We start from the raw sequence: 72,089 nt of genomic DNA, 5'->3' as shown, positions 1-72,089 counted from the left end.
GCACCCCGTTCTGGATTCAAGTACAAGGTCTCCCGATGAAGTTTATGAACACAACAGTGGTAGAAAATCTGTGTGAACCTACTGGGCAAGTTTTGAGATTACCAAACGCAAAGACTGAAGAGTGTGGAGGATTTATGCGGGTCAGGGTTATGGTGGATGTCTCACAACCATTCTGCCAAGGGAGGGTGGTCACACTTAATGATAGTAGAGAATTTTGTGTCTCCTTCAAATATGAGAGGCTTCCCAATTTTTGCTATTGGTGTGGCCGCCTCACCCATAACGACCGGGGCTGTGATCGTTGGATTGAGAGTGAAGGGTCACTCATTGAAGCTAACAAGGAATACGAGGCATGGTTGAAAGCTTCACCACGGTTTAGAGCTCATAACTCTGTGGTAGAGGTGTCGGGATTTTACGCAAAGAAGAAGGAAGAACGCTTAGGTCAACGGTGGTCCGATGAGACGGAGAACTCTAACGCGGCTAGGGTAAAGCAAGCTACACCGGATGCCAACGTGGTACGAGATAAATATGGTAACTCTCCCTCTGATTCATTCAATTCTGATTCTTTCCAAAATAATACTCATTCGGCCTTTATGTCCACCGATCCTTTCCATATAGAAAATAACACAACTGACCCTACTCACCTACACACGAGCCCAGGACTTAATTACACCTTAACCACATCTTTTGACAAGCAATTAGAATCCATTGACCAAGACTTGAGAAAATTTGATACCCCCATGCACGACATTATCCCACGATCCAACCTAGCCATATGCCACCCTAGCCTATCTTTACTCACCCCCACTCCCAGGAAGTCAATGACACCCCAAACCCAACCGCACAAATATCTGACCTCACAATCACTAACTCCAACCATGCTACTATCTCAAATAATCCTACCAGGTCGATTTCTCCACCCCACTCGAACCACATCTCTTCTTAGAAAAGAATATTCTGAGCCATTATTGATCATACACAATTTGAGCACAATCAGTGGGAGCAAACGTGCTCTAAATGAGGTTCAGTCCGAGTTACCAAGTAAACGTTATGCGGTTTCACAGGTTGACGAGGACAATGAAGAGATATTGGCAGTGGCTGGTTTCCAGCCCTGCCAGAAGCAATGAGTCTTTTAGTATGGAACTGTTGCGAGCTTGGGAACTTGCGTACAAAAGATCAACTTGCAAATTTTGTGTGGGCAAAGATCCCTCTGTCATGTTTTTAGCCGAGACATGGACAGATAGAGCTAGGCTAGAATAGGTTCAAAGACGTATACAATTTAAAAGTATGTTTGTGGTTCCAAGATGTAATAAGGTGGGAAGGTTGGTGATTTTGTGGAAGGAAGGATTTCCCTTGGAGGTTGAAAAATATTCAAAGAATTATATTAATGCAGTCATCAACAAAGGTAAGGAGAATGCTTGGAGATTCACCGAGTTTTATGGAGAACCAGACACCACTAAGAGACATGAAGCATGGTCCAAGCTGCGAGCTCTAAAAAACCATGGGTCTATAGTTGTGTGTAAGGGACTTTAATGAGATCACACAATAGTTTGAGAAGCAAGGTGGGCGATCTCGGCCCCATCATCAAATGCGGGCCTTTCGGGATATACTTGATGAGTGTGGATTTATGGATCTTGATTTTGTTGGTTTCCCATTCACTTGGCATAAACACTATCCCAATGTTACTATATGGGAAAGACTAGACCGAGCAGTTGTTACTAATGAGTGGTTCTCAATGTTTGCAGGTACAAAGATGCACCATCTAGATGTCACATCTTCAGACCATAAAGCCTTATGGATTTCACCGGAACATATGAATTGCAGTTTTCAAAAACCCTTTCACTTTAAACAAATGTGGATGACTGAAAAGGGTTGTAGTGACACTATGGAAGCCGTATGGAGTATAAATTCCAATGAATCATTGGATATCCGTGTATTAAGGAAGATTGAGACATGTGGGGTGGCCTTGTCTAGGTGGAGTAAAAAGTCATTTGGTAGCGTCAAGAAACAATTGGAATCTACTCGAAAACGCCTAAAAGCAGCAGAACAACATGCTATCCGATCTGGTGACTTAAGCCGTATGAGGTGGTTAGAGGATGAGGTAAATCAACTCCTTGATAAGGAAGCAAAAATGTGGAGGCAGTGGTCCAAAGTTGCATGGCTCCGTGATGGTGATCGTAATACTCGGTTTTTCCATAGTAAGGCTTTTCAGCGCCATAGGCGAAACTATATTACCAAGTTGCATGATGCTAATGAAGGATGGTGCTCAAGCCAAGATCAAATTAATGCAACCATTGTAGACTTTTACCAAAATCTCTTCACCTCGGGCAGCCCTAGCAATTTTGAGGAGGTCATTGAGAATGTTCCACAAGTTGTAACCGAAGAGATGAATGGCATGCTTGTGGCCGAATTCACCATTAAGGAAGTGGAGATCGCTCTAAAGCAGATGGCACCCCTAAAAGCACCCAGTCCAGATGGTATGCTTCCTCTCTTTTACCAAAGTTATTGGTCCTTACTTGGGTCTGATGTGTCAACCACTATTTTACACTATCTCAATTCGGGCTCTCTCCTTCAAGCCCTTTGCAACTCTTTTATTACATTTATTCCTAAGGTAAAAGATCCAACATGTCTCTGAGTTTAGGCCTATTAGTTTGAGCAATGTTTTGTATCGCATTTTTTCTAAGGTTCTAACCAATCGTTTGCAAGCTATTATACCTAATCTTATTTCAGAACATTAAAGCGCATTTATGTTTGATAGATTGATCTCAGACAATATCTTGGTGGCATTTGAGACTTTACACTGCATGCGTAATCATAATAAGAGGAAAATTGGCTTTATGGCCTTGAAACTTGACATGAGTAAGGCGTACGATAGGGTAGAGTGAGAGTACATGGAGAAAGTGATGAATAAGATGGGGTTCCACCCTAGATAGATACAATTGATGATGATGTGTATAACTACAGCCTCATACTCGGTGTTAATTAATGGGGAGCCCCATGAGCATATCATTCCAACATATGGTTTGCATCAGGGAGATCCATTATCCCTTTACTTCTTCCTCATGTGTACAGAAGGTCTCTATGGTTTACTAAGTCGGGTTGCCCATAATGGTGATATTTGGGGTGTATCTCTTTGTCGAAATGGACCTAAAATCACTCATCTTTTTTTTGCCGATGATAGCCTAATTTTTTGCAAAGCTAAAGAAGAGGAATGTCAGAGCTTGCTTGAGGTATTGGCCAAATATGAGAGAGCTTCTGGGCAACAAATAAACCGTAATAAAACCATTATCTTCTTTAGTAAATCCACCATTGTAGACACTCAAACGGTGATTCAAAACATGTTGGGTTTTGATGTTGTTTGGCAATACGAGAAATATCTTGGACATCCCTCACTAGTTGGCAGAAATAAGAAGGAAAGTTTCACATACATCAAACAGCAAGTGTGGAAGAGGATTCAAGGGTGGGAGGGTAAATTACTTAGTCAAGCGGGCCGTGAGATACTAATTAAGGCAGTGGCACAATCTCTCCTAACTTATACCATGGCTTGCTTTAAACTCCCTGCTTCACTTTGTCACAAACTTGAGAGCATGATTTGTAGATTTTTTTGGGGGCAAAGGGGCGACAATAGGAAGATCCACTAGATGAAGTGGCCGGAACTTTGTAAACCCAAGACACAAGGTGGTCTAGGGTTTAAAGACTTGTCTCTATTCAATGATGCACTCCTGGTCAAACAATCTTGGTGCTTGCTCCATGACAAATCATCCTTGTTCTACCGTGTTTTCAAGGCAAAATTCTTCCCTAATACCTCGATTATGGAGGTGAAAATTCCAGCCAACTCTTCGTATGCTTGGAAGAGTATTATGAAGGTTCGGAATGTGATCAAACGAGGGGCGAAATAGAGGATAGGGACGGGCAAGTCTGTCAATATTTGGGGTGAAAATTGGTTGCCACTTCAAGTAATTCCAAGGTTTTGTCACCACGGATTGAAGGGAGGGGAGTGAGTATGGTTTGTGACTTGATTGATCAAGACCTTAAGGAGTGGAGAACTGAGGTTATTGATAGTTTGTTCTATGATTTTGAAGCGGCCCTTATAAAAAATATGCCTCTCTGTAGATCGATACAAGATGATGTCCTACTTTGGCCTTTTAACCCCGATGAAGTATATACAGTCAAGTCCGGGTATAGGTACTTACATGAATAGTAGACAAAAGGCCTGCCTGGGCCATCAGATGTTTCGGTGCTCAAGCCACTATGGAAGAAAATTTGGGGGCTTCAAGTCCTAAATAAAGTTAAGCACCTAGCCTGGAAAGCTTGTAAAGACTCATTGCCAACCAAGACAAACTTGGTCTGTAAAAGGGTCATTATCGAGGGCTGCTGTGATGATTGCAAAATGCATCAGGAAGATGTGGTCCATGCCTTATTCCTCTACCCAGCCTTGCAACCTGTTTGGAGATCTCGAGCGAACTGGATCCATAGCATGTTTCAGGCGTGCTCCTCTTTCACTGACATTTTTTACCTCATTTTTGCAAGTCACAGGGATCCTAACTTCTTTGCTGCTGTGCTATGGACACTATGGAATAGGAGGAATAACTTGCGCCTGGGCAAGCTTGCACTTCCACTCGGTCAAGTGGTTGCCTTTGCTCAAGACCGGATCTTGGAGACAAGCCCTTGCAGCGTTGGTGATCAGCAACTCTGACATCACCTAGCAACAGATTGGAAGGCACTGAATCAACATGCCTACAAGGTAAACTTCGACGGAGCTACTTTCGCAGAGGAAGGTCTTGCTGGTTTGGGAGTAGTGATCCGTAACAACCAAGGATTAATCATGGCTTCGCTCACTCAACAACTACCCTTACCTGTTTTAGTTATAGAAGTCGAAGTCTTGGCTGCACGGAGAGCATTGATGCTCACACTTGAGCTTGGCTTCGACAACTTCATTCTTGAAGGAGACTCTGGAATCCCATTTAAATCTTTAGAGACGAGTTGCAACTCTCTGGCCCACTATGAACACTTAACTGCAGATATTCAAATTTTGATGTCTTGTTTTTCATCACTTAGTTTATCTCATGTTAGGAGGCATTTTAATGGATTGGCACATGCTTTAGCTAGATGAGCATCATCTACCCTTGTTATGTTTATCTAGATGGAAGATATACCACCAGACCTTAAGTCTGTATAAATGGCTAATTAAATGGCCTAAGCTAATAATATATCATTGTCTTGATTCTCAAAAAAGAAAAAAAAGAAAAGAAAAGAAAAAAACACAAACACATATATAGAAACTGTAATATTTTAATACTAGAGTACATTATAATTTATAAATATATTGAACACAAAATTATTGTGGGGACTAAGAGGACCTAAGCAAGTATTTGGGCCTCGGGCTTAGTTGATGGGCTCTAGTTTGTTTTAGGCTAAAATCCTCTTAGAACTGTAGCTCGGCCCACGAGATAAGAGCCTGAGGATTCGTCCGAGGACAAATATCTCCTCGAACAGACCCGCGATGACCCTGGGATTCGCCAAAAAGATCAAGGCAGGGTTACGTAAACACCGTTGGTTAAAAGGGGAACTTAAGCGCCCTCCAGACGCAACGGTGTGAGGGAAATATCTTATGAAAAGGCTGCTACCTCCATATTAAAGACCCTACACCTACCTTCCTGGCCGCATTAATGGGGAAATGACCCCTGGACAGTAGAATAAAAAACTTTCTAGCTATTATATAAGGACTTAAAGAAGGTGGTAGAGGGGGGGAGTTAGCATAAAAAGAACGAAGAATTGTAATTCTGAGATAAAAGAGAAACAATACATAAATTGTCCTCGGCTTACGTCTGAGGAGGTTCCCTTGTCACATTTGTTTATTATTTGCAAAGATTGTGGTATTCTAGCCTGTTTGTCAAGTTTCCAACACTCCTAAACTAGATTTCAAATCCACACTCTACAAATCTTATTGTTTAAGGCTTATTGGGCCTGAGCCCACGTTTATCTTTGGGTCCAGGTGCAACTGTGCGCTTACAATTGGCACCGTCTGTGGGAATCTAGTGCTGAAAAGGAACTGGAACACTATGGCAAGCTTAGGCTCACACCATGCAGAATCTCAGGGATCACAACTAGAGGATCTGTTCGAACGCCTTGAACGCCAGGGGGATCGAGAGGGTAGCGTTCACACTGAGTATCCTAGGACGAGTCGTACTCACACTAGAGGCGCCAGTACCACCCATGAAGATGGTGCTAAAGCCATGCAGAAGGAGATTGATCACCTTAAGAAGAAGCTGCGCCGCGTCAGGCGTGGGCATGCTTCACCCTCATCCAGTATCTCTTCCGAGAGATCTCGGGGAAGTAGTTACAGCTCTAGGTCATGGTCACCCCCCAGCAGAGCGTCCTCTGGTGAAGAGGATGGCCTATCGAGTCGTAGGAGCAGGAAGCTCCCCTCCAGGGGCTTAGGGAACGATGCCATGAGTCGGGGGTTGCACCAGCTTTCCAAATCGCCATTCTCGCGCAGGATTGAGAATGGGAGGCTCCTTAGGAGGTTCACCCAGCCCACCTTCACCATTTATAATGACCGGACTGACCCGGTGGAACACGTGAGCCACTTCAACCAGAGAATGGCTGTGCATTCTCACAGTGAGACTTTGATGTGCAAAGTCTTCCCTTCTAGCCTGGGACCTGTTGCTATGAGGTGGTTCAACGGTCTTAAATCAGGGTCTATAAGTTTGTTCGGGGAGCTGACTAGAGCATTTGCGTCACGCTTTATTACATGCAGTAGAGTTCCTCGACCGTTGGACTCACTGTTGTCTATGGCTATGAAGGAGGGCGAGACGTTGAAAGCATACTCCGACAGGTATTGGGAGATGTTTAATGAGATAGATGGTGATTTTGATGAGGTGGCGATCAATACTTTCAAGGTGGGCCTTACAACTGATCATGACTTGAGAAAGTCCTTGACTAAAAAACCCGTACGGAGCGTACGTCGCCTTACGGACCTTATTGATGAATATAAAAGGGTTGAGGAAGACCAACAGCAGGGGAAGGGTAAGGCAAAGGTTATCCCGCAGGAGAGAAGGGATTTCAGGTCGGACAGGTATCACAACAGCAAGCCGAGAAGAAATTACTCCGGGCAGTCTGGCTCGGCGGCACCTCAGACAGTTAATACTATGTTTCGAGAGCCGGTACACCAGCTACTGGAGAAGGTCTGTAAGGAACCCTACTTCAGATGGGCCGGTAAGATGGCAGGAGATCCTGCCAAGAGGAATCAAAATCTCTTTTGTCAGTACCATCAAGATGTGGGTCATACTACCGAGAACTGCCGGACCCTCTAGAATCACTTGGAGCAACTTATTAGCGAAGGGAAGTTGAAGCAGCACCTGTACCAACCTAGTAGGCAGGGCAGTCAGTCCGCCTCGAATAATCAGAGGAATAACTCGTCTCAGCCTCCTTTGGGAACGATCAACGTCATCTTTGCGGCGCCGAGCAGGACTGGCTCATGTCCTACTAGGGTGCTGGCCATCTCGGACTTCCAAACCGAGGAGGGGGGCTCTAGGCCGAAGAGATTTAAGCTAAACGTGCCTGTCTTGGGATTTTCAGAGGAAGATAAGGTTGGGACGATCCAACCTCATGACGACGCCCTAGTAGTTACGCTGAGGATAGGGAATTACGATGTGAGAAGAGTAATGATTGATCAAGGCAGCGGCACGGATATCATGTATCCTGACTTATTTAAGGGGCTAAAGTTGAAATTAGAGGACCTCACCCCTTACGACTCGCCGTTGATAAGTTTTGAAGGGAAGGCCGTTATACCTAAGGGACAAATTCGCCTACCCGTGTGTTCTGGCTCCGAGATGGTCGAGGTGGATTTTATCGTGGTCGATGCATATTCCCCATACACAGCCATCCTTGCTCGGCCCTGGCTGCACGCCCTGGGAGCAGTTTCCTCCACCTTGCATGTTAAGGTGAAGTTCCACTCGGGAGAATGCATTGAAGAGATTCTCGGCAACCAATTGATGGCTAGGCAATGCATATCGGCCGCAATACTGCATCAGACCGAACCACAGTCCTCGACCTCGGCTGTGAAAGACTTGTAGCAATTAATGACGCTGGATGCGCCCGACGCGGTGACAGCAAAGGAGGCCATATGCAAAGACCTTGAGAAGTTCTTGATATCGGATGATCCCGAAATATTCTTCCAGGTTGGGATATGTTTACCTCACCGGGAGAAGATGGAATTAGTGGAGTTTCTAAAGAACAACATTGATGTTTTTGCCTGGGACCCCTATGAGGCCCCGGGTGTTGACCCAAGCTTCATTTGTCATCATTTGAACGTCGATCCTGCCACTCCTCCTAAAAGGCAGCCCCCTCGGCGTTCCTCGAAGGAGCATTCCGAAGCCGTTAGAGAGGAGGTGCTCAAGCTCAAGAAGGCTGGAGCTATCAAGAAGGTCTTTTATCCAGAGTGGTTGGCGCATACGGTCGTGGTTAAAAAGAAGAGTGGAAAATGGAGAGTGTGTGTAGACTTTACAGACTTAAATAAGGCCTGCCCAAAGGACTCTTTCGCGATGCCCCGCATCGACCAACTAGTGGACGCCACGATCGGCCATCCTTGGATGAGTTTTTTGGACGCCTTCCAGGGGTACCACCAAATTCCGCTAGCGGCAAAGGATCAGGAGAAAACTGCCTTTATTACTCCAACAGGCAATTATCATTATAAGGTGATGTCATTCGGGTTGAAGAACGCTGGGGCTACTTACCAAAGGATGATGACCAAGATGTTTGAATTCAAGCTTGGAAAGACCATTGAAATATATGTGGATGACATGGTAGTGAAGAGCAGGGTGATATCTGCGCACCTGAAAGATTTGGACGACACTTTCCAAGTACTTAAAAAGTACAGGTTGCGTCTTAATGCCTCAAAGTGTTCTTTTGGTGTGAGTTCTGAGAAGTTCTTAGGTTATATGGTCACTCATAGGGGAATAGAGGTGAACCCTGCACAGGTCAGAGCTATTCAAACCTTGCAGCCACCTCGGAATCCAAAGGAAGTTCAGAAGTTAACCGGAATGATTGCCGCTCTTAGCCGGTTCATCTCCCGGTCAGCTGATCGATGCAGGCCTTTCTTCCAACTGTTGAATAAGTGGAAGGGGTTCCAGTGGTCTGATGAGTGCATTGTAGCCTTCCAACAACTTAAGGAATATCTTTCTCGGCCACCCATTATGTCTCGGCCTAAGGTAGATGAGGTCCTATTTGCGTATCTGGCAGTGGCCGTCCATGCGGTCAGCTTGGTCCTCATAAGGAACGACGGTGGGGTGCAAAGGCCGGTCTATTACGTCAGCAAGATGCTGAATGATGCCGAGGTGCATTATCTGCTTTTAGAGAAAGCATTTCTAGCCGTAGTTCATGCCACGCGGAGGCTTCCTCATTATTTTTAGTCCCACACCGTTGTGGTTTTAACCCAACTGCCTCTCAAGTCAGTGTTGCGTAGTGCCGACCATTCTGGAAGGGTGGCTAAATGGAGAACTATTTTGGGAGCCTTTGACATCAAATACAGGCCACGTACCTCGGTGAAGGGCCAGGTTCTTGCAGATTTGGTGGCAGAGTTTGCTAAACCAATGTTGGAAGAAACTTTGAAGGAATCACACATGGATGAGAAATCAGTTGGCATGATTACAAACGAAAGACCTTTGACTTGGAACGTATCCGTTGATGGGGCGGCCAACCAGAGAGGGTCTGGCATTGGACTCGTCCTGGTATCCCCCGAAGGGATTATCTTCGAAAAATCCTTAAGGTTGGCGTTCTTGGCTACTAATAATGAGGCCGAATATGAAGCAGTCTTGGTTGGCATGAACATGGTACATAAGATGGGCGGAAAGGAAGTTCACATACTCTCGGATTCTCAATTAGTGGTCGGTCAGGTGACAGGGACCATGGAGGCTAGGGACCCCAAGATGAAAGAATACTTGACCGAGGTTAAACGTTTACAATCCAAATTTAATTCCTTTATTTTGTCTCACGTTTTCAGAAGTGGGAATACACATGCAGACTCTTTGGCTACCTTAGCGACGTCCTCGACTCAGGGTTTGCCTAGGATTATCCTTGTCGAAGATTTTCTAACGCCAGCTCTTACCCCCGTAGGGGCAGCCCGGATCCATTTGATAAGGTCTGGACTTAATTGGATCGATTCTATGATATCTTTTCTAAAAAACAACACTTTTCCCGATGATAAGTCTGAAGCAGACAAGATATGTCGAAAGGCATCGCGTTTTTTGTTGTCCGAGGATCAGAAATTGTATAAACAGTCCTTCTCCGGACCATATTTGTTATGTGTGCACCCCGAACCAACGGAGGCGCTTTTGGAAGAACTGCATGAGGGAATTTGTGGGAGCCATACTAGGGGAAGGTCCCTAGCTCATAGGGCACTGACACAAGGATGTTGGTGGCCCAATATGCAGAGGGAAGCTCAGGACTATGTGAGAAAGTGTGACCAATGCCAGAGATTCGCTCCTAACATCCATCAACCTGGAGGAGTCCTTAACCCTCTCTCCAGTCCTTGGCCTTTCGCTCAATGGGGATTAGACATAGTAGGACCATTCCCGAGGGCTGTGGGAAACAAAAGGTGGTTGCTTGTGGGGACTGACTACTACACCAAATGGGTAGAGGCTGAGCCCTTGGCAAATATTAGGGATGTCGATTCCAAGAAGTTCGTCTGAAAAAACATCATCACTAGATTTGGAGTACCACATACACTCATTTCAGACAATGGCGTTCAATTTGATAGTAGAGCTTTTAGGAAATACTGTGGTGACATGGGCATCATAAATAGATACTCCACTCCAGCTTATCCTCAGGGAAACGGGCAGGTCGAGGCAATTAACAAGGTGATAGTTAGTGGACTCAATAAAAGGCTGGATGATGCGAAGGGCAAATGGGTAGAAGAACTACCACACGTTCTGTGGACATATCGAACTACGCCGCGCAGATCCACAGGAGAAACGTCATTCTCTATGACCTATGGGGCCGAGGTAGTCGTACCCTTAGAATTTGGTTTTCCCACGTTGAAGACGAGTACTTTTAGCCCAGAAAATAACAACGGCCTCTTGGAAAAGAGCCTAGATTTAGTTGAGGAACGGTGAGGGACAACTATGGTCCAAATGGCTTATTATCAACAAAAGCTTAAACGAGGGTATGATGCCCATGCGAAGCTCAGACCACTCGCGCCGGGGGATCTGGTTCTAAGAAAGGTTGTGGGTACTGCTAGAAACCCAACCTGGGGTAAATTAGGGCCAAACGGGGAAGGACCATATCGGATTATATCTGTAGCAGGTATAGGTTCATATCGACTAGCTGATTTAGATGAAAGAGTTGTACAACGTCCGTGGAATGTAAACAACCTTCGAAGGTATTATTATAAATAAAGGGCGCTTTTGTCGTTTGTGATTTAAGTTATAAATGTATGTGGACCTATCAATTACAACTCTTGAAGTATCAAACAGAAACTTGGTTATGTATGGTCCTCGGACTACATACCCAGTGAAAATTGATATCTTATTATTTGTTAAACAGAACCTTAGTTATGCCGGGTCCTCGGGCCTTCTATTTTGGGGAAATTAACATCTTAAGTTACTTTTACTAAGTATCAAACAGAAACTTGGTTATGTACGGTCCTCGGACTACATACCCAATGGAAATTGATATCTTATTATTTGTTAAACAGAACCTTAGTTATGCCGGGTCCTCGGGCCTTCTACTTTGGGAAAATTAACATCTTAAGTTACTTTTACTAAGTATCAAACAGAAACTTGGTTATGTACGGTCCTCGGACTACATACCCAATGGAAATTGATATCTTATTATTTGTTAAACAGAACCTTAGTTATGCCGGGTCCTTGGGCCTTCTACTTTGGGGAAATTAACATCTTAAGTTACTTTTACTAAGTATCAAACAGAAACTTGGTTATGTACGGTCCTCGGACTACATACCCAGTGGAAATTGATATCTTATTATTTGTTAAACAGAACCTTAGTTATGCCGGGTTCTCGGGCCTTCTACTTTGGGGAAATTAACATCTTAAGTTACTTTTACTAAGTATCAAACAGAAACTTGGTTATGTACGGTCCTCGGACTACATACTCAGTGGAAATTGATATCTTATTATTTGTTAAACAGAACCTTAGTTATGCCGGGTCCTCGGGCCTTCTACTTTGGGGAAATTAACATCATAAGTTACTGTTATCAAATATCAAACAGAAACTTGCTCATGTATGGTCCTCGGACTACATACCTAATGGAAATTTATATCGGATTGTTTGTTGAATAAAATCGTGGTCAGAATTGGGTCTCATGTTATATATCTTTAAGTGTCAGGCAGAAATTTGGTAAGGAAGGATCCTCGGACCCCACACTTTACTAGACTTAACATTTCAGATTATAAGTCTTAAATATTACATGGGTTTGCAAAATAAGGTACTACTTGCCAGCCAAACCAGGTCAGTCTTTGTTAGGTTCTTTCACGCGTTACCTCATAAGGCAAAGATGTTTATTGCTGTTTAAAGTTTTAATTGGTCAACTGCTGAAAGTGGAGTTATTTATCTCATTCTTTCTTTTGCTGTGTGCTAATGAGAACTTTTGGGGTAAGCATAAAAAGCAAAGGATGAAATAAACACAATACAGATCAAAATCAAATACAACTGTCTTTTATTAATTGTGTTGATACATGTTTCACTACATGGAAAGTTCTAAGCAAAAAAAAAAATAGTAATAAACCTATGTATGACCCTAAGCTTTCGGAGGAGGGTTTTGCTGAGAAGTGCTGGTATTCTCAGTGTCTTTTAATTCCAGCTCAAAGGAAGACAGAACTTGCTTTCCTTTGTCTGTTGTAGTGGTTGGAGGGATCACAGGTTCTACACTCTGGCTCAAGCCCTTCTCTGCACCGCCACTCCCTTCCTTCTCTTTGTTGGAACCTGAAGGTTCTGTAGGATCCGGAATGAGCTCTGGAATCATAAGAGGAAGAGCAGGAGGAATTGTCTCAGGAGCAGGAGTCTCTTCTATCTCCTGTATGTTTAGGGGAAGCCAAATGTTCTCGGACTTCCTCAGCTCGGAGGCTGAAGGAACTCTTGCTACGTTTAAGGCTTCCCCCAGACTTGCTGACAGTATTCTCGGCACACGGCCGCAAAAGCCTCTGTCAGCTGTTCCTCCGTTGCAGCTACCCCTTCCTTGTAACTAGCCTGCTTTGCAGCCTCCACAGAATGCTTGAAGGTGCTAGCTTCCTCCTTTAATCGCGCAAGCTCCTTCTCCAAGTCCGAGCGCTCCTTCTGGGCTTGGGAGAGCTCATCATCCTTTTGATGAAGAAGCTTGCGCTGCCCTTCTACTTGAGTCCTCATCGTTCTCAGATTGGCCTCGGCGCCGTCTCTTTCTCTTTTTAAGTTGGCCAACTGAGAGGAGAGCCTCTCGTTTTCAGCTAGGGCCTGGCCTAAAGACTTCTCAATCTCCAGACAAATTTTCTGCTCTATTCTGGCCCTCTTCTGAGAATCCTCCATGAACTTCTCAGCAGCAAAGACCTCTTGAACGGCCTGTGACAAAGTATCAGAGGGTTAGGAGCAGTAAAATATTTACGAATAGCCAGATACTATAAAGAATAAAGTATGCACACGGAGAGAAACATACCTAGGCTAAGTCCCTTTTCAGAAAAAGGAACAGCTGGGGCTGGCTCATCTTCTCCAAGGCATCCATATCCTTGGGCAACAAAAGAGAACGCTCCAACGCCTCGGCCAGATGGTGGGTGTGGCCTTGCTGGAGTGCCCTGATGCTGGACTGGCAAGAGATTGGTGCTCCGTCCAATCTCAAGTCAGGAGACCAGGTAGCCGGTGCTTGGCGCACCTCGGCCATGTCCCTAATCTCCCCACTCTCAACTGAACGGGCACGTCCCTTGCCCTTGTCCAGTTTTTGCTGCGGGGCTTGTTGTGGTTGCTGCCTGGGCTTCTTTGGTTTTTCGCCACCGGCCTCCTCGGCCTCCCCCTTCCTTTTCTTCTTTGGCTCCTCAACTGGAGGTTTAGGATCGGTTGGAGGAGGGGGAGGTGGCAAAGCCGGGGGAACTTGGGACCTACCCGCTCTCTTTTGGGCAACTCTCTCGCCCCTTCTGGTTAGAAGGCCGCTGAGCACGTCCATCTCTTCCTCCTCTGAATCGTCTTCGGGATGGGCAACTATTAAGCCTGTAACTCCGGAGGCCTCGACAGGCTCTTCTTCCTCGTCAGATAGTACGACAAACTGGTTCCCTCGGGGTCTTTCAGCGTCCTTGAGTTGAAACCGGTCTATCTCATCGTCCAACATATGCGAAGAGGATACTTGCTCCTCCGGAACAGCAGTTGCTTGAGAGTGCGTCGAGAGAGGGATCGCTGCGACAAGTTGCGTGTAGAGGATGGTGTTGGGGTCGTCAGGAATGTCTTGGTCGACAAGAAAGCGCGGTCTTGCTACGTGAATCCTCTTACGCCTTCTATCCCTCGCAATAATGGCGTTCTCTATCTCCTGGAAGTCCGAGGATATTGGGTCGTAGCCTAGTATCATATGGGCCGCTCTAAGTTGCAAGTCTTCGCTCACAAATACTTCTGAGCGTAGGACGTGATTCAGATCAGCAACGTTGCAGTGGCTCAAACAAGGGCGCACGAGTTGTTTATCTGTAAGAAAGAATACCACCAAAGCCAAGCACAGTTAGATCTGCAATGCATATGAGAAATCGAACTGGATGAGGTGTAAAAGAAAATGAACAAATAGAAATTTTTGAGATTGAAGTACGGGGTAGAGAAATGAACTCCTAAAGAGTCACACCTAGGTCTCCCCATACGACCGGGCAGTGAGGGCCATCATACCAGTTGCCTGAGGCGATGAGGTAGTCGTCCTTCATGCCTTTATTGGACTTAGGCAGACAGGAAATCAGCCTAACTACACTGGACCGGGATTTGATGTAGTAACCTACTTTTGTAAGTTTATGGCACTCATACATGAACACGACGTCGTGCCAAGTAAGGTTTAAGCCCATCTGCTCATTTAGAGCGTCGACACTTCCTAAGACCCTAAATACATTGGGTGCGCACTGGTCTGGGCACAACCTGTGGTTGCGAAGATATTTCCTAGTTACGCTTCTCATAGGGAGGGTCATCCCACCTTCTATGAAGGCAATCATGGGAATAATGACCTCTCCCGTTTTCCTAGAATCACCTACAGCTTCTACCGGACAATATTTCAAACCTACGTCGCTGGGAATGTGGTATTTGGCCCTAAAGCCTTCCATCCCAGTGGCGGTATCAACTAAGCACTTAAATCTACCCATTTAAAAGAAAGTAAAACGCAGGCTTCGAGAAAGAATAGGGTTAAGAAGGAAGCCGAGGACAGAATCCGAGAAGAAAAAGGTAGAGGAAGCAAGGACTTACGAGTTTGCAGTTATGCGAGTTTCCACGGGTTTCTGAAGAGAAAAGATGATGATTGATGCTTTGATGTGATTGAATTCTGAAGAAATGAATGAGGGCGCGGATTTCCAAACGTCATGACGTGCGGGAGGCGGCCTCGAAGTTGGATTTTTCCAGCCCAAATTTTTAGGGGGTGATGAGGACCGTTGGATGTTCATCTCACCATTGAACGTGGGAAATAGGGTGTAACTTGCAGTCATAAATGTGCACGTTCTGGAAGTCGAAGTGCCAAACGACATTTTCTAGGAATGAAACGACCCCCACACGCGTGGTGATGTACGAAACGTGTGGAGGGAGCTCTGGTCGGATCAAAACCCTATTTTTTTCCTCGGATGAGGAAAAATAAATTTTTGAGGGGCTATTGTGGGGACTAAGAGGACCTAAGCAAGTATTTGGGCCTCGGGCTTAGTTGATGGGCTCTAGTTTGTTTTAAGCTAAAAGCCTCTTAGAACTGTAGCTCGGCCCACGAGATAAGAGCCTGAGGATTCGTCCGAAGACAAATATCTCCTCGGACAGACCCACGATGACCCTGGGATTCGCCAAAAAGATCAAGGCAGGGTTACGTAAAAACCGTTGGTTAAAAGGGGAACTTAAGCGCCCTCCAAACGCAACGGTGTGAGGGAAATATCTTATGAAAAGGCTGCTACCTCCACATTAAAGACCCTACACCTACCTTCTTGGCAACACTAATGGGGAAATGACCCCTGGACAGTAGAATAAAAAACTTTCTAGCTATTATATAAGGACATAAAGAAGGTGGTAGAGGGGGGGGGGGAGTTAGCAGAAAAAGAACGAAGAATTGTAATTCTGAGATAAAAGAGAAACAATACATAAATCGTCCTCGGCTTACATCCGAGGAGGTTCCCTTGTCACATTTGTTTATTATTTGCAAAGATTGTGGTATTCTAGCCTGTTTGTCAAGTTTCCAACACTCCTAAACTAGATTTCAAATCCACACTCTACAAATCTTATTGTTTAAGGCTCATTGGGCCTGAGCCCACATTTATCTTTGGGTCCAGGTGCAACTGTGCACTTACAATTATCATTATTGACAAATATATATTTACGAGATAATTTTTTAGGAGAACTTATTGACTTTAAAACTTCAATAAGTATACAAAAGCCATCTAATTTGATATTAGATATGTACAAAAATATTAACAAATTAAAAGAACATAGTACTCATATAATGATTATGCTGAATAATGATTTTTCAAAGAATTAAATTCATCTTTTAATATAAAATTAAGAAATTATCTACCAAAGTGAATGAAAAACATCTTAATGAAACCACCAAAATTTTCAAAGACATAAATTATCCAAAACTTTACTAGATATAAGAACACATTTTACAATAAATAAATAAAATCTAATTAAGAAAATAAAAATTACCTTATTTCAATAACTACTATACCAATTGGACAAAAAAAAAAGTTTAAGAGCTTCATTGGATTAATTCAAATATTATTGATAACTCGTTTTCATTAATTCGATGGCAATGTTATGAGAACACATGTATTCATTTTTTGAATCACTATCGTATATATGATGAGATGTTCACATCAAAATCCATAACATATTTTGGCAGTTGACATTATCGTTATTTTCTGTTTTTTATAAATCACCCTCACGTTGTATCTAATATTCTAATCTATGTAACTCCAAACAAACAAAAGTATAAGTCTCCAAAAAGAAAAGCAGACCAAGAATTCAACCCAACTGATTTGTGCTTTATTTATTTGACATTGTTTACATTAATTGAGCTGTATATAGGCTTAGGGCCTCCACACAAAATGAGGATGGGTCTATGGCCCAAACATAGAACAAGATGTCAAGATGGCCTAAGAGACCTAGAGAGACTAGGAATGGCAATGGGTTAGGTTTGGGGTGAGTTTCTTTAAACCTAAACCTGACCCGCCATCCACCTCGTGAAAACCGAACCTTCCCCGTTTACTAAACAGGTTTTTTAACCCAAACCTGCCCCGACCCCGACGGGTCCTCACAGATCCCGTCCCACCATGGCACTTCAAGGTCCAATCTAAAAAAAAATATTTGATCATGGACCCCAAAATATTCACAAATCTTCACCATCACCAATCAACAACAACCTACCAAATTTAAATCTCCAACCAACCAAACATAAAAGAAAAACAACCCAAATTAGATTTTTCTTTTTTCTTTTGAGAAAAACCCATATTAGATTTAGATTAGTGAATCAAGAAGAGGAAAAACAAACAAACAAAAAAAACAGAAATATTAAACAGTAACTTGTCTAGGAGGGGGAGGGTCCATTAAGTCTTGGTGAGAATTAATTGAAATTGATCATCCCATCCCTGTTTTTATCAACACTGCTAATCATCTTCTTGCACTCCATCAAGGAGCGAGACTGTGAGGCCGTAAGGTTGAGTGAGGCCATGAGAGGGTGGCTGAGCGAGGCCATAAGGGGGGCGACTAAGTGAGGCCGTGAGAGAGTGGCTGATTGGCAGGGTATCAATGCGAGATGGGTAAGGGATATGGCCAAATGGGTTGTACGAGATAGGTGAAGGAGATGAGAGGGTTGTGCGAGATGGGCAAGGGAGAACCAGAGATGAGAGAGTCAAAGAGTTGTGCTTGTGGCCTTGTGAGTGAGAGAGCTGATAGATAAAGAGGGAGAGGGCAGCTGAGTTAGGGTTAGGAAAAATGAAAATGGAGAGAAAGTTAAGATATTTATACTTAGGGAGTTAGGGTTTTTAAATTTTTTTAATATTATATATGTATACGAGTTGGGTTCGAGGTGGCTTTGCATAATACCCACACCCGACCTAAACCTACTATGAGTTGGGTTTTTAAAAAAAAACCTACCCCCATTTGCGTCATGGGTCAGGTAAAACTTGCCCCATTGGGGTCGGGTTGGGTCAAATACCCGCAGGCTGGGCAAATTTTGCCATTCTTAAAAGAGACAAAGACTGACCTAAGGATTAAAGACAAAACTAGATGTGCCTAAGCTACCTAAACAAGATAGGAATGGACCTAAGTCACAAACAAAGAACAAGGATAGGACCAATTCCCTTGAACAAAATAATGATGGGCTAATTGGCACCAAGACAAAACAGTGATGGACCTAAAACCCCTTGATCAAGGACAAAATGGACTTAATGCTCTAGACGACAAATATTGGCTAAGCCCAAATAAAAGTTGAATAAAAAAGATGGGCTTGAAGCCCCTAGACAAAATCACAAAATCAAAAAAGAAAGACTCAAATCATCAAACAAATTAGGACACAAGACTGAGTCAACCTCTAAAAATATTTTGGGAACATCTTTAAAGATTTATTTGTAGGGGATTTTTTTATTTGGAAACTCCATTTGAATTTGTGGGGAAAAAATTAGTTGATAAAAAAACGTTTTTTTTTTTCGGATTTTTCTTTTTTTGAAAACATTCAATTTTTTTTTTTACTTCTTTAAAAATCTAGAAAACTTCTTTGAGAATTTAAAAGATTTTGGAAACTTCTTTTGTCTTTTTTGAAAACTTATTTGAGAATTTATTTGAAAAGAAATTATGAAAAAAAAAATTGTTTAATATTTTTTAGTGGTTGACCTTTTTTGGTAGGCCTAATAAACGATACAAACACAATTGGGCTAATGCCACATGTCATCCCAACAAACAAAGCAAACACACATACAATTGGGTTAACCCTACAAGTTGGGTTCTAAGGTTTTCTATTTGTGGGTAAGGATAACAATATCTCATTCTCCTTCTCCTTCAAAGGGTCACCTATAACTAGAAAAACTCGTTCTCCAATCCGTGTAGAGTGAACCCGTAATGGGTTAGTGGACCAGCCTTTTAACATACTCATAATTCTTTATAGGTAATAGCATAGGTTTTGGGCTAATGTAATGAGGTTCAGAGAGCTTAAGCCTAAGTGAGAAATAACATTTTGTGTTTGGGAAAACTACACATAAAAAGAAATAAAGAATTGTAAATTTATAGTAAGAGGAGGGTAAAAAGAAAAGCCAAAAATAAAAGGAAAATAAAGGGAAAGAGGAAAAGTAATATTAAGATAGATAATAGTGGGGAGATGAAAATGTAAAACTCATAGGTATTAAAACCTATTAGTTGATTAGTCACTGACCTAACTAGCTAAACCAAATCTAACCCAAACTAGATTGACTTGGCCTGTCTGCTAGGTATGGGGCATTAGTTAAGTTAAAAAAAGAACCAGAAAAAGCCCAACACCCCTAAAGTCTCTTCACACTTTTTAATTCTAGTTTGAGTGGCACTTTTTTTTTCTTTTATCAATGTTGCATGTTTTAAGTTTTTTTTTTTTTTTTTTTTAGAGCTGTTTTGGCAATTAGATCAAATTTAACATGAAATAATTAAAATTATTATTTTAAAAAAGATGCATAATTCCCTGTAACTACCGTACCATTAATATAAAAGTTGTTATGAATTTCAATTGATAATACACACACATGATAATCAATAAGTAATGGGAAGAGTAAAAATTGAGTTTATCAAATGCAAGGTACTTCATGTGCAAAGAATGACATTAAAAGAGAGTTGACCAAATGCAAGATACTTCATTTTAAAAGACTTAATATGACAATACATTCACATCTACTATTGTAAAACACCTAAAATTCTAAAATAGATCTGAGTTGTTTATACTAATTACACAAAGACACCCCCTTAGCATTACTATACACAAATTTGTAAAAGTTGAAGTTCTCTTCTAAATATACACAAGAATCTTTAGCTCTTGAAAAAGTTTAAATCTCTTCACTATACAAAAATTTGCAAAAGCTATGGTCCTCTTCTAAATATACAATAGAATTGTAGCTCTTGTAGAAAAATTATATTCTTTATTTATTAACTTTTTGGTACTCTCTCCTCTCTTGTACCGTCTCTCCTTTGCTTTCTCAATAGATCTATAGTGGCTGATTACTCTCCCTTACTCTCATGACACCGCCAACAATGGTGGTATCATCGAATCGGTGGTGAATGATGTGGGGGGTAGAAGGACCCAAATGGGCATATGGGCCTTTGGACTGTAGCATGGAGGGCCGACCTGCTCCAGAATTAAACTCTACAAATTGGCCCATACGCCGAGGATCCGAGAGTACAGCCGAGAATGAGCTTCTCCTCGGACAGATCCAAGAGAACTCAAGATTTCATTATGAAGGTCAAGGCACAACTCTGGAAAGACTAATGGTTAAAAGGGGACACCATAAACCTTCTAGATGCACCAGTGTTAAAGAAAATATCAAGGGCAAAGGCTGCCACCTCCGCATTAAAGGCACTGCACCTACCTCCCTGGCCACATTAATGGGAAAGTGACCCCTGAACAGTAGGGCTGAAACTTCTAGTCACTATCCAAAAGGTGTGACAGAAGGAAGTATTTAAGGGGGATGGAGGCCAGAGAAGAGGGGGATCGGAAACTAAGAAAGAAATTAAGAAATTGTAATCTTTAAGGAAGAAAGAGAAATAATAAAGAAGTAGTCCTCGGCTCGAGTCCGAGGAGATCCATTTGCAATTATCGTTCGTTATTTACCTGTATTTGTTTATAAAAGCCTGTTATCAAGCTCCCAGTACTTCAAACCTAGGTTTTAGGCCCACACTCTACAAATTTTATTGTTTAAGGCTCATTGGGCCTGAGCCCGTGATTGTCTTTGGGTCCAGGTGCAATTGTGCACTTACAAATGATAAATTTCATCCAAACATTGTAAAAAATATTTTATCCTAATAAAATCTTCTTATTAATTTACCATAATTAAATAATATTGTTATCATCAATTATTGTTCATGACGATGTTTTTTTATGAAACCCAATTTGTGTTGAAAAGTAAGGCACAAACATTTAGGGCTTGTTTGGATCGAGGGAGAGGGATGAAGAGTATAGTAGAGTTGGCCAAAAATTAAGAGTAGAAATTAATTTCCGGCTAACTTTACTTTACTCTCCCCTTCCCCTCAATTCAAACAAGTGCTTAGTTTTGCAGGACACAAATAGTGTTAATTGGAAAATTTTCAAGAAAAGAAGGAAACCAATCTAAATCATACAACATTCATGTGACTATATTTAGTAAAAAAAAAAGTTAATAAACAATAACCCTTACTCTCTCTAGTAACACAATAATTAATTCTATTGATGACATCCTGAAGCATTCATGCGACATGCCACTAAAGTTAAATAAACAATAACTCTTACGCTATCCAATAACACAATAATCAACTCTATCATGACATCATGAAGCATGATATAGGATGTAGCCATTTGCTAGAGATTCTTCAAATGGACAACACATTTACACACTTGGAAAAAAAAAAGTAAATTAATGCAATAAAAAAAACAAAGATTATTATTACAATTCACAAAGACCTTCAATAGATTATCTTGTTGAAGAAAGTACATTATATAATAATAATAAGTAGTTGAAAATCCAACCTATTTGGCTCATTATTGTTATTATTATTATTATTATCAATGTTTTTTTTTTGGCTTGTAAGGCATGACATTTTATGGTCATGCCGAACAAAAAAGTTACTTTCTACTCAATAACCATGCTATGTGAAAGGTCTTGGATGAAGGCATTGATGTTGGTTTCAGATGATCCTCCTTTTGCAATTGCACGTTGATAAATCCGTTGAACTTCACTTGCTCTTGTCCTAATTTCTTTCACTTCATCATTTTCAAAATTCATAAATTTCTGCACTAGCTTTGCAATTTCCACTCTTGACACCAAATTGTTCATTCCCACATCTTGCTTCACCCTCCACCCAATTTTCCAATCTTCCACAATTAACTTACTATTCAGGATTTGATCAAACATTATAGGAAAGGTAAGAAAAGGAATACCACATAACATTCCTTCTCGAGTGGAACCCCACCCACAGTGTGACCAAAAGCCCCCAATAGAAGAATGAGATAAGACCATCAATTGATCACACCAAGGCACTACTAATCCTCTATGACCACAAACCTCTTTCAATCTGCTAGTCTCGTCACGTGCCACCCAAAAGAATCTGACGCCACTATCACACAAACCAGCTGCAATTTCATCCATTTGGGCACTAGACAATGAAAGAAAACTTCCCATTTAGATGTATAAAACGGAACTTCTAGGTTGGCAGTCTAAACAATGTAGATAGTTGTTGTCACCGTGGTTTGTGTTTTCTCCAAATTCAAAGTTAGGTACGATTTGAGCCATAGCATATACCGGGAATGAGAATTTTGCTTTTAGAACATCAAATACTTTGGATTCGAACTCATAAATGGAAGTTAATATGAGATAGTGTGCTTTGTTTACCCATGAAAAAGCTTCGAGCATCCTTTTCGACAATTGCTGGTTTCTCCCATTAAAAGGAATATTCCCTAGTTGTGTGGAGGAAATTCCAGGGATGTAATCTACATGCTCCTTCGATTTTGCTGACATAAAAAAAAAAAAAAAAAAAAAAAAATTAAAAAAACCAATGGTGTCAATAGAAATCCACAATTGGGTAAACATAATCCTGGAAAAAGTATGACAATGAAGAAATTACGTTAATTGGTAATTAGTTCACTTATTATTCTAGCTGTTTTGAAGTTTTGTTTGAGTTGCTATGAAAATAAAGTTGACTAATAGTTGAATTGGTTCTTTTGTCTAAGGTAGCTGTAAGGGCTAAATCTCATAGGTAAAAAATTAATAAGCAAAAAAAAAAAAAAATGTAAGAACAAAATTTGGTTACAAAATTGATTATAACATAAGGCTGCCACCAACAATAGGAAAATTATATGGGCCCTTGTCATATGCAATGCACTTGAAATTGATTGTATTCAATCACTTAAGTGTGATTTAGTAAGTAAACATATGACATTTTCCCATTGTTGGTTGTAGTCAAATTTTATCCAAAAAGTAATCCGTCCTCTACTTTGTCAAGGTGCTCTCTCCATTTTCATAATTTCATTGCCTTTGTTTAGCAGCTATAGCTTCATTTTGCACTACCAAATCAATCTCTTTGGTAATCTCTTTGCAGTACATGTATTGTATGGGTAAGTTACGTTTATTTAAAAAAAAATAGTATGTATGGGTAAGTTACGTTTATTTAAAAAAAAATAGTAACAAAAATATGGAAAACATTTACCATATATATTTTTTATAAATAAAAGCAAATAATCTTTGTATCATAACTTTTTTACTCTTGCTAAGTGTGACTTAATCCTTAGAAGATCCCAACAAAATTAAAATTTTTTTTGATAAGAGGATAGCAACTTTCATTAAGAATAAGATAAAAATAATACATCTTGAGCTAAAGCAGACTCGATCATATGAAATTTTTTCTAAGAATGATGCTAGAGATATTACAAATTTAACTATAAAGGTCTTATAAATTGATGCATCACTAGTTATAAAAAGTAATTCAAATACTCATTATTATGCACATCAATCACGTTCATTGGCTCATTAAGTTTTTGTATTAAGAGTTAGGAGTGTACATGGGTCGAGTCGGTCGAGTTGAGGAATTTTTTCAACCCAACCCACCATAGTGGTTATAAAAATCCAACCCATGGGTTGGATAGTTTTTTTTATTATTATTATTATTATTATTATTATTATTGAATTGAGTATTAGAACAACATTACCACAAATAAGGGAAAATTTATATCCAAATAATCATGAGCATAATACCAAACAAATACAAACTATTTAAGAAGAACTTAGGGTTTGAGTTTTATTTAAGAAGGGGGCAAAAAAGTAAATAACAAAATTATATAATATATTTTTTAAAATTTAAAAATATATTAAATATAGGTGGGTTGGATTGGGTTAGGTGGATTTGTAAATCTCATGATCTGAACCCAACCCAACCCAATGTAAAAAAAAATTCATGACCCAACCCAACCCACCAACCCTTAAAAACTAACCCAACCCGGTGGGTTAAGTTGGATTATGTCGAGTCGGTTTTGGTGGGTTTGTTGTACACCCTTATTAGGAGTAATGCTACATCCATAACAATTTCACAACAAATTCCTATGGCAAATTGTTACTGGTGATGGTGAATAAAAAAATGATATTAGTAATGGATAGAGATTATAATCAATATCAACTTACTGCCAAGACTTTATTGTAAAATTGCTATGAAAATATTGTAAATGCAACATTACTGATTTATGTTGTAGTAGTATTAGTTTTATTTTTTATTTTTTTATTTTATTAAAGAAACTAAAAATGATAATTTGGGCATTAGAAATGAAATTTCTGTTTTGTTGTCAGCTTTGTTTTTAATTTTTGGTTATATACTTGAAATATAATAAGCATGACATGCTCCTTCTCTTAGGATACGTTTGGTAAATTGTAATAATGATTACATAGGAATATGAATAGGTATTGTAAAGAATACAAGATGGTGTAATATAATACTTATTGCTATTCATTTTTTTTTGTGACAATATAAGAATAGAACCCGGAAGACAAAGGATAGAAAGCATTTTAAATAAAAAATTTTAAATTGTAACATTATAACAAAATTTAAGATATATTTTAGTAAATATCTTACTCATATAATTATATTTCTAAAAAATAATATTTTTTAAATTTGAAAGAGAGATTAGTTATTTTTTATGATTTTTTTAATTTCATAATTATTATGTGCATATGAAAAGTTTATTTATTTATTTCGAAATATATTAATGTTAGAAATTAATACACTTACTAAGGAATAACTATTACAATCCATTTAGAGATGAATAGTTATTCTTCGTTTTAAAGAATAGCTATTCATAAGTAATGAGTAATGACTATTCCCTGTAATAAAAATATAATCAAACTACAGAATAGCTAAACCATAGGAATAACTATTACATTACAGTGATTATTATAGTTTACCAAATATACCCCCAGTGTTTGACATGTGTACATTTTTATTGAGATTTTTTAAAATATTTTATATCTCTTGTCTTACGTTAACCACTGTCAAGTTTCAATAAAAGTTGCTTTCAATCTTTTATAACAATTCGTATAACTTGCCAACTTGTCTGTAACTAACGCGTTATACGCGTCTAGCCTCATAATAATGCATTTAATTCTATATGTTTGCACACATTATGTAAGACGCGAGTAATTTCAATTGTTACACATGGTTCAATAAGTGTACTTACTAACTATACTACATTGTCAATATTGACTTCTTAATTATCTGCATTTTTTTTTCTTTTGAAAAAGTCAAATATAATAGTTAGATTTCTCATAATATTCTTCTAAATGGAAAATTAATTAAAATAGTATTGCCACATTAAAAATAAAATAAAATAAACTCAAACACATTAATCTTTGCGGTGGTTGCTCTCCTTGGTAGAAACACTTGAGGATATCAAGATCAGTGATTGTTGGTTGTTGGCGGACACAGGTGGTTGTCCTCAAAGGATGAACTAACTTTAGGGCGTAGGTATTGAGCTAACTTTTAAGGACTTGTTAAAGGTGAAAGGTTTAATATATATATATATATATGTATTATGTTTTTTGAGAGAGAGCCACAAGTATGGATCATCTGTCTATTATATTATGGGTCCCTTTAAGTTAAATTTTATTACTTATTAGGAAGCCACGCTATAATTTTGGATTCAAACTTAAAATTATTTTATATATCAATAATCTATATCTATATGTAATGTAAAATAAAATAAAAATGACTTTCTATTAATTTCTTCCACTATTGCCACATAAACTTTTAAAACACATTTTTTTTCATGTCATTATTCTAATATGTATTTTTTCGTTGAGTTTAAATTCTATAAGGATTCACTATAGAAGCTCTTATATTTATCGTCTATATTAGATTCTTTTCATATTATATTTTCTTTAAATAATATAATAGATTCAATTCCATTAACAAACACAATCATATATTATGAATATCTTTTAACAATTTGTATGACTTGCCGACTTGTTTGTAACTAACGTGTGATGTACTAATGTACGTCTAGCCTCATAATAACGTGTTTAATTCTATATGTTTGCATACAATACGTAAGACACGAGTAATTTTAATTGTTACACACAGTACAATATGTGTACTTACTAATTATACTACATTATCAATATTGTCTTTTTCATTATTTGCATTTTTTTTCTTTTGAAAAAGTCAAATATTATAGTTAGATTTCTCATAATATACAAATTAAATAGAAGTCATATTTATTACGTTATTATGTGTCTAGTATTCTTCTAAAAGAAATTAATTAAAATAGTATTGCCACATTAAAAAAATAAAATAAAATAAACTCAAACACATTAATCTTTGCGGTGGTTGCTCTCCTTGGTAGAACCACTTGAGGAAATCAAGATCAGTGATTGTTGGTGTACACTGGTGGTTGTCCTCAAAGGATGAACTAACTTAGGGGTGTAGGTTATGAGTTTACTTTTAAGGATTTGTTAAAAGTAAAAAGCTTTTTTTTTTTTTTAAGGAGGGAGCCACAAGTATGGATCATCTGTCTATTATATTTTATGGTCCCTCTAAGTTAAATTTTATTACTTATTAGGAAGTCACACTATAATTTTGGATTCAAACGTTAAATTATTTTATATATCTATAATCCAAATCTATATGCAATATAAAACTAAATAAAATAAAAATGACTTTATGTTAAGTTCTTCTATTATTGCCACACAAACTTTTGAAACACATATTTTTTTTCACGTCATTATTTTAATTTGTATTTTTTTCGTTGAGTTTAAATTCTATAAGAATTCACTATAAAAGCTCTTATATTTATCGGCTACATTAGAATTTTCGTATTATATTTTCTTTAAATAATATAATAGATTCAATTCCATTAACAAACACAATCATATATTACGAATATCTTTTAAAAATTATCAAAGTCCATATTTATTTTTTTATTTTAAAAAAACATAGAGAAGATAATATTTTGTTACTTTTGTATGCATTGCAAAGATTACTAATTAATTTTTAATCAATAATTTTTAATATATAAAATACCAATAGTTTGACTTTTTGTTGAACATATAATATTATATTACCTAAACTTTTAAGACCTTACAATTTTACACATCATTATTTTAATATATATATATATATAATTAAATTTAAATTTATTTCATATTTAAACCCACTATTAGAATCTTAGCCCATCATATTTCTTCAAATTCTAGAATTTATAGTTTCATATACAAATAAATCATAATGGATGACTATTAAAAACTAAATCTTTGCTTGGGCTGTGTTCCATACCACAAAATGGTAAGGTGGGTAATTTCATTATTGGGTTTTTTGTTTTCCAATAATGCTTTTTTTTTTCTACTCACATAGTCACATGTTAAAAAAAAAAAAAAAAAACTGAAATATCACTAAGAAAAAAAAAAAAGAAGTAGGAGGAGAGATTAGTAAAAAGAATTTGTATTAATAATTTAATACATACTCACCTGAGTCAGATGGGAAATGACCATTTTTGACTAAAAGATCCACATGTTGGACGATGGTAAACATGGACATCGACGTAGGCCAAAACGATGCCACCGGAATATTCCTTCGGTTCCCAACTCCAACTGCCCAGAAAAGAAAAGTATCAGCCATGATAACTGTAACTGGAGGTTCAAGCTGATCAAGGAGCTGCTCAAATGGAGCTTCCAATTTCGTCATGACAGCTTCGGCAAAGGAGGAAATGTCAGCTGCGCGGACTAGCTCTGATGGGACAACGTTAGGAATGGTGCCGAAGCGAATGTTGTCAGGCTTAGGATCGGAGCCGATGAAACCGAGCCATTCTTCGGTGACAACGAAAGTGACGAGGATATTGCTGTTTTTGGAAGCTAGTATCCTGCAGAGGTTCATCATGGGGTTGATGTGGCCACGGCCTGGAGAAGGCATGGCCACCACGTGGCACTGCGTGGTTGGTTCAGCATTGACGGAATTCATGTCCGAAACAGGATGTGCCATAAGTGTAAGTATTACTGATTCAATTTAAATTTTAACAGCAGAGAAGAATACTTTATAATCTACAAAGGTCAAAAAAAATACAACACTTGTAAGTATATACTGTAATAACGAAAGGATCGAGTCTTTGCTTATTACTTAATTATTATGCAATTTCACCCGTGTGCTTTGATCTGATAACTTGAAACTTGAAAGTCATGGCAGTGTCGCATGCCATGAGCTCAGCCTGGTCAAAAAGCAAGGACGTTAGGTACAATCATTTAAATATATATTTTTTTATCTTTAAACAACATCACATGTATTTTTATACATTTTTTTACTTATTTTTATTTTAAAAAAATACAAACAATATTACCGAACTGCCCCTAAAACTCAAATACCCATTTTCTTTTTTGTGCTTAGAAGACAGCGAATTTCATATGCACGTGCTATAAAGTGGAGTACTAATGCAGCCATAGATTTTCATTACAATTATTGTAAAATATGGGTCTGAATTTTGACTGAAGTGTTCCCCGGCCTCCGTAGACTTTTCGTCTATGTGAGTAGTTGATGTGAGTAGTTGGCTGCACTGATGACTTTTCGTCTATGCGAGTAGTGGATGTGAGTAGGTGCCTGCCTCTGCCTGACACTGATGACTTTTTAGTTTTTAAAAGGCACAGTGTCTAATGGTAAAATTGGATTAGAAATTCAAAATGTGGATCCCGGAGATTTTTTTTTTTTTAAGTGAGCAAAGATTTTTGGACGTGTGGAAAGGGGGTTAGTCTGTATCCAATAGGCTAAAGTAGTAAAATTACAGGTTGGGCTTTTAGTGAAGGAAATTTTTTTACCGTTTTTCGTTTGGTCTTAACTTTGTTTGTTGCATAGTTTTCATTCTCAAATCCTTCTCAATTTACGTTGGATATATAGTAGAAAATTAACTTATTTTTGTGATTATGTAAATAGGAGTACAAACATATCTAATAATAAAGAACACAAATAGATATTTAGTTGTACTTTAGAATACAATAAAATGATAAATAATCTGGTCACTAGAAAAAGAGGTGCAAGAACAGAGAAGTAATCTATCAAGCTAGAGTCTCAAAAATATTTATAGAAGTTATAGTAATATTTCTCATAGTTTTCAGACCCAGTCCAATTAACCGAACCTCTCACTAATATGGTTTTTTTATTCTTAAAAACATGGTTTTAAAAACCAGGCCTAAATCCGGTTCGGATCTATCTAAAAACCGAAAATATCAAAAAATTAAAAAAAACCGAAAATCGTCGGTTAAATTAATGAAACCATGAATTGAGACGATTTGACCGGTTTTCAGCGATTTTGTTCATTGAGCAAAATTTTCACGGACTTCTTGGCTTCTAAAGAGGAAGGTGCAAGTTTTTTTCTCTATTTTGAATAATCTCAGATTTGGGATAATAGGAGATTTAGGGAGGCTTAGAGCCCGTTTGGTCATAGAGTTCAAAAATTGTTGTTCAAAAAGATGTGAAAACTTTGGTTTAAAAAGTATTGTTGAAAAACGTGTTTTTGATGTTTATAAAACAAAAAAATGTGTTTGGCATCATGGTTTAAATAACATATTTCATTGTTCAAAAAACATAAATATGTGTTTGGTATGTGTGTTTAATTTTGTGAAAAAAACTGACCCAAGTACGACCTAATTTTTTTTTAATCAGAGAGAGTACACACATCATAGAACCCGTTGCTCATATCTTTCCTTCTTTATCCCTTCTCTTCCCTGAGAGCAGAAAACCAAACCCACGCAGTCCTCATCTCCATCGACACCTCATCTCATCCACGACTGGGCTTCTCGTTCCTCGGATCTCATCTCCACGATTAGCACTCCAAGACCCAGCAACGGCACACACCTTTTGTCGCTGCCAACCCATCACTCCAAGATCCAAGTAAAGAATCTCACTTTCACCTTGCTTGTGAATGGGTTATGGTCTAAACACTAAAACACTTCCTTCATCACTCACAGATTTCTCAGTTTGAATTTTTTTTTTTCCTCACCAATTGGGAAAACCCATTTTTCCTGTTCTTTGTTTGCTGTTGAAACAACTTCCGATTCACAATCCAAACACACACGCCCTACATTCTCGAAATCAAAATGGGTTTTCTCGAAATCTTTTGCTGTTGAAACAATATTTGATTTACAACCCATGCAATTGAAATTCTTAATACTCTGTTTGGTTGCCGAGAAAGCGTCGGAAGATTAAAATAAAAAAAAAATAAAAAATGTCTAACAAATCCAATGAACTCTAAATTAATATAATTTGTTGTGGTTTTTCCTAGGCTTTCTCAACTACCAAGCTCCAGTTCTAACGAGACCAACTTCTTTCTTGTTAGAAAACACCCAAAATCGTCTCCCCTCCTCGTTGTTTCCAACCACCGACGCCAGAAATTTTCTCGCTGCTTCTAACACTTGACTTTGTAAGAAAGTTTTCTTCTTTTTCTCTTTCGTTTTATTTTCTGAATTTTTTTTTTTACATGTGTTTTGTTTGTTTTTTTTCTTAAATTGACACATACATTGATATGTACACAGGGAACTTGTACTGTTTGATAAAATGCTTAAGTGAAGATGGATGCACTAATAATACAGTACAAGGGTTTTTAATTTTTTTTTTCCAAATAAATGTTCTTTTGGATTAGATTAAAAGTGGTTAGTATGATGTAGTTTTATTGGTAGACAAATAAAGCTTCTTTCGTTGTTTATCACTTATCAGTTGATTTAACGTATGTGGTGGTTGTGCTTGATTTGCAAATATTATATGCATTTTGAAGATGGTTTCTTTTAGAAGTGTTTAAGTTTGGAATATATGTTGATTTGCTTGGAATTTTCAGAATTTGTTTCATTTCCTTATAATAATTTATTTCATGTTTGCAGCCCCTGATGTGATGCTTTTGCTCTATTGTTTTTGCTAAAGGTATTAATTTTGAGAAATACTCTCTTCCTAAGAGTCTCACCTAAGGTATTCACTGTATCATTTTGTCTTATTTTCCTAGTTTAAGCCTTTCGTTGAGTTATTATGGAAATTTATGATATTTTGATAATTGGTGTGTAGCCCACTTGAGTGTGTGTGTTTATGGCTGAGGACCAGCAGATGGCTGGCGGCAATTCTTTTTTTATGACTTTGTGGCTGACCTAATAAGCCATCATCGGCAATCACTGCATCACCTATAACCTCCACTAATAGTCACCATTAAAACACCTAAACCCACTGATTGAAGACAAATCAACCACTGTATAACCTGTTCCACAAAAAGAAGGAAACTTGACAACACGAAGATAGTGACTATAAATGTAATTTGCATTATAGGTTTCATATTTTGGGACTTGTGTTTGTTTGATTTTGTGTTTTTAAGTTTCATATTTGCATTTCTATTTAATTGTTGCAGTGATAGTAACCTTTTCAGAAATTACTTTTCACTCTCCGTAACTGATTATTAGTTTCATTAGTGAATTTTTCCTGTTAGTTTTTGTTGATTGGGTATAGTTTAATTATTCATGAATTTAGCTTGGTGAATTTCATGATTTTGTGGTAGGCTTGATTGAATTTTGTTGAATTCAATTTGGATATGATGGATATAATGTGGTGCTATTTAGGCCAATTCGTCAATTATAATGATGAAAAGAAAGGTTTTGTTCTCTGTTTGGAGTACTTTTGGTTTTCTCTGTTATGGTTCTGTGAATGATGGTTTTCTAATTCAAAAATTTGAAAGTTTGTATTAATCTTGCACCAAAATTTTGAAAACAGTTATAGGAAATTGCATAGCCATAGGGTCTGCTTGGATATGTTGCTATAGTTTTTGTTGCACGAATTCATAGCATGTTCAAATGGTTGTTTAATACTGTTGATTACGTTTTGTAATGTGTAAGTGGGTAGGTTTGTGGCTTCATCTTGTAGATGTCGGACGTAATGCATGAGGATATTGACGATGGCCTTCGGTTTCGAAATTCCAACTGTTTCTGTGTCTTAAGAGCAAGCGTGAGAATTTCGGAGAAGCAAAATGAGAACTGGTACAGGCTTTTCCAATGTTGCCCGAATGACGCATGTGGGTTTTTTCAATGGTGTATTCTCTTGAAGACGCCATTGTCATATGCGGAGGATTTCCAGCAACTACAAGAAGAGCTGTGTGTATTGCGAGAGGAATTGAGGGTCATGCATGACAAGGTCCACCCCTTAGATCAGACAAAAAGATTGGTCAAGATTATGTTCAAATTTTGGTGTTTATTATGCACCGCACTTGCACTACTACTAACTATGACAATGGTGTAACCATATTATCTTATTATGTACATATAACTCATGAACTTGATGCGCTGTGTATTATTTTTGGACAATCTTGAGTCATCCATTTTGCTAGTGCTAGGTATATGTATGGGGCTGACTCAGTACTCTTACAATAGTATGTTTTTGGCTTAATAGTTCTTTTTTAATAGTATGTTATTGGAAGTGCACTTTGAAGAATTTTGAGTACGACAGATTGCACAATGACTCTTATGAATTATTATGGGTTTCTTCTATGCCTTGCATTCCTTTGTCACTACATCATTTTCCATGGAAAATAATACATGTCCTAATAAATAGCAACAATTAAGCTGAACACGTTTGAAACTTTTTTTAGTTTCTAATGAAATTCATGAATAGTGTTATGGCTGAAAGATGCCATTGTTAAAAGTTAAAACGCATTGGTCAATATGATACATATATATATATATATATAGAGAGAGAGAGAGAGAGAGACAGAGAGACAGAGAGACAGAGAAAACCTTTTAAAAAATTTGTGCTTGATTTGAGTAAATCCCATAATTTGGCAAACTGTAGTTGACTAGAATTGGTATCCTTCTTCATGTTTTTTTCTTTCTTTTTTATTTGTCCACAATGACACAATGGTATTAAACTACATACGAATCGATCTTCCAATTATCAATATGATACCTAGAGCCGTAGAAGTTAAATGTTCTATTGATTAATTAAAATCTCCCAAAACTACCCTTAGTTGACCCTCTACTGATCAACAATGAAACTATGGAAATCTCATTGTTCTTATCTGCATTGATAAGCCACTAAGAGCTAGCTTGATTAAATTTAAAAGCTGACTTTATTTTTAGGCCAACATTTTATAGCTTTTTGAGGATTTGGGGAGAGCTTATTTTGTTTTAAAAAATAAATATCTACCAAAGCAAAACTCATCCCAACACTCATCATAATTTACCAAACACAAGTCTAAGTTTAGCATCATATGAAACTTGAGGAACTGACAAATACAATACCAGCAAAATGTTCCTGGTGATAACCATTGTTTCAAAGACCAACCAAAACACTGGATTTTGTTGTGAATCTGAACTAAAAAGCAAGGAAAATAAGCCAACAATGTCAACAACAGTTATGGTTCCATGTTATCCACATTTACAATCTATTCCCAAAAAGCTCAATCACGATTGCCTGTGTAATCTGCCCACATAGCAGCAGTTATCACATCACGATACTCTGACATCACTCGTTGTGCCTGAGCATTAAAAGCTTCTTCAGTGCCCCCACTGCCTACGCGTGCAACTCCCACTGGGTTTGCGTCGCTATTACTCATAAATGATCCTTCCCACACATAGAACATTTCATCCGCCCGGTTGTACATGCGGATGAAGTTGTGCAGTGCACAGCAAACGGTCACAATCAGTCGTTGTCTAGAGATGGAGAAGGAGTGCATTTCAGTCAGGATCGGGAACCTTGCCTTCAACATGCCAAAGCATCGTTCAATCACCATACGCAATGAGGAATGCCTATAATTGAACAACTCTTGTGGGGTAGTAGGCTGCCGGTTCGCACCTTGAAACTCCTGGGCATGGTACCGTGCGGACTTGTGTGGGGGGAGGAATGCACTGCCCATTGCGTACCCCGAGTCAACGAGGTAGTACAATCCTGCAATAAGAGTGATAACCATTGGCAATTAATGTTACCCAACACAACTATCTTTTCTGTTAAGTACAGTAAAATAATCTACTAAACTACAAATAAAGATGAAGTTAATAAACTACAAATAAAGATGAAGTGAAGATGCTTTTCAGAAGTCTAAATTCATAAACTACAAATAAACTACAAATAGCAATGAAGTTAATAAAGAGGTGAGAAACTTTATTCTTGTCTTGGCCGTATTTTGTGGGGAGTTCAAAACTGTGCAAAAGTTACACACAGAAGAAAAGCAGGTTAGGGATAAGATTAGATTAAACAACATTATTGAACCTAGAATCCAATTTATAAATCTTGAAATTATTGAGTTGCCAAAAAGAAATTAAGTCAAGATTTAGTACATCTGAGGAGGAGGTTGTGAACAATGGGTGTCAGATTTCACCGAATGACTAGGAGTAATGCATTATATAAAACTCTCCACAAGTAATTTTTGGATGTGACAAATCCCATAATTAGATCACAAGACAGATAGCATGGGAACTCATACTTGGCATGTCCCAACAAATCTCAATCCCAACGAAGAAATCCAAAACCAAATGAATAAATAATTTTTTTTTTTACCTCTAGGCGGCCAAGGGAACTCATACTTGGCATGTCCAAGTGCGTCCTGCATGACTCATGAATCATTTGCACTCCCTTCCCATCCAGAATGCGCATACGTAAACTGTATGGCGAAGTTGCATACACACATAACGTTTTGGGTGATGTCACTCCGTCTATCTCTGAATGCGGTAGTCCTACCAGATGGGGGAGAAGCACTTATGTGCGTCCCATCGATGGCCCCCACACATTTCTGTTAAAAAAAATAGGTAGCTCTAATTAGAATATATTTTATAATTGTTAGGATAACTACACCATATAAATTCCTCAAATGATAAAGGCTAGCCACACTATGTTCATTGTTGTTTAGGTCAACTTTGATATAATATTTTCCAATTAACCGCAATTTATAAAAATGAGAAATACTTCAGCTCTCTTTCACACTTTATATTGTTTTCTTTCTATTCTCTATTACAAATATTTCACATTTGAATGAATCAAAGTGATAATTTATCTAAGAATGAAAAAAAGAAAAATCAAAGCATACCTCAAACCATGAATAATATTTCTCATTCTCTCGAAGTGAATGAGGAAGCTCAGCTGCATCAGCGTTGGGCTGGATGATGAGACATCCCAAAGCATGGATAGCACGCAAGGCACACCGGAACCGCCTTTGAATGGTCTCGAGAGAATGTTGGAAGCAGTTGGCAGTTAGCTGGTAGTCAGCGTTGTGTCCGAGGATAAATAACACTGTCCCAATGGCCTCCTTAATTGAAACAATACCAATGTCCTCCTCTAATAGGTGCAGCTGCTTCAACTCATTACACAAGTGCCTAAAAATGGTCTTGTCCATGCGAAATATGTCGTAACATACTTAGGGATTTCCTTCTAGTACTTCAATCACATATGACCTCCCACTCAAGATACTAGTGCACATAGGTCACTTCATATAATACTTTTGCATGTACTCTATACATAGCTGAACATAGGCTGTGGCAATCTTGAGCTCCACCTCATTATCATACTCATCTGAATCGGGGTCAGATATCTCTGAATCACGATCTAAATCGGTGTCAGCCATAACTGAGTCACGATCTAAATCGGTGTCAGCCATAACTGAATCAGGATCTGAATCGGTGTTGGCCATCACTGAATCACGATCTGAATCGGTGTCGGCCATAATTGAATCACACCCGTGGGCAGCCAAGAAGTGAACATCAGCCACTATATATATGTACATATATATATATGTATATATATTGCTGTATGTATATATATATATATATATATATAAGTTAGTATATATATATAAATGAGTACATATATTGTTGTATGTTTATACATTGGCAATTAATATATATATAGATGTGTGTCTGTATATATATATATATATATATATATGTATATAAATGAGTATATATATATTGCTGTATGTTTATATATAAGTTAGTATATATATAGATGTATATAGATGTGTGTGTGTATATATATACATATATATATATATGTATATAAATGAGTATGTATATATTGCTGTATGTATATATATAAGTTAGTATATATATAAATGTGTATATATGGTTGTATGTATATATACGTGAGTATATATATATTTCTGCATAAGTGAGGAAATAACTAATTGTGCATAAGAGCATCCACAACGTATAGGCCAAATGGTAAATGCAAACTCAATTTCCTATTTAACTCCAAAAACATCACTCCATTGAATATTGTAAAAGTTAAAGATTGTAAATTTTTTTACAATCAGGCTATAGTGTCATTCTAAATTTAGGATGCACTGTAGCTTAATGGCAAATAAAAATAATATTATTTAATTTTCTCTCTCCTCCTTTTTATTAAAAAATTCTAACACTTTCTCTCTCCTCTCTCTCTCTCTTTAATGGCAAATAAAAATAATATTATTTAATGTGTAGTATGGTAAAATAGAAGTTTGGATGTTGGTGAATTGAAAAATGGTATTGTATAATTGATAAAGTGGTTTTTAAGATGGTAAAATAGGATAGAATTAGGAAAAATGAATGTGGATGCTCTAAGTGAGTATATCTAATTCTGCATGTATATATAAGTAAGTCTAAATTGTAGAGAGATACAAAATCAATAGATTATATATATATATATATATATATATATATATATATATATATATATATATATAGATGTTACCGTTTGTACCACAGAAATTCCGTAAAGAACACATCAGATTTTGTAAAATATATATATGTCACCAAACAAAAAGCAATTAATAGAAGAGACAATATATACAAAACATATTTCTTACATAACTAGCATAGATGTCCAAAGCATTGAGCATAACAAAGGAAGGCAGCATGCAAACATTGTCCAAAAGGTAGCATGCAAACATTGTCCAAACATTGTCCAAAAGGCAGCATGCAAACATTATCCAAAATATTAACATAATACAGACTTTTCCTATTCACATTAAAGCAAAATAAGAGTACTAATTAACTTCCTAAGCTATCTAAACGGCACACACCATCAACCACCCCCAGTTTTACTGCAGTCCACCCCCAATGAACTCAATCCAAGCCCTTCTTCTATTGACCGTCATAGCAAAAAAAGCGGCTCTACTCTTGGTGTTATGAAGCTCCTGCATGACCTTGCAATATGTGACATGATCCACATCTGTGTGTTGGTTGGGCAGTGTTATAGCTTGCGTAACTGACTCAATCTGACCCCCACACCTGACTCTCCGGTGTTAGTGGACTTTTTCCCCCTCCGATTCCTCATGTCAGTAAACCCCCAAATTGCTTCAATCATGGTTTCAAGGGAGTGCCCTTTCTTCCTTTTTCCGCTTGAACTAAACGGTTCAGCTGGCCGCTTTTTAGCTTGCCTCCGGCTTTGGGCTTCACTCGGTGTAGGCAGCTCCTCGATGTCGTCCACACTATCGGTGTTGACATTGACATGTACCCCCAATGATAAGAAGGCTGCATCCAGCTCTCTCTCTCTCTTCGCCACTGTCAGGAGCTGGTTGGGCAGATGATATTTGGAGGAAACTCGGGGCTGTGTTTGAATTGAAAAGCCTGCCCAACAACTTATAGTGTTGCAGCCCCTTTTTTTTTAACTCCTTGAATTTATGATTCACCTATTAACAACCATATATATTGGGTTAGATGACTTATTCATATAAAACCCAATACAAATCAGATGGGTAATTATAATATCATTTCATATTTTTGATACATATGTTTTGGTTCAAACTCCAAATCTTGCCCAACAAATAGTGCCTCTTTGTGATACACTTTTTAAGTGCTAAATAGTAAATATAAAAAGCATTTAAAAAAAAATAAAATAAAATCAACGTACAAGTACAAATAATAATTAATCTAAAAAGATAGAGGATTCCTCATTGGCATTAAGGGGAGATTAACAAGCAAGTTCATATTATTAAGATTTGTACTTTCCCTTTCCGAGACTTCAACCCAGATGTCCCACCATAACTGCACTTCCTATGACCCAGATTGGTTTTACAATAATAGCTAAATCCATTTCAATCTCAAACCCTCTCAAACTCAAAGCTCAGTCCCAGAACTGCATAGTCCAATCAGAACGAAACCACATAAACATGACCAACACCCATTTATTCATATAACACCAAAAAAAAAAAAAACCAGATAATTTAAGTAAAACCCATCATTATTTTAATGAAACAGCACGTGAAAAAACATTCATCTTGTTCCCAAGCACAGTTCTTAAGCTTCAAATTCAATCAAAATAAAATCTTTGATCATGTGATACCAACAAATAACTAACACTCCTCTTAAAAACTATTTCAGACTTCTACACATGTTAAACCAAATCATGGGACTGAATTCATAGTTTCACCAATACAAGCTATCTAATTAACATCCAAACAACATGTCCAAATGAAACAAGAAAAAAGAAAAAAAAAAGATTAAAAGTATTTAAGAAATCAATTGCAACAGAAGTAGAAGCAGAAAACTTGAGCACAAACCATCACAGGAAATATGACATCAGCATTATGAAGAAAGACAGAGAGAAAGAGAGAACCTTTATAGCATTTGAAGTGGAGATAAAGAGCTACAAAGATGGTAGAGCTTAAAAATAAGAATAATGGAGGGGGCAGGCGCACATTAGCAGCAGTGATAGAAAGGTGGTGTGGCATGGCGTAAAATAGACAGTGCATACTGTTTTGTCGCGTGGCTCATTTTAGTTGGCTTTATAAAAGAATAACCCAAAGTTTTAAATGGAAATAAATTAGTTAGATTGTGCATACCAAATTTGTTTTGCTTACCAAGTGGATAGAGCTGCTAACCCAATACAAATAAAAACATTTATTAAAAGGTTTGTTTATGCATCAATTAAAAAAGAATGAGTATCTTTAGGATTATAAATTATTCTACAACTTTTTTACCACAGCTTTTATGTAACCCAGTACACATACAACATAGTGCTGGTCCATATAAACATTTTTGTTTTTGATTTTCTTCTCTTTTTTAGTTGTGAATACATTCAGTGTTTAAAAGATAGGCCATGCTATTATGAACACAAGGTAGATTTCAGCATCATTTTAATTACAACCATAAACCATGCATATAGCTAATTGTAATAAATTTAGTTTGGAGTATGTTAAAGGACTTACCACAAATGCAACAGCCCATGCTTCCTCACTGGCCGTCACCGTATTTGAAATGGGGTCCCATCCCATTCCCGTACGTCCGATGAGCTGGGAGAATGTGCGGTGTCGACCTTTCATTCGTTGATATTTTGGTGTAAGTTGTGTCTTGTTGTAATTTTTATTCATGTGTTTGTTAAACTCATTCATAACGGCTGTCCAAGTTCTAGTCTTGAACTGGCCTTGGGGCATATTCCCTTTAGCATCCTCTTCTAACAATACATCAATCAAATGTTTCTCGACTGCGGAAGGCCACAGCTTTCGATCCTCGGCATCAGCTGTTCTCTCTTCCATCTAAATAAATTTTGGTATACTTACGTAGACTCGTCATTTGAAATTGTATGATAGGGATTAAAAAACATGAAATTCCTACTCACTAAAAGTACCAAGCAGCAGGCATATAAGAGAAACTAAGGTCTAAATCTGGAAATTTTAAGATAGATTTTATGAATATTAATATAAGCAAGGCCAAGGACTAGAAATGATCATATATGTTATGAGAACCTAATAATTTAAGTGGCTACAAGGTTGCTAACAAAGTGGATAAACAAAAATTTTCACATTTGAAGAACATATAAAAAGTCTAGAAATTTTAATGGAATAGTACAGATAGAACATACCAACGACAATCAGTTCTAAGTAACTTATATCAACAACAATCGTTATTATAATTCCTTGGCAAAACATACATGTTCTGAATACCTAACTTTATTACAATCAGTTCTGAGTATCAACAACAATCGTTATTACAATCAATTTTGAGTACCTAACTTTATGCCCTTCATTCTTTTGAAAGCAAAATATACATGTTTACGGTTTACAGTTACACTTACACCTACTGATCTCAAAGATTTAAAGGCAACAACACAGAGGCCACAAAATGAAGACAAAATGCATGACCTAGGTACAAAATTATAATAGAACAAGCAAACAAATGATTCACGACCTACAAAATCAAAACACAGTGTTTACATTTAGGCGGACCTACCAATAAGGGAACACAGTGAGAGGAGGAAGCAGATGCTCTGTATAGCAGAGAGAGGTGGAAGAGGATGAGGATGAGGCTTCCATCTGGGGCGGAAGATGTGGGATTAAATAAGCCCTAAGCTGGATTAATGTCAACTGAGAGTTAGATTGGGATGTGAAAGAAAGCTGCAAGAAGAAATGAATAAAATAACAAATATTTACCTGACCTCTCTTTCGCACTGTGTGACTTTGGTTACCACTAAAGCTTTGTAGAGGCCGTCGGTGAGGATTTATTGCACAAGATTTCAAATGAAATAGTCACAAAAACCTCAAGTGAACAGAGTAATCTTTGAGAACCAACTAGAAAGAGAGTGTTGTTTCGAACTAGGGAGCGAGGAGCACTTCTATTTCAAAGCCCCCACATTTTAGTCAACAGAGTATTCGGATTACCTTTTTTTTTTTTTTTGGTCATGGAGAAGCAACAAAGAACTCATAAAGTCCATTGACTTGGGTCGGTGAGGATGACACATGCAGCAGGTTGCTCTGACTGTGTGGGTGAGGAGTTATGAAGGTGGGTGAGAACTGGGTTGCTGTGAAAACTGTGGGTGTGAGATGAATCTTCAAACAGTGTGGAAGGCGTGAATCTTCAGAAGAGAGGAGACAAGATGGGAAAAAAGCTGACCAGGTGGGCCCACGACTTGTGTTCAATTAATTACGCAATTGCCACTCAAAACTAGTGTTTATTGTTTAAAAAGTGGCTAGAGGTGATTTCAAAACAAGCATTTCAAAACATGGTTTTTGAACAACGTATTTCCAAACACTGAGAACAAAGATGGTCCACCAAACAGTGTGTTCTGATTTTGGACACTAGTGTTCAGTGTTTAAACACTGAACACTAGTGTTTAAAGTGTATGACCAAACGGCGCCTTACTTTGGGAAAAATCTCATATTTTTTTGAGGAGGTGTGAGAATCAATATGAGAAAATGATTAGAAAATATCTCAGATTTGTTTGGTTTGGGTGAGGAATGAGGATGAATTGCCGAACTAGACTTGGAGGAGAGGAATTTAAATCTGCCACTACTACTTCATCAGAGAGAGAGATCTAAGCAATTTTCTAACTTTTTCTAGATTTACTTTTATTTAAGCCTCTAAGGAGAGAAGACTTTATTTCTTTTAAAAAGTTTAGCATAAACATGGTTGGATGTTGTTTGGCCACTTTGATGGTTAGGTGGGAGACCACTTTGTGACTCCCATATTCTTATTTGCACTTCGTAAATAACAACAGTAAGGCTTGTTAAATTTTGGGCATAAAATATTTACATAATAAATACTAATATTTTTGGGAGAAATATTTAGGTGTGAAATCATATTAACATTGGTAAATATTTTTCTAAATAAATAATGGTTTTGTTAAAAATTAAAAGTAAAGAAAATTATATATGAATATAAAACTTTAAACCCGTTTTCATAAAACTTTAAAACCATAACATTTTTTTATTTGATAGTTTGTTTAGGCTAATTTCTTTTAATTTGAGTTAAATTTGACATAAAATACTTCTAAAATGTTATATCTATTTTTTTAGTAAATATTGATAGCTATAAAATTACTATATATTTAATTTTATTTTTTTTAAATGATATATTTATTAATTAAATTATTTATTACGCCACCGGTTCGACCATCGGTCTGACTCTGATCAGAGTTAAAAACCGGTAACCAATCCCTCATACGATTCTTTAACCGATTTGGTTTTTAAAACCATGCTTAAAAAATACCACGGTGGTTCGCTTAAGAATGCCAATGCGAACAAGGGATTGCCAATTAAAGGGTTGGGTATTGTAGGGGTATTGGGCCCAGTAATTTATGGAGGACGGCCCAACGAAGTCTTTTGGGCTAGAAACCCAAATCCGAAAACATCAAAATGATCATGGAGTATTTAAATGACCTATACTGTCCGAGGAGTAGATTTGTCCTCGGAATGTTAAGCCGAGGATACACAGTATACGTGGAGGACAATAGAAAGAGCGGTGGAGTGTCTAAAGTAAAGCTGCTACCACCGTCCATATATTAAAGACTCTGTAATTGATACGCTGACTGTATAGATGGAAGGATGGGACCTGAGCATAGAGCTTGGAACTTGGTCCCTAATCCTAGCGGGCTTTAGGGAAGAATGGATGGGACAAGTATCCAAAAATCAGGATTGCACCATAAAGTGGAAGATGATGAAGAGAAGAGGAGGAGTATAAATAAGAGGGAAGGCATACGAAGCAAGGAGAGGCTTTTTGAGAAAGAAAAAGTGTATGATAATCAATATTTGTATCCAAACTTGAGAAATACTATTAGAAACTATCCTCGGAAACAGTCCGAGGAGGAATTCTCAGTCTTACTCTTTGCAAACGATTCTTTGTTTTGTTCCATTGGGCCCAAAGCCCGTTCTTTTTGTAATTGTCTAAGCCATCCTTGAAATCTAGATTACAAACCCATCCTCTACAAATTCATTGTGAAGAAAGACCATTCAAGCTCATTTTCCTCCCAGTCGTGGTTTGGGAATTTGAATTGTGTCCTTATAGGTATAAAGTGCTATTATACCCAAATTGATCATACGTTGAAGACCCTTGATGAATTGAAGATGATAGTTATGGAAGAATTATGTATGAATCCTGTTGTGCATAACATATAAATTACTTATCATATGCCACATGAAGTCCTGAAGCACCGGATTAATTACAAGTATATGGCAATAGAAGCAGACAAACATGTAAAGATCATGTTTGACAAGTTGGAGAGAATACCCGAAGTAAATGGTATTGAATTTTACATACAGTTGGAGCCGCGTGCAAAAGTTGATATCGAGGAAATCCAAAAAACAACCACAAGTTTAGAGGTTACAGTTCCGGATGCTCAATATGAGTATTCTACACATGTGGAGGATGATGATGTTCATGATGACGATGATGACGATGATGATGACAACGACAACGAGGATGATGACTATGTTGATGAGACTACCAATAACGGTGATAATTTTGTCGATAGAGATGAGCATGAAGAGATGATTAAATGAGGGGACTTTGAGAGGGACATTAAGAGAAACATTGATGACGATGAGACATTTGACCATAGTGAACCTGATGCAGATAATGTTATTAGTATCCAAAACATTACGAACACAATTCTTGCCTACGCACCTCTGGTCTTGTTATTTTATGCAAATACTTGAGAAAATATGGTTGATCCTTCAAATATTGAGATACCATTTGTATCTAATTGAAGAGAGGGGATGAATTTGTGCAAAGGGTTGACTTTTGCCAATAAAATGGAGGTGAAACTTGCATTAACAATTTGTGCCCTCAAGGAAAACAAATATTTTATGATCAGTAGATCAACAAAGGTTAAACTTTGTGAGAAATGCGTGAATGAGTCATGCAAGTGGTATGTCATGACAGTCATGAAACCTAATCTCCACGAACTATAGATGGTCACCGTGTATGTGTTAGGATGTGTGCCCTTAAATCCTATTGTATGATGCTATGTATGACATTATGTATGACTTAATGTTGTGTTTAATAAATTTGTTTTATTTTGATCTAAAATAATGGTAACATAAATATTTGGACATTATCATATAGTTCATGAGATGCATAGTATGTGATTTATGTGTTTTAGTCACAGAAAATATAAATCACAAGTTCTTTTTAAACTCAGAATTTATAGTTCGTAGTCGGTGATGAAATTGGGCATTTCATCTGCGAAGACTATAACGTATCAACTAAGATTATTTGTCTTGATTATGGAAGTGGAGACTTCTAGTTGATATGTTGATATGCCTTAAGAGTTAAGACATATTGAATTGGACCGCTGTGAGATTTATTATTCTCCTAACGACTGTCAAATGAATAATAAATCTCAAGACTTCTATTTTCATGAACTCTTAATCCTGAGAGAATAATGGACCTGATCATGAAGTTTAAGTTGCTTTGATATATCAGAAGTGAGATCTAAAGTAACGGTCAAAACCTTAGTATGTTGGGTAGCCACATTTAGTATTGATGGAACATATATTCTCAAGATGGAATTCATAATCTCTTAACGGAGATATAAAATACTCCCTTGAGATAAGTTTAATGAGTTTGGTTATTCAGAGTGTTAGGCCTAACCACTTTTGTAAGAAGTTACTAAAGTATATATTTATGAAATTGGATTTCATAAATATATGATGAATAACTTTAAAGGATTAAATCGGGTACTCAAGGATAACATGTAGTAATTTACAAAGTGACAGTCTACGTTTATGACTTTGTGTTACTACGAATATTTTATGAAGGGGTTGCATGTATAATAAAGTTTTGGGATATAATTTATTAATAAGGCCTAGAGTGCAATTATATTTATATAGTGGTATTAAATATAATTAATGGTAATTTTGGACTTGTCAAGAGTTGACGAAAAAGCCCAAGGCCCATTGGAGCTAGTGTCTTATTAGTCCCTTTTGATCACACTCCAATCTACACACTAAAGCCCAATTGGAAAGGTCCAATAGACTGGCCCAATTAGATAATCAGTTAGTTATAAAGGGAGAAATATACAGAATTTTTTTATAAGAGATAAGAAAAAAGAAAAGAAAAAGAGACACTGTGAGACACACTTTCATTCTCCCTTTGAAAACTGATTGAGAGACCACACATCTTGAGCTTAAAGTGGAATTGGAGTGAAGATTAAAAGTTTTCCCGAGTGCTTCTAATCTTTGTTTTGAATTTCTCCACACCAAGGTACGCTATCATGTTCTTAAATTTTGAAATTTATATAGTGCATGTTATCAATCATGAATGAAATAGATCTTTGTTTGTTGCTTTCGCTGTGTGTTTTGTATTAGATACAAAACCAGTTTTTTCCAACAATTGGTATCAGTGCCAGGTTTTCATATCATGATTGTATAACGTGTGATTAGATTTTAGAATTTAAGAAAACCGTTATTTTTGTGTTTCAATTTTCTGCATCATGTGAATATAATGAAGAGAATTGCATTACTTGTATATATATATATATATATATATATATATATATCCGTGTGACTATTGAAATAACCGTCATGATTGAAAGGCACTGTTAATGTATATCAACCAAGAGATCCATTAATGGAAGAATACGGTCGAGTGTTAATGCATTGACAAATTGCCTTGATGTATTGATTGTTATGTTATGTACGGATTGCATTGATGAAAGGAAGTTATATATAACCGTCAGTTGCCTTTGGTTATTTAATGCACCGTTTGGCCCATTTTCTACATGGCTTGGACTTAATGCAATTGCATGGATTGCATTTTTTTTCATGGCTTGACTTCATTGCATGGCTTGATTTGATTGCACAGCTTAGATTTTAATTTGCATGCCTTGGTTTGTACAGATATATATGTTTGACTTTGGCTATCTTGCATGCCTTGGTTTATATGTAATATAATCCGTATATAAGGTTATATGTAAGTTATATATATATAATGTAATAATTATATATTACATATATTAATTTGTATATTATATTATATATAATATAATATGGATTTTTAAATGTAATAAGAGTTTTTATTACATTATATATATTTATATATGTTAATGCTAGTTTAATAAAATTTATTCCTAATGAGATTAGGATTATGTTTTCAAAGTGTCTAGCATTTTTATGGTTCTTGATCTTAAAAACCTTTAATTTAAAATATCTAGTGGGAGAGAGATACAAGGGTTGCATCTCACGGTCTCCATTATTGGTTCAAAGTAGTGTGGGTAAACACCTCGTTTTGGCGTATATGCCTTGCGATCCCAAAGGAGGGTGTTTACGTCATAGTACTACAAGGTTGAACTTACCCGTTTAAAGTAGTGTGGACAAACACCTCGTCTTGGTGTATATGCCTCGCGATCCCAAAGGAGGGTGTTTTGTTTCATGGTACCACAAGTTTCAACACTATAAAAGGGAGATGAAATGTGGCTACACATGACTCTAGATAATGGTGTATACTAAGCTAAATGTAATGTTAATCTCCCAAAGGAGCTATGTCATTATTACTTAGAGGCTAAAGGTAATACGGCATATTGTTAGTGTTTGATAAGAGTTATCATGATAGCACTAATAATGAGAATAGTTCTTAACCAATTAATGTGTTTATAATAAGCTTGCTACCAAGGAATTATAGACATGGATTGGGTTGTCGTTGCATATATTATTTTAGGTTTTATTAAGGTTCTATATTATATGCTTATATGCTAAATGGATAATGTCCAGTTTACTTATTATATTCAAGTTTATTATTTTCAGATTTAAATCATGGCATCGTTTAGTCCACTTGTTGCTATTCTTAACCAAAACAAACTGACTGGATCCAACTATGTTGACTGGAAAAGAAATTTGGACTTGTTCTTACTGCTGAAGAGCACAAATATGTGCTTACTCAATCATGTCCTAACTTTCCTTCATTAGATGCTCCTCTTGAGGAAAAACAACAATATGATCGTTGGCAAAAATCTAATGAGATGACCAAGTGCTACATCCTAAAATCTATCTCAAATGTTCTACAGCATCAAATGCAAAATGTAGAACTTACTTCGGACATAATGCTAAGTCTGAAGGAGATGTTTGGTGAGCAAGGTCGTTCTGCAAAGTAAGAAATCAGGAGGCAATTTATAATACCAAAATGGCTGCAGGAAGTTCAGTGCGGGAGCATTGTCTTAGGATGATTGCTAATCTGAACACATTAAAAGTTTTAGGTGCCGACATTGATGGAGAATCCCAAGTGGATATGATACTCCAATCACTACCGGAATCATTCAAGGAATTCAGACTCAATTATAATATGAATAAAAAGATTTATTCTTTGTCTGAATTAGTGAATGAGTTAGTGGCAGCGGAAGGTATCCTTGGTACTTCTAGTGTTGAAGCCAATGTGGGTGAAGCTTCCACTTCTTAACCTAAGTCGAAAGACAAGGGTAAGAAGAAGAAGAAGGACTTCACTAAGAAAGATGGTAAACAAATTGTCTTAGGGGTTGTCGACAAAAGAAAAAAAAACCAAAAGAAAGTGTTTCCATTGTGGTGAGAAAGGACATTGGAAGAGGAATTTCCAAAGTTCAAAAGTGCCAAGAATAAGGGTATGAAAAGTTCCTTTCTTCTTGAAATATGTTTGGTATAGAATCTCACGGATTTTTGATGTGTGGATTCAGGTTGTACTAATCATATCTGCAATTCTTTGCAGGGGTTTCAAGAGACTAGAAAGCTAAATGAAAGGGAATTATTTCTTGCTTTGGCTGATGGGAGAAGGATTCCGGTTGTAGCTGTTAGAGTATTTAATTTATGTTTTAAGTCTAGAGTTTTAATATTGGAAGACTGTTTGTATGTACCTAATGTTCGTAGGAATTTAATTTCTGCAACTTATTTAGGTAAACATGGATATTGTGTTATCTTGAAAGACAATGTTGTAATAAAGAAAGATAAAGTGTTTATCTGTTCTGGCAATATTGTGGATGGTCTTTATATTTTAACTCCTGATAAGTATGAATTATACAATTCTGAATTAGATAGTAACTCTCATGTAAAATCATTAAAGAGAAAATTTTCTTCTAATGATGCATATTTATGGCACTTACGTTTGGGTCATATTAATTCAAATAGGATTCAAAGACTAATCAAAGATAGACTTTTACAACCCATGGAATTTGATAAATTTCCAGTTTGTGAATCTTATTTGGAAGGTAAGATGACCAAACGACCTTTTAATGCAAAAGGTAGAAGAGCCCAAGAGTTGCTTGAATTAGTTCATACAGATATATGTGGTCCTATGTCAACCCAAGCAAAAGGAGGTTATGAGTACTTTATCACTTTCACGGATGATTACTCAAGATATGGTTATGTGTACCTAATGCGACGGAAGTCCGAAACCTTTGAAAAGTTCAAAGAGTTTAGGGCTGAAGTTGAGAATCAATTGGGTAGACACATAAAGGCCATTCGATCTGATCGAGGTGGAGAATACCTTCTTGGGGATTTCAAGGATTATCTAATTCAAAATGGGATTGTATTCCAATTGACTGCACTTGAAACTCCTCAACAAAATGGTGTAGCGGAAAGAAGGAATAGGACTCTTTTGGAAACGGTTAGGTCTATGATCAATTATTCAACTTTACCAATTTCCTTTTGGGGATATGCACTAAAAACTTCTATGCATATTTTGAATTTAGTTCCATCAAAATCTGTTCCCAACACACCTAAGGAATTGTGAAGAGGGTGCAAGCCTAGTATGAAGTATCTCCACATTTGGGGATGTCTAGTACATGTGTTGAAAGGGAAGTCTGATAAGTTGGAAGCATAAACTGAAGTATGCATGTTTTTAGGATATTCAAAGGAAACTAAGGGTTATTTATTCTATAATCATAACGATAACAAAGTGTTTGTTAGCACTCATGCCAAATTCTTGGAGGATGATTGTATGAATAACTTTAATCCTAGGAGTAAAGTCGTATTGGCTGAATTAAATGAACCTGTAGTTGAACAACTAATGGATGAAACTAGGGATAATGTGGCTGTATTGGATACACCACAAGATATTACTCATGAGATGTCTAGTACACAGATGCCTCATCGTAGTGAGAGAATTGTTCGGCCTCCTGTGAGATTTATAGGTTTGGGAGAAACTTATGAAGCTATCTCAGAAGAGGCTGAATCGGATCCTTACACTTATGATGAAGCATTAAATGATATAAATGCACATCATTAGGTCCAAGCCATGAAATCTGAATTAGATTCTATGTATTCCAATCATGTATGGGATCTTGTAAAGGCGCCTAACGGCATTAAACATGTTGGTTGCAAATGGGTTTACAAGAGGAAGAGAGGGATAGATGAAAAGGTTGAAACCTTTAAAGTAAGACTAGTGGCGAAAGGGTATACACAAAAAGAATGATTTGATTATGATGAAACTTTTTCGCCAGTAGCCATGCTTAAGTCTATCAAAATTCTCTTATTCATTGCTGCTTATTATGATTATGAGATTTGGCAAATGGATGTCAAGACTGCATTTCTTAATGGCAATCTTGAAGAAGAAATATACATGTTGCAACCGGAAGGTTTCATAGCAAAGAACCAAGAACATATGGTATGCAAGTTAAAAAGGTCCATTTATGAACTTAAGTAAGCATCTAGGTCATGGAACATCAGATTTGATCAAGAAATCAAGTCATTTGGTTTTGAACGAAATCTTGATGAATCATGTGTGTACAAAAGACATCGAGATAAAGTAGTAATATTCCTAGTGCTTTATGTTGATGATATTCTACTCATTGAAAATGATGTAGGGGTAATGTCATCGGTTAAAATTTGGTTGTCAAGCCAATTTGATATGAAGGACTTGGGTGAGGCTAACTTTATTCTAGGGATCAAGCTTTGGCGAGATCGCAAGAATAAGATGTTAGGCTTATCACAAGCTGGATATATAGATAAGGTTCTAAAACGGTTTAGCATGCAAAACTCTAAGAAATGATTGCTTCCTTTTAGACATGGAGTTCCTCTGTCTGACGACCAAAGGCCTAAGACTCAAGAGGAAGAAAATATGATGAGACAAGTTCCTTATGCTTCCGCAATGGGAAGTCTCATGTATGACATGCTTTGTACTAGGCCAGATATCTGCTATTCAGTTGGCATGGTTAGCCGATATCAATCAAATCCAGGACCTAAACATTGGCAAGGTACAAAGCATATTCTCAAGTATCTACGGAGAACGAGAGATTATATGCTTGTTTACCGTTGTGAGGATTTGATTCCCATTGGCTATATAGATTCAGATTTTCAGTCGGATATAGATTTCAGAAAATCCACTTCAGGATGTGTTTTCACCTTGGGAGGTGGAGCCATAAGTTAGAGGAGTGTTAAGCAATCTTATATTGCGGACTCTACCATGGAAGCTGAGTACGTTGCTGCTTGTGAAGCAGCAAGGGAGGCTGTTTGGCTCAAGAAATTCCTTTCTGATCTTGGTGTTGTAAGAATGGAGCAAGTTCCCATCACATTATTTTGCGACAATAGTAGAGTGGTTGCACAATTCAAAGATCCAAGGAATCACAAGAAAGGAAAGTACATTGAGATGAAGTACCACATTATTCGAGGCATTGTTGCTCGTGGAGATGTTGTGGTAGCAAAGATTGAAAGTGCAAATAATCTAGCAGATTCATTTACCAAAGCCTTGCCTTAAAAGACTTTTGAGTCACATTTGGAGGGAATGGGAGTTAGATTAGTGCACAATTGTCTTTAGGGCAAGTGGGAAATTGTTAGGATGTGTGCCCTTAAATCGTATTGTATGATGCTATGTATGACATTATGTATGACTTAATGTTGTGTTTAATAAATTTGTTTTATTTTTATCTAAATAATGGTAATATGAATATTTGGACATTATTATACAGTCCATGAGATGCATAGTATGTTATTTATGTGATTTAGTCACAAAAGATAAAAATCACAAGTTCTTTTTAAACTCAGAATTTATAGTTCGTAGTCGGTGATGAAATTAGGCATTTCATCTGCGAAGACTATAACGTATCAACTAAGATTATTTGTCTTGATCATGGAAGTGGAGACTTCTAGTTGATATGTTGATATGTTTTAAGAGTTAAGACATATTGAACTGGACCATTGTGAGATTTATTATTCTCCTAACGACTGTCAAATGAATAATAAATCTCACGACTTCTATTTGCATGAACTCTTAATCCTGAGAGAATAATGGACCTGATCATGAAGTGTAGGTTGCTTTGATATATCACGAGTGAGATCTAAAGTAACGGTCAAAACCTTAGTATGTTGGGCAGCCACATTTAGTGTTGATGGAACATATATTCTCAAGATGGAATTCATAATCTTTTAACGGAAATATAAAATATTCCCTTGAGATAAGTTTATTGGGTTTGGTTATTCAGAGTGTTAAGCCTAACCACTTTGGTAAGAAGTTACTAAAGTATATATTTATGAAATTGGATTTCATAAATATATGATGAATAACTTTAAAGGATTAAACCGGGTACTCAAGGATAAGATGTAGTAATTTACAAATTGGTAGTCTACGTTTATGACTTTGTATTACTATGAATATTTTATGAAGGGGTTGCATGTATAATAAAGTCTTGGGATATAATTTATTAATAAGGTTTACAGTGCAATTATATTTATATAGTATTATTAAATATAATTAATGGTAACTTTGGACTTGTCAAGAGTTGACGGAAAAGCCCAAGGCCCATTGGAGCTAGTGTCTTATTAGTCCCTTTTGGTCTCACTCCAAGCCGCACACTAAAGCCTAATTGGAAAGACCCAATAGGCCGGCCCAATTAGATAATCAGTTAGTTATAAAGGGAGAAACATACAGAATTTTTTTATAAGAGATAAGAAAAAGAAAAAGAAAAAGAGAGAGTGTGAGATACACTTTCATTCTCCCTTTGAAAACTGATTGAGAGACCACACATCTTAGGCGTAAAGTGGAATTGGAGTGAATATTAAAAGTGTTCCCGAGTGCTTCTAATCTTTGTTTTGAATTTCTCCACACCAAGGTACGCTATCTTGTTCTTAAATTCCAAAATTTACATAGTGCATGTTATCAATCATGAATGAAATAGATCATTGTTTGTTGCTTCCGCTGTGTATTTTGTATGAGATACAAAACCAGTTTTTTCCAACAGTGTGTTAGTCCTCACACGTGTATACCGATTGGGGTGCGAAATGATGGTAGAATGATGAATTGTAATTTTATTGCATTAGACATCCTTAAGAAGTTATGTGAGGATCACACTATCCCAATTAAGCATCTCAGATCTATGATAGTGTCAAAATATGATGGCCATAAACCTTCTTACTACAATGTATGTAATGTGAAACAAAAGGTGATTAGGAAGATGTTTTGGAATTGGGAAGAGTCTTACCAAAGGTTGCAAAAGTTGCTAATGGCATATATTGATCAGGAACCGAATACCCAGGTGTTCTATCGTACCACACCCACCAATGAAGATGACACCGTCTTTTTGCATTATGTGTTTTGATTTTTCGGTCCATGCATTGATGGATTCAAATATTTTAAGCCGGTTATAAGTATTGATGGGACCCATCTGTATGGTAAATATCAAGGAAAGTTGTTGGTCGCAATGACAACTGACGCTAACAACAAAGTATTCCCTTTCGCCTTTGTTGTTGTGGATTGTAAGTCAAGGTCCAGTTGGAGATGGTTTTTACAATGCCTCAGAGATACGAATGGCGATGTGATACCTGACGAAGGCATTTGCATAATTTATGACCGACATCTTGGTATCAAAAACGCTATTACAACCTGGCCTTGAGGGGATGATAGAAGAACACGGGTATTTCATAGATATTGCCTTCAACATGTTGCTAGCAACTTCAACACACATTTTCAGAACTCGACTCTAAAGTCAGCGGCATTGAAAGCGGGATATACTACTTAAGTAGTTAAATTTGATACCATAATGGAGTCCATTAAACAGGTGGAAGTTGTGGCCATTAGGAAGAACAAGAAGGTGACAGGGAAGGATGGCAAGGAAAAAGATTATCTTCCATACACATACCTAATGAGCGAGTCTATGCATATGTGGACCCTGTCACGTGATGGTGGGAAACGTTTTGGGGCAATGACAACCAATTTATCAGAGTGCTCCAATGGTGTACTGAAAGGTGCACGAGGCCTTCCTATTGCCACAATAGTTGAGTTCACTTCGTCCAAACTTGTTGCATATTTCCATGACCGACACAAAGAAATTACTCGTGATTTGTTGGAGGGTAAAAGATGGAGTACATATGCCTTCTCCACGTGGTCAGAAAATAGGCGTAAATCTGAGAAACACTATGTCAGGGCATTTAGCAATGAACATTCAATATATCAAGTAGTTACTTCACGCAACATGTGTAGCACTGGAGGGGGAAACCATAGTTATGAAGTTCGGTTACTGGAAACAACGTGCAGTTGTGGGAAATGGAAAAACATTAAGATTCCATGTTCACATGCAATTAAAGTATGTGATGTGCTAAACATTGACTCGACCACATATATTCACCAATGTTATAGTTTGGAGTATGACCTTAATAGTTACTCATATGCATTTGTGGTTCCTAAGTCAGAGTCATTGTGGAGGGATCCCATGGGGCCAAAGTGGTTGCCTAATCTAGCATTGTTGTGGGCCAAAGGTCGACCAGTGAAGTCAGGAATAAGGAATGAGATGGATGGAGTGAGGAATAAGGACCAAGAACTGGGAAGGCGAAGGGAGGATGCAGATTTGATAAAGAGTCAACACAAGTAGACATGTGGACTATGTTATGTTTCCAGGCATAACCGAAGAAAATGTCCGCAATCCTGTGGCGCTTCCATAAGTGGTCATGTTCCAAACTAGATAGGTGAAATATGGCAAAAAGTTCTAGATCGATTAAATAATTGTTGTTCATTCTATGTTTAGCTAATGTTTACTATCTTGTCTCCTAACATGATATATCTATGTTGTTCAGGCATGCTTCCATGGACGACGTTTTTGCTGTACTGACCGCCGATCTTAGGAAAATTGACTATGTTGTATCGGCATAATTAACTTTTTTGGTTTTTGTTGAATGTACTTGTAATTCTCTATCCAATGTACCTCTTTGAAAATGTGATTTGAGTAGTATGATTAGAACTGCAAATTAAGCGTGGTTAGACATGTTTAAAATGTTGATATATTGAGAATTCCTTTTGCTGTAATTTAAGTGCATTTACATTGTAAAACTATGTTTTTGCGGAGAGCGTTACAGTTTCTATAGTTTAGTGCCTATTGAGAACGTCTTTTAATGTAATTTAAGTGCATTTACATTCTCAGCTTCTCTGCCTCTCAACGAGTGTTTGTGGTTTACATTCTCGGCTTCTCTGTCTCTGTTTCTCAGCTTCTTAGCAGGTGCATGCATACATTTATGTTTCTGGTTAGCCTGCATGTCCAGGAAAAAAAAAATCCCAATGAAACTCAAGTTTCATAGACTCGAGTTCCACTGAGCATTTTCACCAATCAGTTGAAATACGATCTCGAGTTTGTAAAACTCACTTTTAAGGAACTCGAGTGTATGAAACTCGAGTTCCACGTAGTGTTTTTCGACAAAATACAGGGCGTGCATTCACATTGCTCTTTGCCTGACCAACCACAATGATACAGTCCTTGAGTATGATCTCGAGTTTTTAAAACTAGCTTTGTAACACGCCGACCACAGCTCGGTGTACTTAGGGGTGCTGCACTTGTGCTTGGGGTTGCAGTGGCTGCTGATTCACTCTCATGCCCATTGTTTGCCTGCCCATTTGCAACAAAACTACTACCAAGCTTAGCCACAGCCTGTAGGACAGCCAGGACGTGGTCGTGTCCTGGGCTGCTTACAGGAAGCATCTTCAACAATGCTAAATGGATTTTAATCTGAAACAGGGAAAGAACTAGTAGAATCAGATTTGAGACATTTATATATCAATTACAGAATGTATATATTATTAATTGCTAATATTGGTAATATTCCAAATCTAAAGAAAGAAATCAATTAATTCTACATGAATATATCTACTGAAGAAAAAATAAAAAGGCCGGTAATAAAATCAAATTAGAACACATTACCATTATATCTAATTTAGCGTTGTTGCGGTCGACATACTCTCGAGTGATCAGATGGTACTAGCAGTAATAGGCATGCTCGCAGGGCATCTCACCAGTCTGAGAAGGTGCATGGCAAACTCATTGTTGTCGACTATCCCATTCTCGAATATACGTTGCGTGTTCCTGCCTCCAATTTTTGTCCACCTTCCCACGCAAGTCTATTGCATGTAGTATTTCATCGTATACAACATGGGCGGGCTCCTCCTGCGCCAACCCAAACTGCCGAAGGACACGGTTTGGGTGGTGTGTCTCTACTATGTAGAAACACACAAGTGGCACCCTTGCCCTCCACATATCCCTCCCTGCAACGCAGAAGGCAAGAAAGTGGCCTAAGTTTTCCTCATATGGTTGCCACATAATCTACAATAGAAACCAAAAACAATTATGATAACATCTTAAAATGTGAAACAAAATTCAGTAACAATATGTGACAGTGAACATGGTCTAAAAAGTCAAGATGACAGTGAACATGGTCTACCTAAAGCTACCTAAAATTTCAGAATATTAGATTTAACCATGAATCAAAATTAGCTTTATGTTGTGATTGACTAATGGCATATAGTACAAACTGCCTTATTATGTGCCAGTTTATTAACACAACTTAAAGTTTGCTAACACAACTTAAAGTTTGCTAACACAACTTAAAAGAGTAGTATAATTGCATTGTAAGTGACCCCAAGACCATTAGCCATGTAATAATTCAAATCAATTTGGAGTCAAATGAATAGATAAGGAATGTATTGGGATGTAAATAACAATCATAATGTTTGAGTCACTTCAAAATATTTTAGTCAATGCCTTAAATAGTGATTACATTAAAATTCACTGGATTGGACCACTCGATAGTCCTGGGAGTAAACTTGTTTCATACACACCAAAAAAAACAAACATTGCATAAATGATAATAGACAACATTAATAAGTATAAAAGTTCATGAATTCCAAATAAAGCTAAGACCAATTTCGTCATATATCTGTCTATGGTTTCAATTTGCTTTGCACTGTAAAAGTGAGGTTAGAGTAATGCTATACATATTTAATTTAAATGTCTGAAATTATTCTGTCAAAATACTTTAAATACAATTATCTGCCCTTTAATATTTTGCAGTGATATATTCTTCAGTTTCTAAAAAATTAGAGGACTTGTTATTGTGTTTCCTGTGTCTTGTTGGAATGATCTAGAGAACAAAGTTTATGATAATACTAGTTTCCATCTCAAAATTGTGGACCAAGCTATGGGGCTTAATGACAAGTGAAACAATTGAGCTTAGTAAGCTTATTTAACAAACAAGGGGCATTCTCCTTTTATAAACTTAGTTGTTGTAAAGTACAGATGCTAGTAACTAGTACCATCTTGGTTTCTGACTCTCTGTGGAAGCAATGGATATTAAATCTTGTAGATCTATAAAATGCTTGCAAATGTAAAACTAGCAGTTATATTTTAACTAGCTTAAATGCCGGTCTTTATTCTTCAAATTTTTTATGATTCAACCTATGTTTTCAAAGATTTCCTTCATGGGCAGCCCATTTTCCTATTGCACTGTAATTCTTCTCTTTTGCGTTACCAGAAATATCAAATTACAGCCCTTTATATTAGACAAAAACATTGGATTTCATGATCGCCAAAACATCAGGTTACTTTTGTACCTCAATGCAACCAAAGTTGTTTATCTTCTAGTCAATGAACAAAGAAGCAACGTCATTAAGTTGACAAGCAATTCAAACTACACTAATTGGATCTGATTCCCAAGTTAAGCGTGATTACAGTTCAAGGAATTTTATGATACTAAGATAAATTCAGCCTAGAAATAGAAAGTAATTGCAATACCTTATGTTAAAGCAAAATATATAATTTTATTGAAATTTTAACATACAAACCCAAAACTTAATTTAATTGGAGGGAACATTTATTAACGTTAATTCCACTAGCTAATGGGCAAATAACCACAAAAAAGGCCACATTTTAGAACAACAATATTTCGCATTAACTTTACATCAAACATATTTGAAATAACTATCCACAAAAATAGGTTCAAATCAATAACATGAGTGCACAATGAAAGTCTTGCACACAATAACGGAAAGAGATACTATCTTGTACAAAGCATAAAATTTACTCAAACCAAATGCATGTCTCTTACATATTAACTTCTAATGGGTAAACCTATGAAAGTTGTCCTTGATCTTGACAAACTATAAAACCTTCACACAAACTCTAGAAGAAATTCTTGAATTTTCTTATCTACTTCATTAGATAATACCTGGCCCGGCTGCATTCTAACTAATTGCTCGTTGTGGTGGACCAATGTCATGCTAGTTGGCCTCCTCTTCGAGCTTGGCACCCGTACCCACCTACAGTTAAGAGCAAATAACATAAGATAAGATAATACCACTTAGTTACCAAGAAAAGTACATTGTATAACACACTGAATATCATGAAAATACTTACTTAAATGCAAGTGGAGATTTTGGCCATGGGCCATAATCACATCTAGGTGGGGGCTCTATCTTTGGGCACAAGAATGGCAACCTCACCTATGCCCAATACTGGACCAATTGCAACGCCCCACCAATCTGCGAATGATCTTTATGGCTTGCTTGGCACAACTTTCTATACAACCATGTCAAGCAACCACTACCCCAACTATACGGTGGCGGATCACGAAGGTTCCGCAGGAACTCTAAGAACATCAGATGTACCCTATCTCCCAACTTGTCCATGAAAATCTTATCCCCTAGCAGTGCTAAAATATAGCACCGAACTTACTGATGTATCTGAATCTCTGTTGCATCATGAGGCAATGGCTCTGCAATGTGCTCAACAAGGCAACTGATGAGAATTCTTTGCCCCACCAAAGTTTTTTTGTTATTCGCCGGAACTTCAAAACCAAGCAACTCCTGGCACAGAGTGTTCCAACTCCCCCCCCCCCAACAGTCAGCCCAACCACGACCTTACCGTCTATAGGAAGTCCCAAAATGACCTCCACATCTTGTAGGGTGATTGACATCTCACCATGTGGAAGATGGAACGTATGAGTCTCCCACTGCCATCACTCAACCAGGGCCGATATTAGGCCATGAACTATCTCTCTGGACGGGGCCCTAAACAATCATTCTAGCCCCAGCAACTTGATAATGTCTATCACCCGATTGTCTTGCATCGATATCTTTGCCATCTCCTTAGAGCGACCACGACACTCAAGTGGGCCTGGGTCCTGCAAAATCGATAAAAATTATAGCGGTTGTTAGAACTAGATATACAACTTTGAAAAAACTTGCTAAAAGTCAAAGAGAACGTAAAAATTAAAGCAGTTGTTAGAACTAGATATTTCACCTTGCCATTCCAAATTTCAATTGATCGATGATTTCATTGTTGCGTTAGCACTGAATCATCTTCGGGACCAGGGCGCACGATCTTTGGCTCTTCACCAATCCGTGGGTCCATACTGCAAAGAGTGCTACTATGAGATTATTAATAGTGTGGGGGCAAATAACTTGTTGTCATTATGTAACACTAGTCATAGAGTGAAAAATAAAAAAATAAAAATAAAGGAGTACTGTTAGGACATATATGATTCATGTTAAGAACATATGTCAACATTTTATGTATTGGCTAATCCTTTAACAAAACATACTTTATATGTATTTGGGTAGATCCAGGATGTGTTTAATGCTTCAAGAAATAAGGTTTCAAGTTCAAGTGTTAAAGCCATGCAAATCTGTCCAAGAATCAAGTGAAGAAGTGATGTTCATTAAAGTTCGACAGCTAGTATCTATCGAGATTTAAAAGAGCGGTTTCAGCCCGAGGCTTGATAGCTACTCAACAGCTAGGGTATCTATCGAGATTTATGAAGTTTAGTTTTTCAAAGCTAATTTTCATCCAATCCGTGAATGTATGTTTGGGCTTTCTTTTCTCACAACCCTAAACATATATAAGGATTATTTTAAGGGCCGTCACTGGTTGAAAAGTTGCACAAGAGCACAATTCCACAAGTGTGAATAAAAGTGCGACCGGAAACTTAGTTTGCCCTAGTTCATCTTGAAGAAGTTGTTGTGTTTTTACACTGTAGGTAGGGGTGTACACGGTTTAGTTCGGTCGATTTTGGAGAGGTTTTTTGCATCGGATTCAGATCCTCTAGAGTTCCTAGGGTACTCTACCAAGTAGAGTTCATTAAATCCTAACCACTCTTTAATGATTTAATGGTCTAGATTCTGCCATGTCAACATTTCATTAACAATCATCTTAATTGTTTTGTTTACAACATTATTTTATTATTTTAAGAATATTATTAATGAAATGCTGACATGGCAGAATCTAAACCATTAAATCATTAAAGAATGGTTAGGATTTAATGAACTCTACTTGGTAGAGTTCCTAGGAACTCTAGAGGATCTGAATCCTTTTGCATCACGCCTATAGGCTGCGGTTACACCCTATGCTTGACCGCACCTCGCTTTTGGAAGGTAATAACCGACCTACACAAGATGCGGTTAATCTTAGTGGCTCAGTGCAGTTCGTTCAGTTATATGGGCTGGATTTCTAAAAATTACTATTCTAAGTTTTGGGCTTTTGGGCCTTTAAAAAATAGCATTTTGAGCACATTTTGACTTCTTTTTAACTGACTTCTTTTTAAGTGAGCCTTTCTTTATCAAGTTTCAACCACAAGAACACAAAATCTCAACCTATCACAAGACTCACAACATTCCAAATAAAATACACAATTATAGAGTATCAAGCCTCAACTGTAATATGACTTAAATCTCAACCTGTCAAATTAAACATGTGTTTATTAAACACATTAACACATATTAATAAATCTAAACCTATCACAACATTCCAAATCAAACACACAATTATAAAGTATCAAGTCTCAACCCTAACAAGAGAAAATTACCCTTAAAACAAAATCAAACAACATAGAAAAAAAAAATCAAACATTAGTGAACACAAAAAAAAATTATAAATAGTATGAGAAAATACCAGGAACTCTTTAAGCCTTTGAGATTTAGTCCTTTACTAGGCTGAAGCTAAATCTCTTAAATTACCCCTAAAATTACAAGAAAATAACCCAAAAAAAAAAATTAGAATCAACAAGAAACATTCAATGAACTCAAAATAAAACCAAAAAAATTAGGAATTAGGGTTACCAAAGACAGAACTACATAGTGGCAGAGCCACGGTGGAGAACGGAGATGAGAAGGAGACTGACTGAGGGCAAAAGATTAGAGAAAAATGGTTAGGTGGGAGCTGAGAATCTGAGATTGAGAGGGAAACTTTACTATTTGTTCGGCGAGATTAGGATTTGGAAGAAAAATTATGTGGCAAAAGAGGAGAAAAATGGTTAGGTGGGAGAATGACATTCTGAGATAGAGAGGGAAACACTAGACTTTGTTCGGCGGGATAAGGATTTGGAAGAAAATAAAGGTGAGTAGGTACCTGAGCTGAGTGATTGAGTGAGTTGAGTATGATGGCAAAAGTCTAAAAAAGAGAGAAAGAGACAAGTTAGACAACTTAGTCTCAGGGTACCGGGTATGTGTGTGGCTAAGAGTAACCAAGAAAAAAAATCTTACACCCTGACTTTAACAAGAAAACTTAGTCAAAAAAATCTTACAAACGGCATCATTTTTCTTTTCTTTTCTTTTCTTTTTTTTTTTAAAATGCAAGACAACTATTAAGACTTTTTTTTTTGTTTTTTTGGGAAGACAACTATTCAGACTTTAGGACTGCCACATGCTAACACTTTTTATTTATTGATAGGCACACTCACAATTTTTTTTGACTTCGTACGCAGGTGAGAAACAAAGAGTCCTCATAACCAAAAAAAAACTGAGAGAGTATGAGAAACTGAGAGCATGACGTGCTCTCTACTCAGCACGCCATATATTAAAAAAAAATATATTATATATATATTAGACATACTTGGTGCGGTTCTGTTCTCGGTGGTGTGATATCTCGGTGCCGATGGCCGCACCGATCCGACGTCGGTACTGAAGAGATGCCGCCGACCACCGTGCTGGAAACCTTCGACAGAGCTTTGAGAGGGGCGGATTGGTGCGGTCAGACCGGTTTCAGTCGGTGCCGGTAGATCAATGAACAGGCCTAATCGTAGGGTTTTGTGACCAAGCAACTTCATGATATGCATTGTGTGATGAACAGAAGAACTTTGCAGCCAACATCCTTCTCAAGTTGGTGATCAAGTCGCGTACTGGGATCTGCACGTCTATTGGTTAATCATGTACTGGGAGCCGTGAAATACAAGGAGAGATTGTCACTACAGAACAATTCCAGTTAGATATTGAGGTAAGGGTTCAACTGTAGATTGGTATAAGGTACTAAAATTCCTTTACTTGTAACCATTTGTTTTGATAATAGTGAATTCTCGGGAGTGGTGACCTTAAAATCACTCGGTGGAGTTTTTGCCTCAGAGGATTTCTCCATTCGTAAACAAATTACCGTGTCAATTTATTTTCCACTGCATATTTATTTAGTTGGTGATTGGTTTGTACTGCCACGTACATTGTATGTTAAATTGATTAATTAATTAAACTTAGCTAATTAATCAACTAATCCATCACAAGGGGTCAATACATTTTTGGCCTTTCAAGTACCAAGAATATGAAGACTTCTAAGTTCTAGCAAGAGGAAAATTAATAATAACAACAACAACAACAACAATAAATGCCAAAATAGAGGAAATTTAGGGATTAGGACAAGCCAAATTCATTACATACAAGAAAAAAAAAACGAAGACAATATATAAGTCATTGTAGGAAATAGGAATAATACATTGTATAAGTCATTGTTGGAAATAGGAATAATAATAGACACTAATTGAGAATCATACTGCTTCTTCCTTTAATGGGCCTGCACATAAGCAAGCTTCCATCACAACAAACCCAGATATAAATGAAAGCATGAAACATTTAAAGCTGCCAACACATATAGATGGAGCGATTAAGGTGAGACACAATGTAGATCCAACTTTTATTCGACCATGGGATCCGGGCGGTCTGGGGGGGACCATCATGGCTCCTCTCTTCTCAAGAATCCATACATCCCTTATCAATATATGGACAACTATCTCTCAAGCACTGGTTTAGGTTTGGCCTTAATGGGAAAATAAAACGGAGCACCTAACAACGTATCTTCATAGACCAAGTACTACAATATATATGTGTGTGTGTGTGTGTGTGTGTGTGTGTGTGTATCAACAAGGAACCTAATATGATACGTGTTAAAGGAATCAAGTTTACACTTCAAGCAAAGTCAATAGAGGAGAGACATGCAAAAACAAGGCCAACTACTCCTCCCAGCATAATCTTAGAAATTAATTTCTATGAATAACCTAGTTAGGAAATTGTTAGTCTATTAACTAACTAGAGGTTTGGCATGCACCATGTGTGAGCACCATGACTCACAAAATTTTCTTTATTAAATTTATTTGAGTTGCAAATTCCCTTCTCCACAATTTTTGGTCCTAACAAGATCCCACTGTTAAGCAAATCTTGGAAAGTGGGAGATATAAATAACTTTAAATAATAAAAATCCAAATCCAAATCCAAATTATTGTCTATACTACTATATCCTCAAAAGTTGAGATGAAACAAACTTCTACTATCTTCCATTAATTTCAGCTCAAGACAATAATAAGTGACACATGCCAAACAAATAAAACCCGAATCTCCTTCACAAGGAATCTAAGGATTTGTCCATTATGTCCAATTTCTTCTTCTAATACCTAATTATATAGACCCAGATGGAAATTAATTTAGCACATAATGTTTGTAAATATGTAGGCTGCAATATCAATAAAATAACACCAAAAAAAAATGCAAACTTTACGTATTAAAATCACCACATTCCTTAATGGACTCTTATTTAAACCCGCATATGAATGCTTGCAAACCCAGATTTGCAAATTATGTGAAATGTTGTCATCTTTAAGGAACAAATAAGATCTTTACAAAAATTCACCACTTTAGCTACAAAGATCCTCAAAATTACAAACAAAACTAAATTCAATGATACTTGTTTTTTTAATTATATATGAAAATTTTAAATACATTACAACAATATTTCATCTAAAAATTACAAAACTTATTTCAAAAAGAAAAAATTAAATAAAAGAAAAAGGAAAGATTTTCAAAAATGAAAAAAAAAATCTGCAATTGCCCAGCTAAAAATGTCGGAAACAGTCATTAATACCAGTGCAGATTCCTCATATCAAAAGCTACAATCTCACAAAATAAACCAAACAATGCCAAAATTTGTAGGGAAAAAAAAGAAACCCAGATGGAATAATTATTTAAAAAGCTCAAATTTTTATAAGAAAAAGTACCTTTACACATCACAAATTATTCCTCATTTCTCAATTCTCTATAAATGAACATACAAATGAGAAAACATACCTTCAAACTTGAAAAAATCTGAACTTCTATTGGTAGGGACAAAAGGGATTTTGAAGGTATGGGTGAGGGTGAGGGTGAGGGTGTGTTTTGTTGCACGCTGAGGGGTTAAGGGTGACTAATTTGGGTGTTTGAGTAAGAGTGTTTGAACTTTGAGAGAGTGTTTGAGAGACTGAGAGTGTTTGAGTGAGACGTTTGAAAGTGGTTGCGTTTCAGGTTTAGAGTGTGCAGATTTCAAGTTTTAAAAACTTGATTTCTACATGGCTAAATTTGGTCCGCGTGGAAAATTTGTCCACGTAAAGGTATGACAAACACCAAAAATCAAGTTTTAAAAACTCGAGATGTTAGTTTCCAATATTCTTTTGATACTTGACAACTAAAAAAAATGTCTAATATTTAAGGCCATTTGGGAAAAAAAAAATTCTCCCTTTCTCTTTCAAATTCACCAAATTTCAAAAAAATTCTCTCTTCCACCAAACCTTGCCATACGTGGGACACCAGTGTCAAATCTCCATGATCATGGCTACAAATGGAAGCTTCTGAGGCCCACATGACCACCACTAGCGGTTCTTGCCAACCTGGCCTCCTCTCTTAACATATCTCTGTTTTCTTGTTCTCTCAAGTCCAACTGTGGCCCAGCTTCTACTTACCTTCTCTGGCAGTGCTTCTCAGCAGCGTCACCAGCGCTAGTGGCCATCAAGTCCTCTCTTTCTCCTTTATTTATTTTCTCTTCTATTTTTTTTTCCTCTTTATGTTTGCTTTTAGGACATGATTGAAACTCTTTTTTTTTTTTAGTTTTGATTAGTTTGATATTGGGTTTTCTTGATGCATGTAAAGTCTGGTGATTTTTCTTGGGTTGGATTTTTTGGGTATGGCAGAATGTTCAATTGGCAGTACCTCAATGTTCTATTTTATTTTAATGTTGATCTTGGAAATGCACAGAAGATGTTTGTGAAAATGTCTATTAGAAACTTTGAAGTAATGTTAAGCTCACTAATGATAAAAATAATTGGGGGCTTTTGTCAATTTCTGTTGTTTTGGTATGTGGGTTTTTTTTCCTCTTGTTTGCTTACCGATTTTGGGGTAAAAGGGATGAGATTTACTCTTCTAATAATGAGGCTTCATTTGTTTATTAGGTATTACTTCATTTGTTTATTAGATATTTATATTTCTGTTGGATATGTGCATACTTGTTTATTTTCTTTTATAGAGTTCTATTATCTTCTATTGGTCTTTTTCTGTCTGAATTCCCCTGTTATTAGCTAGTATTTTTTTTTTTTTTGTTAGTAATGTGCATAAATATTTTGTCTTTACATTCTTGCATTTAGGTTTCCTTTAGTTGCAGAAAAAAGTCAAAGATGACTAGCACCTTATGCGTGATCAAATGTTAGACACTTTTTTACCTCTCAGTGATTCAATAGCTCATAAAAATTATTTCAATGTTCAGGTGTTTGAGATTTTGTCTATTTTTTCTGTCTTGTGCAACAATGAGAGCAACAAGAACATTTCACTAGTACCTGTGTCTTGTTCTTGTTTCCTTTGTTTTCTTTGGATTTTAGACTTTTTATGACTGCATAGCCTAGGAAATGAAATGAAAACTTCTTTTTAGTTAGCCTATTGCTACATATATGGCCTTTTTTTCTTCCCCTTAAACATGGAGTAGTATAGGTCAAAGAGTTTCTAGATAATTTGTGCGAAATGCACCCACAAAGAGATGGAAATCAAAATTTTGGTTTTTGTGTTAAAAGGATTTTCCAATGGTTAAAATAAAGTTGTTGGTCACATTGTGATTTTTGTTTCCCTAAATTCTTGTATATACAAATGAACAACATGCTTGTTGAAATTCCATTTTGACTACATGGGTGGATGTAAAAGGGGCTCTTTGTCAATAGTAGAACAACAAAACTCTTTAAGAACTGGAAATATTTATGCTAGCAAAACCTATGGAGGGGTGGGGGAAGTTGTACTTCAAAGATTTGTTAAATATATGTAAAAGTTAAAAATAAATAAATAATTCTTTTAGATTGGAACATTGAAAGCCATAGAGGTTATGTAGGCTTCTTTAAATTTAAAAGGTTTACTTCGCTTATGTCTATGCATGAGATGTGTGGCTTAGTTATAAACTTCTAATTATATTCGTAATGTACAGTCAAAAAGCAGGTGGCACACCAGCTAGAACTTAATGAGGAGGCCATGCCATTTAAGGTTGTCGAAGAACTTGATCTTGAAGCTTACAAGACCTTCTTCTTCTTTTTTTCTTTTGTGGGAATTGTGTATTATGAATTTATGATGATAGGAAGATTTGTTTCTTGTTAACAAAGTGTATATTTCAACAAAACTATTGTTATATGGCCTTGTGGTCAAATTGTACATTCTAATAAAGTTTTGTTCATTTTTAGATCAAATTCATTTCTTGTTTGCTCTCTTGAATTAAATTTTGATTGTAAAATTGGCCAAGCATCCTTTGAAGACTCTTGGTATGCATTCCTTGTTTTCAAAAGAATAAAGAGTCAAGTAAACAATAATTTTTAATATATATATATATATATATATATATATTTAATTGAATTTAAATTTCATTTCATATTTAAAACCACCATTAGAATCTTAGCACATCATATTTTTTCAAGTTCTAGAATTTATAGTTTCATATACAAATAAATCAAAATGAATGACTATTAAAAACTATCATAACGATCAAATTTCATAGTCAAACAAAAACAAAATAAAAAAGAGAACAAAACATATTATGTTAAAATTCCCCGTATATTGTATGGTTACCTGCTATTAATATATATAAAATGTAAGATTTTGACTCTTTGTTAAAATTTTGTTAAAATTGCAACAAATTTTTGAAAACTCACATTTTTTTGTCATTATTATTGTAAGTGCACAATTGCACCTGAACCCAAAAACACACGTGGACTCAGGCCCAATAAGCCTTAAACAATTAAATTTGTAGAGTGTGGGTTTGCAATTTAGTTTAGTGGTGTTCGAAGCTTAATAAACAGGCTAGAATGTTACAGTATTTACAAACAATGGACAAATAGGGCAAAATGAACCTCTTCGGACGTAAGCCGAGGACAATTTATATATTATTTCTCTTTTTTGTTTCAAATGTTACAATTCTTAATCATTCTCTAGTTCTTTTCCCAAAAAAACCTCCTCTTTTCTTTACTCTCTTCCCTCTTTAAATATTTCTTCTCCTTCCCTTTTCATCCACGTGTCACACACATCTTACCCTTAGATCCTCTCTCCTCTTTCCACCACCTTCCCCCAATCCTTAAGCAATGGCCAGAAGGCCCCCTATACTGTTCATGGGTCACTTACCCATTAATGCGACCAAGAAGGTAGGTGCAGGGTCTTTAATGTGGAGGTAGCAACCTTTTTTCTAAGATATTTCTCTCACTCCGTAGCGTCTAGAAGGTATTTAGATCCCCTTCTTAACCAATAGTTCTTCCAGAACACTACCTATAATCTTCATGCCGAATCTCAGGGTCATCGTGGGTCTTTCCAAGGGGAGATTATTCCTTGGACGAATCCTCGGACCTTCGCCCTGTGGGCCGACTTATAATATTAAAAGGCCTTTTGTAAAAAAACGGTCTGGAACCCGTCAATGAAGCCCAAAACCCAAATACTTACTCAGGTCCCTTTACTCCCCACAATTATAATTTTTTTTTCCTTAGAACTTTTAAACGCAAAAAAAAAAAAAAAAAAAATTAAATTAAATTAAGTTAAAGAAATTATTTGATCTGTACTTGTATTTTCTTATCTCACTTTTTGCTAAATTTTCATCTCTCTCTCTTCAATACTCTCTCTCTCTCTCTCGTCAATATAACAATATGTGCATCAGTGCATGTGCAAGAGCAACAAGCAAAGCTCTTAAACTGAAGCGGACAGATTGTATCTGCTTCTCTTTGGGCTTCTTCCTCAACTCATAGATAGTAAATCTGATGTTTTTGGTGTAACTATGGGCGTCTTAGGCTTCACTGCTTCAGACTTGACAGCATCTTCAAAATCAAAATCTTTCTTCTTCTTAAATCTTAAATCTGAAAAAAAAAAAAAAAACTCAATCTTTATATATTTTTTGGTTCCATACCATAAAACCCTCTTCTCCTCAAATTTTCGCTAGTGAGTATTTTCACCAATCCATTGGCTCAATTATACACTAACATAGAAACTATAGACTTTTGGTATTAGGTAGAAGGCAGTGAGCATCAGACAACTTCCACAAGTTCTAACAAATAGTATATCTCACGCTAAGTGTGATGACAATGACAGATGAAATTCAGAATTCTAACCTCTTGCGTGTAGTAAACACAGTGATTGACATCAGTTACCATAAGAATCTAGGAAACTACCACCCATAGAAAAGATGGATAACAGATAAGCACCTCTGCCTCTTAAAATATGTGCCACACCACGTCTCAACAAGATTGTTTCATTCACATGCAAATGGAAATGAAGATACAGCATCACCAACAGTTGGGGTGCAGGTGTCTTCACTTGCAATTATTGCAGAAGCATCAGAATCCATTTCCACTGATTTTCTTTGTCCGCAGAGCTATGCCACCGGCTTGGGTGGGACAATTCCACTCCTATTATCTTCTAATGTTTCCTTTGTGAATTTATATATGCTAGAATCTGATCCCACCAAAGCTCTCCCAAAAGATTCTTCTCTAAGTTCCTACTCACTCCATAAACTGCATTTATCACCCCCAGAATTGCTGCTAGCCTCCCAGGGAGAACTTCCCTTATCCAGCCTATTATGCTCCTCATGATGAACTACAACTCAAGAAGAAGAAAAAGTCAAATGAGCAAAATAACTTATTCAGCATTTTTCTTGTAACAATAGTTTTACACAAGCAAACAATACAGAAGTTGCTATTATAGAACAACTGCTCTATCATAAGAGAACTGGAATTTATAACCGCCAAGATAACCATGCGCCCTACAACCATAGCCACAAAAAATTATAAATTCCAACTGTTTCTTTCATTCCACTAATGCCTTGTATTTGCAGTACAATTACTCCCCAGATTCAGAAACAGGCATGACCTTAAAGAATGAGTAATCAAAAAGTAAAATTGAAGGGCAAAGAGAAAATTCATTTACCTGCAGCAATAACCTTCTTTGGTTGTTTTTTGACAAATGCCATATAAGCACAAGCATCCATTCACTTTTGTTTCACCGATGCAGATTCATCCTCTTTTTCACTTTGGCCAGCTTCTTTAGTTTCCAGTGTCAACTGTTTCACGCTCTTCTCCATTTCTTCCCTTTTGAGATCTCTGAGTATTTGGAGGGCTAGGAATCATCTTTCCAGTCAATTATATTTCTCTAGCAGACCTTCTTAAACCAGTGATGAAACAGTGGAGGCATTGATCTAAGAATTAAGACATTTTAAAGAAACTCAGCTTCCCATGGCAATGTTATAAAGCAAGGCATTGTTTTCATTTGAACCTCAAGCACTGTATACTTCAGCTTAATCAAACATTGGTTGATGACTGCCACAGTGCCACCACTCACTTAGTCATTTTGAAGTTCCACATTCCACAGCCAGATGAAACAAGACAAGGTTTCATATCTGTCAAGAATTATTGCAAATGCATTGAACTTCCCTACTTGTTTTGTCACGACTGGAGACTTAGAATTCTCTAATCTTAAACCTGCTCAAATCAACAAATAAGATCCTCCGAGACAGTATTCTATTTCCCAATCATACTCAACTGCTTAACTAGCTCCTCATTTTCAAATTTCTTCAGGTGTTCAGCTATACTGTCAATATAAGAAGCTTTCAATCTAATTCCTTTCTTGAGCAGTAACCTCGCATGCTTTGCAGCCTCTACCAAATGGCTTTGTTGACAAAGCCCAACTAAAAGAATAGAATAAAGATCAGAATCAATGGAAGTTAAAAACTCAAACTTCTCAACTTCATCAAACAAGTAAAAACCATCTAGCACTCGTCCCTCCAAACAAAGCTCCCTTATCAAAACGCTACTTGCCAAACTATCAGGTTTCACCCCAGTAGCAAGCATCTTCCTAATGAGCTTCTCTGCCTCCTCAAGTTTTTGAAATTTCATGAAAGACAATATTAGAGAACTATAGCAATCACCATATGAAACATTGCCTCCTGCAACAACTTTATCAATCGCCTTATAAGCCTTCTCAAAATGCCCCTCCATACAGAAACCATTTATCAAGCTACTAACTGTAACGCGATTAGGAGCACACCCAAAAGCTTCCATTCTATCCAAAATTTCCAGTGCCTCCATTGTCTGACCTTTCTCACAAAAGCCCTGAATCACAGATGTATATGTAACAACATTAGGACCACAATTTCCACCTTCTCTCTCCATCTCACCCAACAACTCCAATGCTCTCTCCATACTCCCACATCTACAAACCCCATCAAGAAGGGTCGAATACACCACAGCATTAGGCACACACCCATGCCCCCTCATAGACTTAATCAATCCACAAGCATCCTCTAACCTACCCAGATTACAAAATCCCTTAATCATGGCAACATACGTGATCATATCGGGATAAAGATCACTCAAACCCATCTCATTCATCAACTCTTCAGCCATATTCATATCACCCTTTTCACAAAACAACCTTATAACCACATTATAAGCTGTAGTATCGGCCTGCAAACCAAATTCATTCATTTTCCTCAATATCCACAAAGCCTCATTTGCAAGCCTAGCTTCCTTACACAAATTCAAAACCACCTTAAATGCCTTAGCACTAACCATTTTTCCATCAACCCTATAACCCTCAACAATATCAACAACACCACCTGGGTTTCCATTAATTTGAAGCAATTCACAAGCTTTGCTGTACATGAATGAACTATGCCTATATTTGGATTGAAGGCCAGCCCAGATGAAAAACCTAAGACCCATTTGAGATTGGTTTGGTTGACATCTATGTAAGACCTCAGTGACACAATTGGAGTCCAATGTGGCATTAACTGTGGTCAGGGCTTTTTCTATGTTCTTGGCACCATTCCTCTGCAGGTGAGTGTAGAATTTCTCAGCAGAGGAGATTGTTGGGGAATTTAAAGTTGAGAACTTTGGGGGTTTGAGAGAAATTGACAAGGAAAATATCTTAGAAATTGAAGAAAGTGCCATTGAAAGAACCCAAATAAAAAAATTTTAAAAAAAGTTGGGATTTTGGGATGAGAACAAAAAAATGCTTTTAAAACCCAAATGTTATAGACAGTGCAGAAAGTGATACCTTGGATTGGATGTTATTATATTCAGAGGGATTTTGGAGCGTTGTTCAATGTCTCGGCTGCTCCTTCAACCCGTAGTGGATTCTAGGGGAAGGGAAGAGCCTAACCTTTCTCGCAGTAGGAAGGTGTTCGTAGCTGGGACGAGGAGGGCTATACAGGCTAACTTTTTAAGGTGCACTGAGACTTTTCAATGGAATATTGAGAATTCGGACAGTTAAAAGGAGTAAAGAAGTCGAGACTGTGCCAAAATAGGGAATTAGTGATAATTTCTAAACAATATAATTAGTAGACACTGTTACAAAATTATATTTTTTACTAACATTTTGAGTCCAAAATACTTGATTTTGGGCTAAAAATTAAGTCATTGATGGTCGATTTTTATGGTCTGATCCCGTCTAATGTAGCATTTTTTCCACGTGGCATCCACCTAGAAATCGAGTCTTAGAGACTTAATTTATAACCCTTTACAAACCGTATATAATGTTTTAAGTACACACAAAACACCTTCTCATAAGAGAAGAAAGAGAGAGAAAAAAAAACCCAGAATCAGATCGGTGTTGGTGGCTTCAGATCGGTTTCTGGGTTTTTTTTTTTTCACGAGATCACCTTCCACGCCGCCGATTCAAACGAGGGAGTTAGTCATCGCCGATCTACAAGCATTGAGTCTATTCGGCGGAGCCGACTGTGAGTGCAAGTGGGAGCCGAAGCCTTTGTGTAAGGTACATGTTCGTTTCTGAGGGGTGGTGCGCTTCACGATCTGGTGGTGGTGGTGAGGGTTGCTAAAAGCGTCGAACCAGACGCCGCGTGGGAAGACGGAGATGGATCTGTTGTGAGAGATCAAGCGGTGGTGGTTAATGGTGGTCATGGGTTTTTTTTTTTTTTTGCTAGTGTTTTTGGTTCTTCTTCGCATAGGTTTTTTGGTGTTTGATTTTTTTTTTTTTTTTTTGTGGGTTTGGTTATGACTGTGGGTTGTGGTTGAAATGGCGGTTTGGTGGCTGTGTTGGTGGTGGTTCGGTAGCTGTGGTTGTGGTTGCTGTGGGCTGTGTTAGTGGTTGTGGCTGTGTTGGGTTTGGTTGTAATAGTGGGTTATGGTTGTGGCTGTGTTGGTGGTGGTTTGATTTTTTTTTTTTTGGCTGTGGACTGGGGTTGCCGTATGGAGTTTGTTGCTGGTGGAGTGGTGGTGGAGATGGATGTGGCAAGTTGAAAGTTTGTTGTGGGTGATTTTTTTTTTGGGTATTTCTGCCTTTCTGGGAATACGAGAGACTTAGACT

General features: G+C 37.0%; 3 protein-coding genes and 1 long non-coding RNA gene across 6 annotated transcripts; all 4 read right to left on the bottom strand.

Moving 5' to 3' along the window:
- Positions 1 to 21,572: 21,572 nt before the first annotated feature.
- Positions 21,573 to 28,368, bottom strand: LOC142608198 (UDP-glycosyltransferase 87A1-like). The gene is made up of 2 exons (XM_075779920.1): positions 27,834 to 28,368; positions 21,573 to 22,840 (listed from the first exon to the last, which is right to left on the bottom strand). Exons 1-2 carry the CDS (start codon positions 28,342 to 28,344, stop codon positions 22,512 to 22,514), a joined length of 840 nt encoding a protein of 279 aa, XP_075636035.1. The 5' UTR covers positions 28,345 to 28,368; the 3' UTR covers positions 21,573 to 22,511.
- On the bottom strand, positions 21,963 to 22,511 carry LOC142606184 (UDP-glycosyltransferase 87A1-like). The gene has a single exon (XM_075777573.1). The coding sequence runs from the start codon at positions 22,509 to 22,511 to the stop codon at positions 21,963 to 21,965; it is 549 nt and encodes a 182-aa protein (XP_075633688.1).
- Positions 28,369 to 37,108: 8,740 nt separating the features above from the next.
- LOC142607196 (uncharacterized) lies at positions 37,109 to 41,474 on the bottom strand. The gene is made up of 4 exons (XR_012839260.1): positions 40,712 to 41,474; positions 40,512 to 40,630; positions 39,491 to 39,817; positions 37,109 to 37,972 (listed from the first exon to the last, which is right to left on the bottom strand). It is a non-coding gene; the product is annotated as an uncharacterized LOC142607196 (long non-coding RNA).
- Positions 41,475 to 67,855: 26,381 nt separating this feature from the next.
- On the bottom strand, positions 67,856 to 70,982 carry LOC142607059 (pentatricopeptide repeat-containing protein At5g47360-like). Of its 3 annotated transcripts, XM_075778471.1 has the most exons (3): positions 70,821 to 70,982; positions 68,694 to 70,594; positions 67,856 to 68,369 (listed from the first exon to the last, which is right to left on the bottom strand). In XM_075778471.1, the coding sequence occupies exon 2, from the start codon at positions 70,484 to 70,486 to the stop codon at positions 69,284 to 69,286; it is 1,203 nt and encodes a 400-aa protein (XP_075634586.1). In that variant the 5' UTR covers positions 70,487 to 70,594; positions 70,821 to 70,982; the 3' UTR covers positions 67,856 to 68,369; positions 68,694 to 69,283. The 3 variants fall into 3 exon arrangements, with proteins under 3 accessions (XP_075634586.1, XP_075634584.1, XP_075634585.1); XM_075778469.1 differs by having other exon boundaries at positions 68,694 to 70,982; XM_075778470.1 differs by having other exon boundaries at positions 67,856 to 68,363; positions 68,694 to 70,982.
- Positions 70,983 to 72,089: the final 1,107 nt, after the last annotated feature.

This window comes from Castanea sativa, chromosome 8, assembly GCF_040712315.1.
Source record: "Castanea sativa cultivar Marrone di Chiusa Pesio chromosome 8, ASM4071231v1".
In the NCBI taxonomy this organism is placed as follows: domain Eukaryota; kingdom Viridiplantae; phylum Streptophyta; class Magnoliopsida; order Fagales; family Fagaceae; genus Castanea; species Castanea sativa.
This window is presented reverse-complemented; position numbering and strand designations above follow the sequence as displayed.

Coding starts and splice junctions, on each gene's coding strand:
- LOC142606184 (XM_075777573.1), bottom strand. CDS start 22,511: ATGGGAAGTTTTCTTTCATTGTCTAGTGCCCAAATGGATGAAATTGCA.
- LOC142608198 (XM_075779920.1), bottom strand. CDS start 28,344: ATGGCACATCCTGTTTCGGACATGAATTCCGTCAATGCTGAACCAACC. Junction 22,841..27,833: donor TCATTTCCCATCTGACTCAG/GTGAGTATGTAT, acceptor TTTTTATGTCAG/CAAAATCGAAGGAGCATGTA.
- LOC142607059 (XM_075778469.1), bottom strand. CDS start 70,714: ATGGCACTTTCTTCAATTTCTAAGATATTTTCCTTGTCAATTTCTCTC.